This window comes from Hetaerina americana, unplaced genomic scaffold (assembly GCF_022747635.1).
Source record: "Hetaerina americana unplaced genomic scaffold, ioHetAmer1.1.p SCAF_39, whole genome shotgun sequence".
In the NCBI taxonomy this organism is placed as follows: domain Eukaryota; kingdom Metazoa; phylum Arthropoda; class Insecta; order Odonata; family Calopterygidae; genus Hetaerina; species Hetaerina americana.
The window spans coordinates 1,039,251-1,111,339 of NW_027286974.1; the positions used below are offsets into that span (position 1 = coordinate 1,039,251).

The 72,089-nt window shown below is 35.4% G+C and overlaps 2 protein-coding genes across 2 annotated transcripts; one reads left to right on the plus strand and one right to left on the minus strand.

Annotated features, from left to right (window-relative positions):
• Positions 1-6,126: 6,126 nt before the first annotated feature.
• On the minus strand, positions 6,127-15,784 carry LOC139691674 (uncharacterized). The gene is made up of 7 exons (XM_071589517.1): positions 15,749-15,784; positions 15,439-15,597; positions 14,323-14,451; positions 13,957-14,070; positions 11,227-11,350; positions 7,644-7,777; positions 6,127-6,201 (listed from the first exon to the last, which is right to left on the minus strand). The coding sequence occupies exons 1-7, from the start codon at positions 15,782-15,784 to the stop codon at positions 6,127-6,129; spliced, it is 771 nt and encodes a 256-aa protein (XP_071445618.1).
• Positions 15,785-49,719: 33,935 nt separating this feature from the next.
• Positions 49,720-50,505, plus strand: LOC139691675 (uncharacterized). The gene has a single exon (XM_071589519.1). It carries the CDS (start codon positions 49,720-49,722, stop codon positions 50,503-50,505), a length of 786 nt encoding a protein of 261 aa, XP_071445620.1.
• The last annotated feature ends 21,584 nt before the right edge of the window (positions 50,506-72,089 follow it).

Genomic DNA, 72,089 nt, shown 5'->3' on the forward strand with positions numbered 1-72,089 from the left:
AATTAATCGCCCAACACTTCGGCTTCCTGGGAAATTCTTTTCCCCTTCCACTAGTGCCATTGCTGCTACTGCAGATTATGTCACCACCCTGTGGCAGGGCCTCCGCCAACTCCAGCCACTGCCAGTCTCTTGAAATGGAGCCCGCAACATTTTTATGTTTAAAGACCTGGAAGCTCTTTCCCATTTAATTTAGAGAGATGATGGGCTCCATCCATTGTTGGTTTCTCCTAATGATGGGCTATTTTGAGTAATCCGGCATGATCCCAAAACATTCAAGCTGAAAATCCAGGGTAGAAAGATAACCGTGGCAATTGACCGTGTTTAACCAGAATATGTCGTTAATGATGACGTTTCTTGTGCCCAGTTAGATAAAACTCCATGATTACTGCCATATTGCCCTGCTGTTACCATACCTAGGGCGACTAATCCTACCACTCCTCAGCATCCTTCCGTATTACCACAACCTAGACAATCACAGAGAAGTGTGCATTTTCCTAAACATTTAACTGACTTTGGGACTTAGGGGCATTTCAATTTCATTCCCTCTCCCGTATGTTATCTGATGTTACTTTGTAGTTGCTGCTGTGTTATTGCATAACAGTATTTGTTTTTTATGTGCTCTTACGTACCTGGCATTTGTTAAAAAAATTTTTGTGTGTGTTTTACAATCAATTTGTGAAGTGCCAATTACAATTTCTCTCTCTTTGCAAGAGTATCCTTCGCATTTACCAAGGGAGGTGAAGTGGTGGCTCATTTGTTTGTGCAATTCAGAGGTGTGCCATGAGGTGTCACCCTAGGCATAATCAACGAGGAGGGACTTTGACCCACACGGACCCAGTCATATCTAAACCCTAGCTAAGCATTCATCCCTCTTGTGCCCATTGAATCCATGGCATATATCTTACCATGTTGAACTTGGTCTTTTATCCAAAGAACTCAAATTATATCTGCTGTTCATTCAAACTCTTTAAATGTGCTTTATTAGTATTTCCTAGCATCACCTATACTAAAATAATATCCAGCACTCCCACACTGTGTAAGGTTTGGTAATGGTTTAACTCTAACATTAATTACTTAACCAACCTCCCTGCTGCTTACTGCATTAAATGGAAGAAGTAGTGTGTTGAGCCAAGAAACAAGGGTAGAGAAAGGCAAGGAAGGCTTGATGGTACCTCATGCAAGGTTAGGCATTTAGTAGTTCTCTGGAATCTATTAAACATGGATTAACCAGCAACAGCTGAGAGGGATGACAGCTATACTTTGACCCCTTCAAATGAGTTTATCATCTGCCTTTATTGAATTCTAAAGTATGTATGTTTTGTGTTTGTTTTCAAGGGAGTTCAAGAAAGACTGATAAGGAATGAATTGTCTCCAAAAATTTTGAAATCAGTGCTGTAAATGTTGGAGTTTGCTTAATCATTGTCAATGACAAAATTGACCCTTCTAGTTAAACCTTGGATGCATCATAAAAGTGTGTAGATTAGTCAAAAGTCAAATCAATTCCAAAAGTTGACCATACATTGTTTGGCAATGGGGAAATTCTTAATTTGGGGAGTGTGCATTTTTATCTTTGCTTATTTGCTCTCTGTGCTTTGAAACCAATGCCACTTGAGGTTTCACTGTGCTTTTTCAATTTGAAATATCTCCCTAAACCTGACTTTTTCTAAAACCTTTAGTTTATTTTCATAAAATGTGACCATAAGGACTGCACTTACTATTGTTCTCTTTACAGTAGTGGTTAGTAGAATGTAAACTCTTCCATTAATATTGTTAATTATATGGAATTATGTAGAAATTGCTGCATGTAAAATGTTGGTCTTTTTTCTTACAGGGCCCTTTGTAAGATGGCAAATTACACCTGCCCAATGAGAAAGTATATATTAAGGAAAACGTTTGATGTTGATATCTCTCAGGAGAAATTATTAATCAAGATTTATTAATTTTTTACCTTTGCCTCAGGAAAAACCCTTTCACTGCACTCAGAATTTCCCCTTTAGTGATTGAGAACAGTTTTTGGACATACCATCAGTGTATGCAAAAATGAAATCATATGTATCTTGTATTTGTAGGTACTTTGTTAATGTCATTTCAATACGTTTCCCTAATATTTAATCCACTTTTGTGTACATTATTTATGGTGTAAGGACAATCAATAGTTTATGGTTTAGTCTGCAAGCATGCATTTTTCAGGTGTTTGGCCCTAATAACATTTGATTCTGGAGAACTCTGAATTCATCATTCCTTCGTCCTTTATGTTTCTCCCAGCAGACTATTTTATTCGCACTTCCTAATTTGTTTTTCTTTCTGTCAACTTCATTTTCTCCAAACCCACCATTAAAAAGCAACCAGTTCAGGTTTTGCTTCAATGACCATGTTCCTGAATCAAAAAAAGCTGAATTATAAATTTTCTAAGATTAAATGAGGTACCAGGCAGTGATAAATATTGATAGATCAAGATTAAAAAACTCATTTGCTTACATCAAAACATAAATCAACTCCAATGTTTTCCCTAAATGCCCCATAACTTTCAAATGCCCCATCAACTTATGCCTCAAATCAACCAATCCACTCCTAAAATCACCAACCCATCCCTATGCCACTCATCAGTCCCAGGCCCTTTTGAGGGGAAATTAGCATTGGAACAACATGAGGAGGCAATTAGAGGTTGTGGAAAGAGAGGTTTAGATCTACTAAGCTGACATGTATCTATTGGGGTTGGTTGCAAGTAAAGAAAATATGAGAACATTTATTAGGGAGAGAGCATGCAAAATGATTAGTTTAACTCACAAGGCTATTTAATTGGCAGGTCATCTATAGGTGAAAGAGGGAAATGGAGGCTATATAAAGGAGGTGCCATCATTGCCATGTGAAATAGGCAAAAGGTCTTTCAGAAACGATTTTGGTCCGTGGGATCCCAGGAAAAAGGTGATACAATGTTTGAATCTTTTATCAGATGTATGGCTTTTTTCTGTAATTTGTGATGCTGGGTGAAATGGTTTATTTTCTTCTCTTTGAGATTTTTTGGGTATACCTTTTTGAGGAGTACATTGCCTAGATTATGGGATGTTTGCTGAGAGTGACTGTGATGTTAAAAATTGATAGTCTGCAGAAAGTGAAAGACCGAAACTTTTGTGATTGTCATTCACTTGTTGTCATGCTCTTCATTTTATGCAAGGGAATGCATTACCAACTTGTTCAATTGAATAAACAAACTCTCTCACCCCTGTAATTCCACCTTACTCTCATTTTTCCTATACCTTTAGACACAAACAACCATTTCTTAGACCAGTCATCTTCAATGACCATACTAGAATCCTAATTGAGCCACCACTATAGGGGTAAGAACTCATGAAGCTTTGTATATACTAGATTACATATCGTTTAAAAAAATTAAAAGAATTTCATGAGAATCGACACCTTAAGTATCATATATTGACCCTTGCTGGGGAAAAGCCTTACAAATACAACAAATTTCCAAAGATCAATATCTGAAAAGAGCAATATATGGAATTTCATATGTATATCAATGCTCGGATGAAGTCTTGAATTGAATTGTGAGGTCTTTAAGTGTTAGCATTACCTCAAAGGGCACATGTCCAACCACAGAGAAAAATCCCATCAATGAAATATTTCTTCATTGAAGAACATATTGTTAAAGGTGGTTCAATAAGTACCTGTGATTGATGACAAAAAGTATTCCTGAGGGAAGTGTATGTTATCATTGTGTGCAGCCATCAATCAAATAATGGTTTAACAGATTTAAAGGACAATTTGGATTTCACTGCCATTTGAGTAAGACATGTTTCCTGTTTTTTGCTAAAATGGACAAAGAGCAGTATTCTTCAGTAATTTGCTTTTTTTGAAATGCAAAGAAATGCAAGGAGATATAAGTAAAGTTGGATGCTGTTCATTATGACACTTTGCCATCTATGGCCACAGTTAGATATTGGTTGAACAAATTGAAGTGTGGGAAGACATCTGTTTTTCATGAGAAGCTACCAGGACACCTGTCAGATATGATTACCAAGGAAATCATTTAAAAAGTTTATGCCATATTTCTAACTGATCAACAATTGAAAGTGTGCAAAGTAGCAGGGGCCATGGATGTGTCGACCGGAATGGCAATTAATATTTTACATCATATGTTGGTGAAGAAAAAATTGTCAACCCAATGTGTGCTGCGATTGCTCATGTTGGACAATAAGCTGACCCACCTGTCAACTTTGAAACATTCTTTGCAGCAATTTAAGCAAGATCCAAAGGTGTTTTTGTGTTAAATTATCAATGTTGATGAAACCTGGATTCATCCGGATGGTTTTTGGGATGCAAAAGGCATCAACCTGGTGGATTATTTAGAAAAAGGAAGAATGATTACTGGAAAATACTACAGTGAGTAATTCGACTGCTTTTAAAAAAATTGGAGACATGGCTACATTTGGCAAAGAAGGTCACACTTTTTCACTGCTTAAAGCAAACTGATGACCAACAGAGTTTTTTGGGCAGACCTTGCCATCACATATATGTAGAGTGATTTTGCTTCAATGCCATTGAAAATTGTGTCATAATAATTTAATGTGTATTTTTAATTAACTTTCATAAAAGGCCATGTATACCAAATATGTCAAGGCTATTTCTGGGCAGACCTCACAAAGTCATGAGCCATAATTATTTTACTACTTTCATAGTAAAAAGCAGTTGAAGGCACTCGAATTTCATTATACCTTAGTTCAGAATAATAAGTATTTGGAAGCCTACTGAAAAATTGATATTGTATTTACTCACCAAAATTAGTAAATACCCTGTATGTGTAATGACTTACCATACTGCTTTAGAATTTGTCTTCAGTTAAAGCTATAATATCCTCCACACCATCTAATCCACATTCAAATTACATCAGTCACCAACATTAGTCTGATTTTAAATTATTCATTTTACTAATTATTGGTACATCTATATCCACAGTGGTAATAATTTTCAGGGAGGTGTTCAACGGGAAAGGTCATCACCAGAATTAGGGATTAGGAGAAAGATGAAGAAAACCCAGTATCAGCTTTCTTAGTGTGCATGACCAGAAGCATCTAAGAGTAACATAGGTTAACTTCTCACCTGACAGAAAGTGTAATCTCAGAAAAAACTCCCCATAAAGAATCTTATATACTTATTAGAATATAAGTAAAAATACCTGCCAACTCAAGGATTCAAACATGGGTTTCCTGAATGATAAGACTGTACAAAACCAGGTAGACTTCCCCAAACCATGCAGATGTTTCAATTGTTCATAACAATGGTAATTTGAAACCATAAATAAAGTAATTTAGATTCTAATTTTTTCATCTTTGTCCTTTAAAAATTTGAATAAAAGGACTTTATTTATTTATCCGTCCCCTCAAATTGGAATAAATCTCGTTTGGCAAAAAGCCTTCACATCCAAACCCATGCATTTCAAACCCAAGGTAAAAATATGTTCTATATTATTCCCAAATGAGCCACATTCCTCCTATAGCAGGAGGATCATTTATAATAATCTAGTTTGTAAAGTCTGCACACATAAAATTTCTCCGTACAGCACACCATATTTGCCCCTCAACCATAAACCAAAGGTGCTTTGGACCAAAATACCTGAAAGCCACCTTAACCAGAAAATAAAATTCTGCAGAATGTAGCAGCATTCCAATCCCTATTTTCATGTAGAACTGGGTACTAAAAACTCTATACACCCCAATTCACTTTCCCAAAGATGACATCAGCAATAAAATCCCAAGAATTATTCACCAGGAAGTGGAGTATACTTTTATTGCATTCTCATATTGACACATAAAGGAACCTTTGTAGATATGCCTTTATTTCTTCTGAACTTAATGCTCTATGATTGAAGACAAATCCCCATTGTTTGTCTTTATTTCAATGGTGTGATGCCACAATTACTTTTCTATCAATACACAATCTTAAACCAACTGACAAGCTTGAGTGAAGAACCTTGTCCACCTTAGGCTGAGAATCCACATTAATTGAGAAGCCAAAGAGATAAATGTACTCTTGTAATGTCTAGTGTACACAAATATTTGCATTTTACCTTAAACTACCAAACCAAGTCTCAGCATGATAAACATCTTATCTTCTTCTTTCTCAAGGTAATAAAAGACAGTTAACTTCATCATACATTGATGCAGTGATATTTAGAACAGTTTCTACATAGTCATTCTGGGTTAATAACAATTAAACTCTAGTTTATATCCTTGTATAAACATATCATAGTGTTTAAGCACAGTTATGGAAGCATTTTAGTTGATTCCGGTATAGGTCATCAAATAAGGGGAAAAATTATAGTAATCAATGCTAGAGTTAATAATATTTAACTGAAAAATTGTCATATAAAATATTTCATAGCTATCAATTTGTATTTAAAGAAATTATACAAAACAGCAGAAAATTGCCACTTTTTTACAAAGTTGTAATTAATTATTTTATGATGATTTCCTGGTAGCGGGATAACATTTTTGGGAAGAGTAAATGAGTATTAACTAATCCTTAGCATTCAGTTATGCATATCAATTTTACATTGCCTTTTTACTCTCTGAGAGAAGGATTTGTTGAATTGGAGAAAATCAGTTTTTAATTAGTTGAATCAGAGCATTTGTCTGAGGTTTCCTGTATTTAATGATAGTGTTTGTTATTTAAATGCCAAACATGTCACTAATTTACGCTCGCTATCATAATTGTGCCCCAGAATATTCCTTGGGTTAAGATTTATTAGTGAACAATTAAGAAAATATTTACATTACATTTGTCTCTGATGATTTCACAGTATGTTTCATCATGTGTGACTTGAGATGACCACTCTGAGTGAATGCTTTGGAGCAAATCTGACACTTGTGTCTCCTTTCACCAGTGTGTGACAACAAGTGTACCTTTACAGCACTACTGTGACTGAATGCTTTAGAGCATATGTCACATCTGAATGGCATCACCCCTGTATGTGTCAATATATGACTCTTTAGATTACTACACCGAGTAAATGCTTTGGGACATATATGACACTTGTATCTCCTTTCATTTTTGTGCATCAACATATGATTCTTAAGATATTTATTCAGAAGAAATTCTTTGGAACAAAACCTACACCTGTATGGCCCTTTGTCTTTATGCGTCAACAAGTGTCTCTTTAGGTGAATAGCCTGAAAAAATGCTTTGGGACATAACCCACATTGGTGTGGCCTTTCTCCTTTATGTATCAACAAGTGTATCTTCAGAGAATGAGTCCGACTAAATGCTTTAGAGCATAGCTCACATCTATATAGCCTTTGTTTTGTATGTGTCAACATGTGTCTCTTCAGATATTTATTCAGGGTGAATGCTTTGGAACATACCTTACAAATATGTGCCCTTTCTTCAGTGTGTGTATCAATGTGCCACTTTAAATGTAACTTTCGAGTAAAACCTTTCAAACATATAGCACATATAAATTTCTTTTCTCCAGTGTGTGATAAATTGTGGATTTTGAATTGACTCAAATAAAGAAAGTTTCTGGGGCAGAATTCACATTGGAACTTCTTTTTCAAAGCATGCACCAATTTGATGTGCCTTGCAAGGTCGTGTTTTCTCTTAAATTGCCCTGAGCAAACATTACATCCAAGTTGCATTACCTTGTTAAGGTGTACATGCATTACATGATCTTTGAGAAGGTCCCTTTGTGCAAATACTTTGTCGCATATATGACAAACATGAAGTACAGTGCCTGTTGCATTCTTCACTGGACCATCTTGTTTCTGGCCACTTTCTGGAAGATTTGAAGAAATGGAAGATAATCAATGAATAGTCATATTCTTCCAATGAACAAGTTTGTTATCTTAAGTCCATATGTTCCCATTTATGTACATAAATAACCCTAGAAATAAACATCTTTTGATAAATTCTTTTTTCACCAACTTTATGAAGGAGTTTCACAAAGTTATAAATATAACTGTTACATTTATTCATATTATGTAGGTATGTGTGCTTACAGTCAAATACTCATTAATCTTCTTACATACAGACTAAACATTATGTTCGTTCATTCCATCAACCACAAATATGCTCAAATCTAATGGAAATATGGTATCTCATATCACTTATTGCTGACCCAAATAATATCTTTAAATTTTGCTTCCCAGAAAGCCTCCTGAAATATTTTAACTCAAAACAAAAGGGTATGCCGAATTATTCATGGCTTCTATTTATACCATTTTAAGAAATATATGGCCAGGAAATGGCAGTCACCGAGTTTTTTAAATCATTTCATTCATTGGACCTTTGTATGAAATGAAAAATTCTAAACTGCTGATAATTTATCTGAGCCCATATTTTTTGCTTTATTCTTGGATTTTATAAATTCATTCCAAAACAAAAGTTTTTAAAAAAATATTAAGCTATTTTATCTCAAAAAAAATTATATTAACAAATAAAAATTGTTGTAAACTGACTTATTTACATTCAAAGTCATTTCAAAAAAGGGTTAAAATGCTACCTTACATAACTTTTTCAGAAGTTTTCATAAAGCATGAAAAATTTCAACACAACTCAATTTTTTAGAGGGATTTTGGGAAGGAATTAAAATAATTTCTATGCTCGAATAGAAAACTATCATGAAAAAAAGGAAATTCTATTTCTGAAAAACAAATAATTAATTGAAAGAAAAATCATGATACTTCTTTTTACTTAACCCTATTAGTGCGATATATCGGCTTTTGTTTAAATCATTGTAACTTATGTTCTTTTCTTTAATAATTTATGGTTTTTGTGCTATCAATAGGTTGAATTCTATAGAATTACTTAACTATTTTTTTAATTTTTTATTAGCAATTTTAAATGCTTTTAAAAAAGTATAATTCTTACTATAATTTTGTTTTGTACATGTAAGGAAGCTCTGCCTAATTGTTTGCTTGTTTTTTTTCCTGAGTGGTCTTTCCGCTATTAAAAGCCACTGAGAGGCTACTAATCTCCTTTCATCTGTAATCTCTTGAATGTGTTGTGATGTTGTGGTGTTGATACATACCTGCTTATAAAGACTTTGTTGATATGATGAAAATGAGAGCACTGCTTTGTAATCATATTTGTTTCTCTTGCCGTCCATCCTATCTTAATCAATTGCACCTTGTGTAATGGATTTCATTGACAGCATTTCTCTGTAAGTTAGAACTTATTTTTTTCTGCCTTTAGATTGTAAGCACCTTGCCGCAGTCTCAAGGAAAGGGAAAAGTCCCAATTTGACTCAGTGAGATCAGCCTTTTAAACAAAGTTGAACTATGCAGAGGCTGAGAAAAAAATTTGTAATTCACTGGTTTTTCTTTATTTATTTATAATATTTTCTACATGTCTTTTTGATTCTTTATTATATTTTTTATTATCGTAGTTTAATTGAAAAATATTTTTTTAAAAATATTAGTTTTGAGCCTAAAAATCGAAATATTATTGCTAAAAAAATTCTTCAAATTTATGATACTGTAATAATTACATTTATTTTTCAGATGATGTAAATGTATTACATCATTATTAACTACAATATTATATTTAAAAATAAAAAACTGCATTAAGATATCTAAACAAATAACTTCATAATGTTTTTTTTCCTAAGGTGATATATTTTCTTAAATCACCCTTCACACTTCTCACTAGTACCCCTGGAATCCTGGCCATACTAAGAGGGTTAAGAATTATATTAATTTATTTTCAACTTTACTATTAGCATGATATCAATAATGGTTAAAATCTTTTTCCTCTGCTACCTCCGATTGCTTACTGAGACATAAGGTACACTTAAATTATCATTATAACTTTTATTGTTATTTTATTGTTATTTGAAATTAAAAATTATTTTTACAGGAATTATCTGAAAGAGAGCTTGTATTTTGTCTAAGCCATGCTATGTTCTTGTTTCCATGAATAAACTTTCCACAAATGCGCACATAGATTGTTTGAGCTTTTCCCAAGAAATGATATTTTTAAAAGGTAGTTTGAGGAGGAAAAAGAACCTTTCCTGAACTTTGGAGACAAATTTAAAAATAAGTCTTTTAAGAAAGAATCTTTTAGCCCAGGTAAAATTAAAATAAAATTCTTGCCACTGCTTCAATCTAAAGCAAAAAAAAAACATTAATAATTGTTCAGGCAAATAACATGCAACATAAAGTGAGATGAGATGAGGAATAATAGAATGAAAGTATGCAACACTATGTAAATTTAATGCAATTTAATGCTTTTGGCATTGGCATACTATACAGAATTTACAGATGACCTATTAAATAATTGTAATTTTGTTTAAATCAAAAACTGCATTACTTTCCTGGCTAAAGCACAGTAATATAATCAAAATATAATCAGTCAATCAATCAATCAGTCAACAGTCTATATTACTATCCCAACACACCCAATGAGGACCTTAGTGTTAATAATATATTAGTTCATATTAATTCACACCTAGCTACATTAAAATCTATTGGAGAAATATCACCACAAATTAGGCATAACATTTTTGATATATTGTTACTTCATATTAAATCAATGTTTTGCTTTCTGCTGCTATTATAAATTAAGAAATTAGGAAAATTGGAAAGATTTGGACTGTTAGCAGACTGAAATATCTCTTAAATATTGGAAATAAAAGACAAAAGATGTAGACCTAACATGTTAACTTTTTAAAATGGCCAATTAAGTGTTGCCACAACATTGATAAGGAGTAAGAAGTTAATTATCTAATTAATGGCAAATAAAGAAGCAAAGAGGAAACCTTAAATTAAGAATTCAAGTTTTTTCTTGGGGAAGTAGAAAAAAAGCAAAATGTTTCATGCTGTTGCTTTGAACAAAAGCTTCAAATATATAATTAGGTAATTACAGGCACAGAAAAATAAGAAAATTGTGCAGCTGCAAGAATTGTATCTTAACAATTAATAAATCTTGGTCATTGACAACTTTGGCATGAAAAATGACAAATGTCATGACAAATGCCTGAAACAAAATATTTTATTTTGTAGCAAAATACTTCAGAAATTTATTCAACTATAAATATTTTAATTTTCCTTTTTGCATTTATTAATATTTTAATGACATGCAAATTATTTTTAAAGGAATTCAAAATAATTTAAGCCAGTTATTTCTCCCAATTATTAGCGGCAATTAGACTGTTAATTACCATTTGTTCTATCATACCAGAAATTGGCAAAAGTGAAGACAGGGAGAGACCTAAGCTTTCCTTACCTTGTGCAAGCAACTCTCCCTCTCTGAGATGTCTTTCTTCATGAGGAATGTCAGCGTCAAACTTTTCCTTTCTGTTGACTTCCTCATCAGAGGACAAATGCAATTCATTATCTTCTGAGTTGCCCTACATAAACAGAGACAAACCTTACATTTATATAGAGAATATCAATTTTAAACGTTAACCAAATGTCTCATAAAATTTGCATATCAAATAAAAAATTGAGGTTTTTCATTAAACATTAAAATTTAAAATATTAATTCAAGTATATATTTAACTGAAACAAATTGATTATTTTCTTCAAGCACTTAAACTTAATTGAACCAACTGATATTGACCATATTTCAATATGAGTTTAATTGAGTTTAATTATGAGAGTTCAATGTTTAAAATTAAGGTAAATGTATGTTTTTCCAAGAATTAAAGATGTAACATGAAACATTTGAATATGATTAACAATTGTCTGCAATTAGAAGTATAGCAAATGCAGCCCTAAAAGATGAAGTACAACCAATTGAAATGAAGTACAAAGAGCAGAAAAGTGGAAAGCATGGTGATAATTTGGAGGGACAAGATGATTGGCAGAATTATAAAGTAAAGAGAGAATAATTATATATGCATCTAGTACCAATATATATATATATATAATATATATATTATATAAATATATATACTCATACATATAGAAACAGATTACATAAAATCTTCATCTAAAACATTTGCAAACAACAATTAACTGCAATATCCTGGCCCTGAATATTTTAAAAGGCTATATAAGCAGTATACTATCTGCCAGAAATGTCCTCCAGAAATATTTAAAAGAAGATATTAACTAATAATGCAATGGATAGAATGAATCAGAATAATTGACTATACTTTCTCACAAAAATTTCCAGTAAGCAAATCAGTAATGAAAGCAGTGCTTATAATTTTATATTATGCAAAGGAGATGGTTGATCAGGAAGATATACCTAAAGAAAAGGCAGAACTTAGTGCTTCTTACCATAAAATGTTAGATTGGGTGACTAATAGGGTCAACTAGGGCATCACAAAAAATGAAAATATATGACATTAGATCACAACAAAACAGGTAAGCTTTAAGGAACTACATACCTGATGAAAAATAGCAACTCTGATTCTGACACTTCCTAATACTCCTATTTCAATTACTATTTCTTGTTCCTTAAAATAGAATCCTTCCCCAAGATACATTGTCATTAGATCTTAAATGCCATCAAAGAATTTTGCCAGATAAGCCTTATTGTGTTTCCCTATCTAACACTTCTAAGAGCCACCTAATTGAAGAACATCTGCTTAAAAAAGTGTGTTGATCCTCAGCAGATTGACACTGAAGATTTTTTAGGTACTTAAGCAGCAACAGAAAAACCTTTTCCTGATAACTTTAATAATAACTTTTTTCATGCCACACCATACCATAGCGATAACCTTTCCTATACTTTACCTCTATTGCTCATTAGAAAGTAATTACACACCTAGGTCATGTTCATCTGACATGGCAAAAATTAACCTTCTTAGTGCGGCAGGTATTCCATGGGTGCTAATTAGAAGTCTAAAAGGTCATTTAAGAATAAGTATCATCTTAGGAAAAAAAACATTATGAAGTTATTTGCTTAGATATCCATGTGCAATTTTTTTATTTTAAAACTAAATATTGTAGATAATAATTATATACTACATTTTTATCATCTGAATAATAAATGTAATTATTACAGCATTATAAATTTGAAGTATATTTTTTTATCAATAATATTTTGATTTCTAGACACAATATTTTTAGTTTTTTTCAAACATTTTTCAATAAAACTACAATATTTAGATATAATGAAAATCAAAAAGACACCTAGAAAATATTATAGATAAATAAAGATAAACCAATAAATTGCAAATTTTTTGTGAGCCTCTCCATAGCTTGATTTTATTGAAAAAGGCGGATCTCGCCAAGTCAAATTGGAACTTTTCCCCTTTCCTTGAGACTGTGCCTATTTGCTGACAATTTAAAGGCAGAGAGAAACGTAGTTCTAACTTACAGAGAACTGCTGACAATTTTATCCAATTAACAGGGTGCAAATGATTATATAGGATGGACGGCAAAAGAAACCAAAATGATTACAAAGCAGTGCTCTCATTTGCATCGTATCATCAAATTCTGAAAAAGTAGCTATATATCAACACCACCACACCATAACACATTCACGAGTTTAGAGATGAACACAGATTAGTAGCCTTTCAGTGGCTTTTTTTATTAGAAATACCACTCAGAAAAAAATGAGCAAACAATTATGCTGAGATTCCCGACATGTACAAAACTGAACAAAAAATTATAGTAAGAATTATGCTTTTTGAAAAGCATTTAAAATTGCTAATAAAAAATTAAAAAAGGTTTGCAAAATTATATGGAATTCACCCTATCAGTAGCACAAAAACCATAAATTATTAGAGAAAAATCCATAGGATACAGTGATTTAAATAATATCCTATGCAAGAGCCGATATATCAGCCCGCCGCACTTTTGCCAAGGATACAAAACCTGATATATCGGCCTGCCACACTAAGAGTGTTAAATATTTTTCCATAAATACCTCGCTGTACCTCAAATAGCATTTCATTAATAGGATGGCATAAACATCGGCCCTACTAGTGGTATTCATGAGATAAAACATGAAGCATTAGCCATAATGGTAGAAATATAACAATTTCTATTTGTTGGGTACCTCAAGAGAAGTTCCATCCCGAATCTTCACATTTTGGTCCATACTACCCTGACTAGCTGGAATTTCAACGACCTCTTCCTCTTCATCATCCATTTCCCCAGTCTTTAAAATGGTCTGCAAAGTTATTTAAATAATGACTATACAGCAAAACTATAAAACCTAAGATATTAGTATAATGTTACACTGATCATACATAACATTAGATTATTAATTGGCATGCATGAAGAAGTCAGATTAATTTAACTCTTCATTACCACTGAATAAGAATTTTTCTTTATTATGGATTTATTCAGAATTGCAAACAATTCATGTACGAAGCTCGTAGAGGATAAAGATATAATTTATACAATTTCAATGAGTACTTACGTTGTTTAAACTGGTACTGCCACTGTCTTGCAATTTGCTTGCACCTCTAGTGACCACTTGACAACTGGCAATGTCCTCATCACTATAATTAATGTCTTCACATGACTCCCTTTTTGCCTTTAAATTTCTCTATAAAATATCAACAGATAATTTATCAAAATTAACAGAACATGATTATTTGAAAATATCTATTCATTAGAGTATACACCATTACTACCTTTGTGGAAACATTTGCAAATAACATGCCCATAAGTCTGTTTTGATAGGAAGTCTTTTTTGGTAGATCTTAGAAACCTAGGAATTTTTAACATGTTAAAAAAATGGCAAAAACAATTTCTTAAACACTTGTAATATTCATTAAATTACAAGATATCGATGGAAGACTGTTTATTAAAATGAATAAATATAATTTATCAAAAGGACCAATTTATTTTTAACCTCCTGCTTAAAACTACTTTGACACAACATTATTTTTTATTCCTTTCATTAATTTTTAATACTATTATAACCATGATAACCTAATAGTTAGGTTTCACAATTGGTCAAATTATACAATAAAATAATATAAATTCTTTTAACACAACCTAGCCATTACAATGAACATATAAATTTCAATAATTATATCTTCATTACAAATATAAGATGAACCTACCTAAAAACCGTATTATTTCAAAAACATATGAATGAGAAGTCCTCCATGGATAGTGCTACAAGTTCTTATTTTCATACGAGAGATTATTCTACAGTTGGGCGTTTGTAAAATTATTTATTTTTGTTTCTTTCACAAATTATGGAAAGTAAAATTTGAAAGTCAAAATTTTTAGAAATTTCACTTTGCGCACCCTATAACATGAGTTTTTAAGATATGTATTTAATACAAAGTTTCCAAAACATTACCAGCAGTATAATTATTTCATACAATATTCCTAATTTTTAGATAAACGACAGTATGTCTTTCAAGAATTAGACCTTGAGAATTACGTATATTACGGAGGATACTCATTCAAAATAATCATATTCATTCTTATATTTAAATTATTTCTGTCGAAGCATTACGTTATCCAGGACATTTCCCATTATATTATAAAATGCCAACCAAAGTTGAACCACACTCACCGTTGTACGACGGAGTTTTCTCTCTCCATGTTTCTTTGTCCTTTGCCTGTTCAATAGATCGTGGTTTTCACGGCATTGCTGTTTAAACATATAAAAATCTGTCAGGAATTTAAAACATTTGTAACATAGCAACCACGGGTTGTTCCTTTCCCTTACTACCTATAAAAACAAGATTATCAAAGTATTAAACCTTAAACATTTCCTCTCACTGCGGCTCGAATCATTGTATGAATATCATATAGTACCTACTTACTAATTTACGATAAATGCGTCATTACGAAATAACGTAAACACACAACGGATATCTTACTTTCAATTCCAACAACTCTTCTATTGTTTCCCGCATCAATTTCTCAACATCATTGTTTTCATGAAAGATATTTGTATACCGTCCACCACGGCTAAGGCATAATCTACACTTTAAACTTTCTTGTCGAGGCATCTTCGGAGCACTTACACTGTGAATATTTACTCTACCAAGACGATATATTTCAATATGGCCGATTACATCTCGATAGGTCGTTCGTTCAGAATCGTACCTAAATGCGAGTATGAGAATCGATTTCGTTTTGTTTTGGTTCTAGGTGATCACCATATTTATATAATATTAAAATCTAAAAATTATTTATATTCTCACATACTTACAATACTGTTCAAATTCCTAAGTAAACTGCCAAGTTTAATTCTGTTAAAGATTGCGACGTAGGGTGTGTAAGTTAAAATAGTATGTATGTGCGTAGCAAAATAATGGCGATTAAGTTTACAAATGAATTCTTTTCCTTCAAACCATTCAAAGAAGGTATGTATTATACTAAATATTATTTTTATAGCTGCAGGGGCTTTAAGACGATGAAGAAATTATTATGACGTGTATTTAGAAAGAAAGTGAATAGAAGCACATCATAGTAAAATTTTTTATATTTGTACAGTACCCTATAGCTATGACAGCTGATTTATTTAAAGGTCTATGGTTAATTTTTCATTTTGACATCGCAAGCAATAAAGCAATGAATCTATTGACCCGAATCTTCGAAACGAATGAACGGCACATGAACGAACTGATTCTCGTCTTTCCTGATGTCGTTTAAATATTAAGGGAACCCTGCGCTACTCCATCAACTGAATAACATCTCAAAGAAGGTTAAATCTGATTCGCGTTTATCTGGTTAGCTGATTAAATCTAATTATTACGAGAAAAGTTTTCGAATTGCTGACCCGGATCTTCTGTTTTCGTATAATTTTATTGACTTTCACCAGATCGAAGAACAAGAAAAAACAGATGAAAAACGAAATGCAAGCGGCTGAAATTTTTGTGTATATGGTGCATCATTGGGGTTTTAATATCTTTTAATACTATAGCCGATGAGTTGTGGAAGAAATCAGTACTAATAACACAATATAATATCCAGGGAATCATTCAAAGTAATTTAAAACGATCATTATCTACGATAAAGCCGTAAATGAAGTGTGCAGATTCTGTTTAAATAGTCATGGAATGTTGTTCATGGTTGGCGGCGAAAGTTGAAATTTACAAATTAAGTTGGAGAATACCAATGAAGATTTAATAATGCGAAAGTAATTTTAGTTTTCTGGTTTAGACGTTGTTTTGAAATGTTTTTTAAATAAACCTTTAGTGAAATTAATCTGTAGTCGGTTTATTTATAATGTTGATATAGTGTCAAATTTCGGAAAAAGGATTTGCGTGCATTATATGGTTCAAAGTGTTTTATGTAACATTGTAAAAGGTTTTGAAGGATGAAAATTACCGGTGGTTGCTGTGTTCTAACTGCATGGAAAAGCTAACGCAATTTTAGCCATATAAGCATCGATGTGACAAATTTTTGTTTTCGATAATCGCATCCAAAAGGGGTTCAATCCTGTCGTTAAAGGCAGGATAACCAATCGAAATAAGGTCAGTTGCATTATTTATTTGCATTATGTCAACAGTGAGGTCATCTTTGGGCAATAAGGAATTTTCTTCTCATTTTCCGTGATTAGTAAGCAATTATTTTTGCATACCAAATTGAATTTACACAATGAGCAAACCATTTGTTTTTTGAATGAATAACTTATCAGCTTTTAAACCCTCTTACTGCCTGACAAGATTTTGCCTTTTTATTTATTTTTTCAAACTTACACAGCAGCTAGCTAGAGACATCGGACAAATGACAATCAGTCTGCCTAGCTGCATTGTGCACCAATATTATACTAAATCAAAATACATTCCATAACCTCAGAATGGGTTTTCAAAATGGTTATTTTTACAGTAATTCCTTTTATCTTAGTTAATTTTTTAAATCTTTACATTTAATTCTACCAAACTCCGACTACTCTCACTTCCGGGAAGCCTAGTTTAGATTTATACACACACCTCTCTGGTCTCCCTTTACTGTTCACCTGATTTTTTTGATCCTTAACAGTATACCAGATGTTGTCCTGGGATATTTTAGGTTGGCACAGGAAAATAATCATACCCCCTCCCCTTATTAATATTCTGCTAATGGTTGATTATCACATAATGCTGTGTAGGGCTTGGCATTGGTTTAGCTCTAACCTTAGATTCTTAACTGACCGCTACGTTGCTTACATGGATTTATGTTTTATAAGGAGTAGAGTGATATCCTGTGCCAGGACAACAAGAATACAGGAAGGGATATGGTTGATGGTACATAATAGTATATAGGGTAGGTAACCTACAGCTGAGGTCATTTGCGCCATGGGAGATGGATAGAAAAGGATAAAGGATGGAGATAAACCTTGCATCAGTACTAGCCTATTCTTTACAAAAGGTGCCAAGGGATCAACAGCTTAATGTACCATCCAACGGACTGCATACTCACTCAAAGCCATCCGCAAATCAAATAGTATGGATAGAGATAATTATGAAAAATATTCAACATAAGTGTGATTAAAACCAGGGTGCTATGGGTGAGAAGCAAGTATGATAACCACAGAGCCAATCCTGATCTTCCTGATGGTATGTCATGCAAGGTTTAGGCATTCAATAGTTACATGTAATCGGGTAATCATATGAATTGACCAGCAATTGATTTGGGGGATTAAAGATATACTACCACATCTTGAATGACTTGGATGGTGGATAACACTTCAAAGTGCAGTGGAAATAATGAGACAGTTACGAATTACAGTCAAAACAAATGCAGGTTCCCAAAGATTTTTATGATATTATCAGATAACCAGGTCACATGGAGTCAATATAATGAAAAGATCAATTTCAGGAGAAAGAAACAGTCTTCTACTAGTGAAGGAACCAGCAGTACAATCGCACTCTGTACATCTGTGTTGTCAATAAACCCACTGAGTTTAGCACTCGAGTATTGTCTTCTAGTTTGTTGTCTTGTCTATAGACTTGTCTATAGTCTTCTAGTAAAGAAGGATGCCCCTTCATTGGTGATCCTGATTTGATCATGGGTGATCTACAGTTGGCTTTTTTCATAGTATGACTTGAAGTACCTCATGGTGCCACCTCCAAAAAATGGGTCAAAGGAGTCAATCTTAAACAGAGTGAAGTTGTGAGTTCCACATTTTTGACCAGAAAAGCTCGCTCTATGGCTTATGTGGCTGGAAGTTCAGTTCTCACTAGCAGGAATAATGAGTAAGGTGGCAAAGCATTCCGACATGATTATCCAGTTAGATAATTGCCATGAGCACAAGAAGTAGAGGACATTATAGTGAATCCTCCCAGGGCAGACACATACCAGATGAATAAGAAGGAATTAATGCAACAACTCTCTGTCATGAATGTGCAGAAAAAATATGGCAACTTCTCAAGCACAAGAAATTGGGGGACCGGAAGTTATACCAGTCTTATGCCATCTATGAACCTTGGCTATACTTTCCATGCCAAATTACTTTCCAAAGATGCTGTGGATGAATTGCTTGCCATCCGCCACATAGTCCATCCTGGCCTCACCAGACTCACTGGAACTGGAAAGCCTGTTGAAACTTGCCAACAAGGTATCCCATCTACTGCAAGATGCCAGTGTCATGCTTCATTCCAAAATGGAGGAACTTTGAAGGCAGATAGCGACCCTGACATAACAGGTGGCCACATTGACTGCTTCTTGTCTGGATTTTCTGGGACTGAAATGTTCCAAAATCCAACGTGGGCATGTCTGCAGCCCTTTCATACCTCCAGTTGCAAGGAGATGCTGGTATTAAGTTAATTTTGGTGCTTGCACAACTAAGTGCCATTCTCTGTGCAACTTTAAGACAAAAACCACAATGGCATGGCGTAATTGCAGGTGATGCCTGCTGCCCCTAGCCCTGCCATCTGTATGTTGTTGACTCGGTGATAAAGACAGGATTCCTGGTCAACATCAGTTCCAATCTTTGCATATAACTGAAAATCTGGTGAAGGGATGACAATCAATACAAGCTTCTAACTATTAGCCAGAAACAGGACAGTGATGAAGACCTATGTTTGGTTAGACTTAGCCTTCAATTTAGGCCTAAAGCAGGACATCAATTGATGCTCCATAGTGGTGGATGTCAATAAGCTCTACCTATGCATAGACTTTGTCCTTTTACAGCCTCTTAGTGGACAACCACTGACAGAAAATAACAGATAAGATCATGTCATTGGACACAAGCAGTCACATTATGCTTTGTCTGGACCTTCAGGTGAAGACTGTAATTCACTCATCTTATTCAATGAGGTTTTTACTGAGATCCCTGAGATTACTTGCCCACCTGGCACACTAAGCAAGCACAGGCACATGACCACGCATCACATTCCATTCAAGTGGTTGCAGCCTTGAAAATAAATATTAATAAAAACCATATTACAATTTATGATTATACAGGGTCGCACCCAAAAGTGGTAGGACTGATTTTTTTACAAGATTTTTATTGATGGTATACTTCCATCAACCTAATAATCTTCAAAGTATGCTGCTTGAGCTGCTACATACATAGTAAAACATTGCTACCATTCCTCATATGCCCGCTGGAAATTTTGTTTGGAGATGCCTTTGATGACCCTTGTTGAACCTCTTGAATGGCCTTTATCGAGTCCAAATGTAGTCCCTTGAGCTGTCTTTTCTTCGGGGAGAAAGACAAGAAGTATGGCAGTGCAAGATCAGGAGAATAGGGTGGGTATGGCAATGAGGCAACTCCATATTTGGTTAGGAACACATGTTGCCTGTTGGTCCACACTCAGAATTTTTGGCAATGGTTGTCTTCAATGAGCTCCTTACCCTTTTTAAACAACTTGTGCTACTCAAATACGGTGGAATAGCTTCAGGCAGTGTCCCCAAAAGCATGCTTGATCATATCGAGGGTTGCAGTTGCCATCTTCCCAAGTTTTGCACAAAACTTCACAGAATAACTTTGCTCTAAAATCAGTCGTTTTGTTTTTCGACACCGACAAAAAATTTGCTTTACTAAAAATGTTGTCCTCACTCAACGACAGCCAGCAGGCAACTGAGGTTGATGTTGGTCAGTCCTACCACTTTTGGGTGTGACCCTCTATGACCATTGCATAATCACTTCCTATTTGGGCACAAGGTGTCTAGCTTTAATATCAATATAAGACCATAAAATGAAAAGGATTGATTGATTCCCAAGCTAATTCAAGGTTATAACTATTATCTTATTTATAAATGTTAAAATTGTATTTATTGATATTTCTCAACCATTCATTTTCAATGAAAACTTGTCTAAAAGTCCATGTAATAAAAGCTGTTGTTTGTTAATTCTACACAATACAGTAAACTCTAATGTATTTTTATTCTTGGATAAATATTTATGAGAAAGAAAATTTCTTCTTTTAACATATTCTAGGCATATTCCTGTTATATTTATGTGGGAGGATAAGCATATAGAGCTGTAATATTAGCTTTTATAACATGGATCAGGTGATCCCAACATATAGTTATATGTTATCCCAACTTCAAGTTATAGTTGATTTGCCATTGAGTTTGATTTTGCAAAGGAACTGCTGCAGTTCACAGGTTGGTAAGACATATTTGTCTTTTTTGTTTTATACTATGGATAATTTTTAAAACTGTAATATTGGTAACTATATTATTCTGGTTACTATGTTAACTTTTACGATCGTATTTTTTTGAAAAATGATATTTCCTTTTTTTTCTGTGTCTTGTCTTAAAAAGCAGGCTTAATCAGTATGTTTGGTTCACGTGGAAGTTGGTTGATACTAAAAAAAATTGATTTTTCTCAAAATTCTATCTGTATTGTTTTCCCTGGTTTAATGGTTTTTTTTTTATTTCAGGCTATTTATGTAGATTTAGTAGGAGAAATTTATTTGTTTCACATATTAATTCATTTCATCATAGCATTACTTCAGATAAGGTAAAAATTAAATAGTAAATTGCAACTAATATTTTTTTCAAATACATGTTTTTAAATGGTAATGCCTTCTGAGGTTATTCCATTTTATTTTTATTTTTCACATCTTGGTAATCCACAAAAAATCTTTTCTGAAGGATAATTTTATGGATTAAAAGTGGCAATGGTTTATAAAAGAAAACTAGAAAGAAAACAAAACATTGACTTGAGATTTCATATTTTCATAAGAAACCCCTAATTATTATACTTATTCAGCATAATAGCATTTGTTTAATATTACATTGACCAGTTCACTGTGTTTAATGTCATTAGAATGGTCATAATTTTGCCTACTTTGCTGAAATAAACAATAGGAATTTAGATGGTAATTTTTAAAAATACAATCCTTAAGGCACAAAATCATTTTTGTTATTTCAGTGAATTTTTCCTAATCAAACAAACATGTAGTTTTTTCTTTCTAGTATCTTATTTCACCCAACATTAAGTGCAATAATTTCAAGGGCATTGCTGCTAAAAAAAACAACTGTAAAGTCAAATCAAAATGAGTTGAAAATTTTTTATTCCTTTTATTCTAATTGTAATTTATTTCCTCCAAACTCTTGTTTAAACTACTAGGTGGAATATATTTGAAATTTCTTTTTGTGTATAGTGAGCTCTATCTAAATAGGTACTCAAGTAATATTTTAGTATTATTTTATTTAATCAAGAATTTTTATCACTGCAATTAGGCAAATGTCCTGGTGGCAATGATCAAATTGGTTAAACAGCCTCATACATTCATTCAATGCACACATAAGAAGAGCACAAATTAGACAAAAAGCTCTTATATAGTATACAATGAAACTTAAAGATTACCAACCAAACTTTCATCATTGCACATGGGCTGGGTTTACATCATATATACAACACTCAATCTATTACTCTATTCAGTCCATAATAATGCACTCTTAAATTTTATATGTTAAAAATCCTGTACTGATTAAAAATCATGTACTTTTTAATAAAACGTCTCATGCCATGCACACAACATAAGTACAATATTTTAATTAGTACAATAGTATGATAATCACTGATCAAAGAGAATTTTCACACTGTGGCTGCATTATACTTACTCCTAAAACACCTGAATTTGAAATGAAAGGGCTCAAAAAACTTTTTACAATCAAAAATAGTTCTTTTTAATGAAGTTCTTTTTCTTAGTTTGATAATAATTTTTCAATGCCTGCTTGGTGCTAATATATATTTTTGCGATGAGAATGGTGTGCAAATATAATTACAAATAATGGGAGGTCCATCATTTGATTCCAAAACACACCTCTGTGGGCACCCTCTGCCTTTCATCTTAGCTTTATAATTTTCTAGGATAACTTCCACAGAAACAATACGCCACACAGCAATTTTGTCCATTGATGTAAGTTGAGGAATGCATGTCACCAAACAGTTAAAAAGGGAAAAAGTTAGTGAGGTATAACATTAGTTGAAAAACAATATAATAAGCCTTATATTCTAGATTTGATAGTGATGGGGAAATGGAATGCAATGAAGGGAAACGGAAGAAATTATGATGAGATGCGGGATTACAGTTTGCATAGAAAGGATGACCATATAAGGAAAGCATAAGAATTCTACAGGAGTTAGGGGTTGGTCATTTTCTACACCTAATTGTGACACTTAAAAAGATACATAGATATGCACGGAAAATGCCAGGCAACTCAAAAAGGTATAAATTAGAGGATCTGTTATGTTCAGGCAAAGGTTAATGACCAATATGATTCATTTTTAGACCTTAATGAAAGTGGTTGCGGTCTCTGCTCATAATTTAGTAATTATTAATTTTTTATTATTTCATGAAGAAAGGTAAGGCATAAGGTGGTGACTTAGGAAATGGAGTATAGAAGCACTCAATTAAATGAAAAAGAAGGTGTATGAGCACCCTTTAGAGATCAAAAGTATGAGGAAGTACTATCAAGGAATAAAACAATTGGAATAAAAATATAAAAAAGGGATACTAAAAGCTGCGGAAGATAATAAAGAGGACCTGTTGCTATGAGAAAGGACAGGAAAACCATGGGTTACAGAGATTAGAAAGATAGATAAGAAAAGGAAAAGGAATTCTTTAAAAACACACAGAGTTTGCCAGAAGGAATTATAAAGGGAGCTAAATAACACATTGAGACGGGCAATAAATAAAGAAAAAGAAGAATGACAGGTGACTTACTGTATGGATAAGTTAACTTTGCATTTATTGGTCTATAAGCAAGGTTAAAACACAATTGAGAAGTTTGGGAAGGGGTGATCTGGGTTTAAGGGTTAATAACTTGGGCAGGATAACAGTTGAGCAGAAACAATCAAAGTGAGATGGAAAGAATACATTGAAGCCGTGTATTGTGAAGGACTTGGGCAAAACAATCTTACATCAATGCATAATGATGATAAGATAGAAAGGGAGGGCATTAAGGGAGATAAAACTAAAAAACCATTGAGGTAGATAATATTCTCTCTGTAGAATTAGTGAAAGGTTTAGTAACATGTGAAGGGAAGAGTCGGTATCAACTGCTTGCTAAGGTCTTTGAGGAAGGAATCCAGGCAGAAGACTAGGGATCAAAGGTTAATCCTTGCTCTGAAAAAAGTAAAATACATTACGTAAGACTATAGAACAATGAGTAAGATTCTGCATAAGCAAGCATTGTTATCAGGACCATCAAAAAAAGGATGGATTGTAGGGTTATTAGTTGATTGCTCAGGGGATGATCAGAAGTATCACAATTCTTATTTGAGGTGCTTCTTGCATCAGTACATGAAGTAAGTACAATGTCCATCAGATAGCAATTTAAAACCTATGACTACTTGTTATTTTGCAGCCCCTAATGACTGCAGGGATAATAGTGGTCCAATAATTATTGCATCCCTGGGGAACACATTCAGTAATTTAGTTTGAAAAAGCTGTCATTGAACGAGTAATATTTCAATTAAATATACATGCCCTGAATCAAGTAAATGAAGAGATTTGTAATATTCTTTCTGCAAGGAGTCATTGAACATGATTATGTCATCTGAAGCATCAAAGGGAAGTTGATTAATAGATTCCTGGTTATTATTTTAAAAATTTAATGTTTTATCCAATTTTAATAATGTGTAAATGAACAGGCACATGCAATAACAGGAAAAGATTGAATTTCCATTAAAAATTGTTTCAATCCTTATATTATTGTATTTTTCTCGAATTAATGATAATTTTACTCAAATTTTATTAAAATATAATCTATTTTGGTTTCATCTTAAACTCAAACAACGTAACATGCAAAGTCCTATCTAAATATAAGTGGAATAAAAACGTGGAAATCATTTAATGCAGATTAAAGTACAGCAATATTAACCCTCTTAGTGCGGTGGGCCGATATATCGGCTTTCGTATCCCAGGCGAAAAGTGCGGCGGGCCGATATATTGGCTCTTGGGTAGGCTATTGTTTAAATCGTTGTAATTTATGGTTTTTCTTTAATAATTAATGGTTTTTGGGCTATCGACAGTTTGAATTCCATATAATTACGTAACTTACGTAATTATATGGAATACGTAAGCGTAAGCGTACGTAGCAATTTTAAATGCTTTTCAAAAAGTATAATTCTTACCATAATTTTTCATTCAGTTTTGTACATGTCAGGAAGCTCAGCCTAATTGTTTGCTCGTTTTTTTCTGAGTGGTCTTTCGACTATGAGAAGCCACTGAAAGGCTACTAATCTGTTTTCATCTGTAATCTCTTAAAGGTGTCGTGGTGTTCATATATAGCTGCTTATTCATACTTTGTTGAGACGATGGAAATGAGAACACCACTTTGTAATCATTTTGGTTTCTCTTGCCGTCCATCCTATCTAATCAATTGCACCCTGTGTAACGGATTACATTGTCAGCAGTTCTCTGTGAGTTAGAACTTGGTTTTTTTCTGCCTTTAGATTGTAAGCACATTGCCACAGTCTCAAGGAAAGGGGAAAAGTCCCAATTTGACTCAGTGAGATCAGCCTTTTCAACAAAATCGAACTATGCAGAGGCTGACAAAAAAATTTGCAATTCACTGGTTTTTCTTTATTTATTTACAATATTTTCTGCTTGTCTTTTTGATTCTTTGTTATATTTAAATATCGTAGTTTAATTGAAAAATGTTTCTAAAAAAATATTAGTTTTGTGTCTAAAAATCGAAATATAATTGCTAAAAAAATATTCTTAAAATTTATGATACTGTAGTAATTGCATTTATTTTTCATATGATGTAAATGTATTACATCATTATTAACTACAATATTATATTTTAAAATAAAAAACCTGCATATGGATATCTAAACAAATAACTTCATAATGGTTTTTTTTCTAAAGTGATACATTTTCTTAAATTACCGTTCGCACTTATCACTAGTACCCCTGAAATCCCCGCCGCACTAAGAAGGTTAAAGTTCCTGAAATATCCGCATACTTCCTCCATCAACATACCAAATGTCATCAATATATTTTCCATGGATCTAGTACACTTGCTGTGAGCCATCAACAGGACCTTTATGGTGGCCAAATTGGACAAAATCCATAATGGTCAAAAAATTACTTAAATCACAGTTGTTTTGGGGTTATACTCCAAGATGCATATCATGTAACTGATGACCACATATTCCAATTAAAATTTCAGTCCTTTTCATTGGACCCATAGATCAGAAAGGGCAAGTTTGCAGATAAAAGCAATTATCTTCCTTTAATAGATTCTCTTGAGCCATCTTGGCAATGAACACTTTTCTTTTATCATCTGTCTAACCTTCTGTCATAATAATGAAATGTGCTGTGATTTTCTAAATATTGCAGTCCTTTTCTTTTGACAGCACACCTGCTGTCTCACTCTATTGCATGTTTTCATCATATTTTGCATTGTTTGATGGGCAATATTCCTCATTGTCCACTTCTTTTTCACTCTCCCAGAGACATTCTGACATGCAGAAACAAAAAACCCATCACCTTTGACATTCCTCATTTATCTTCAATATAGTAAGCCTCATTAATAACATGTTCATGGTCTCCTAAGACAAAAGGGCCATGCTAGGGAAATATTTGTATAAAGTCTAAGACAAGAGTTTCTCCTGCTTTTGGCATTTCTATTATTCCGCTAGAAGATTGGTGATTTGCTGTTTTCTCCTCAGAAAAGCTCCCTTTCACAACTTTTTCCTGCTAATTACCATGTAACAGCACAAGCTCTTCATTCAAGAGCTACCTTTTCCTTATTCATAGGGAAAGGGAAAATGGTTGATGTTTATCAATTTTTTGTAATTGATAAACATGCAAAATTAATGAGAGAAAATTAAAGCCATTCATAAAATATAAGCACTGTTTGAAAACTAATGTCTGCTTGCTTGACCACTGAAAACAAAATGACTTAGGAAACACTCCTGGTGGCATGTGGCATCAACGTTCTCCCAAACATTTGTGTGCAGGTTTGAGTTCCTTTCATTCACCCAGGATATTTTCACAGTCCAAAGCATCGAGATGTGTTTAAAAGCAACAGTAACTTTTTATGAGATCATCCATTAATATCCATTTAAAAGCAACAAGCTTCCCGGGAGCGGATGCAGACTTTGAGCACAATTTATTGGTTATGAAATGTAGCATCCATTTCAAAAAGATAGGGCAGGGGCAGTTGGTTAGAAAATGGAATGTAGAAGGATTAAATGGAGTACCAAGCAAATGTAAAGGAAATTATGGAAAATGGTAAAGAGCTTAATAATATAGAGGAAAAATGGGAGAGTATCAAGAAAAGGTTACCTGAAGCCACAAAATACACTATTGAAACATTAAAGGGAAAAGGAATAGGAAACAATGGATCACGGATGAGCTGATTACAAAGATGGATGAGAGGAGAAAATGGAAGAATGTAAATAGATAGATAAGCAAAATGAAATAGAAAGATTTAAACAATAATTTGAGGCAGGCAATAAAATAAAGCAAAAGAAGCATGGTCCGAGGCAGAGTGTGACGATAGGGAAAGTTTGCAGAGGAAGGTCAAAATTGGTGTGCTGTACAGTAAAGTTAAATCTTTGCCGGGAAGTAAGAAGATCTATGGTAAAAGTTACAGATAAATCAGGTAAGTTCAAAAGGTTTAAGCAGGGTCTCCCATTATCACCATTGCTGTTCAACCTGTATGCACAGGAAATGGTTAAAGAGGCATGGGAAGAACTGGATTTAGGAATGAAAGCACATAGGGGGTTCAATAAATCAGTTAGGTTTGCTGATGATCAAGCCTTAGTTTGTCAATCATCTATGGGGTTGCAAGCATTTCTGGGTGAATTAGAAATTCAGTGCATCACATATGGGATAATATTTAAAATAAATAAAGCAAAGGTTATGCAATTTTCTAGAAAGAGAAAGGCTAAACTGAACATCAAATTAGGAAGGCAAAAACTAGAGCAGGTAGAACAGTTTAGGTATCTTGGTAGTGTTTTGGACCAACACGGTCAAAGTAGTATGGACGTAAGGAGAAGAATTGCGCTAGGCAAAGAGGCTTTCACTATAAGAAGGAGGGAGTTGATGACAGGGACTTTGAGTAAGGATGTTAAGAAAAGACTCGTAAAAACTTTGATATGGAGCTATGTACAGTGTGGATAAGTGGTCATTGAAGCAGGAGGATAGATGTAGACTGGAAGCTTTTGAAATGTGGGTGTGGAGAAGAATAGTGAAGGTGAAATGGACCAAAAAGAAAACAAAGAGGAAGACCCTTACCCTTTCTCTAGAATCTTTCCATATCCTAGCACTGCATATTCCACCATGCCTCCTTTGCTTTATTTGTTGCCTGCCTCAATTAATTGTTTAACTGCTTGTGCTTCATTTTGCCTAACTCTGTTTTTACATTCTTCCATTTTCTCCTACCATCCATCATTGCAATCATCTCATCCATGATCCATGGTCTCCTATTCCTTTTTGTGTTAATGTTTCAAATAATGTCTTTTGTGTCTTTAGATTACCCTTTCTTGATAATTTCCCATTTTTCTTTGATAGTACTTAGCTCTTTTCCATCATCCATCTTTTCCTTTATGGTCTGTGGATGCTCTTTTCTTTTCAATCCAGTAAATGCTTCTACATTTTTTTTCCTGACCCGCTGGCCCTGCTATATGTTCTTGAAATGGACCCCACATTTCTTAACAACTAAACTGTTGTCAGAGTCCAGATTGGCTCCTGGGAAGCTGTGTGAATTTATCACACTGTTCCTAAATCTGTGTCTAACCAGGATATAATCTAGCTGATACCTTTTTGAGTCACGTGGTATTTTTGAAGTGTACTTGCATCTTTTATGGTGTGTCTAAACCAAGTGTTGGTGATGACTAACCCCTGTGTTCTGCAGAATTCCATTGCTTCACTTCTGTGGTCATTCCTTGTGCCTTAACCGTAATCCCACACTTCTTTTAGATTATAATATTGTTTGGTGTAATGGATTCTTCTCAACCTTGACAAGCAGAATAACCTTTAAATTAGCATTTAAGTATTGTATTTATATAATGTATCCTATGGTTAATTTTTAATATATTTGTTTTTTTTGGTTTCATCTCAGCTTAATAACAGATTATCCATCAAAGTATTTTAATATTATCATATTGTGTTGCTTTATCAAAGAAATTTCAATGTTGCAAGCAAGGTGACGTGATTGATTACTGGTCATCTTGATTACCGTTCTATTGATGTTCCTAGCCATATTTACATGGTTCATCGAAAGAATGCCGAATGCTTCTAGTTGTGATTTTTACTGGTGAATATTCAAGGGCCAATATTATTTGAATAATTACGATCTGCTAATGGTATAATGGACCCATTATTCTGTGCTGCATGTTAAAAGCTAAATTTGTTTAAAAGTTATAATCATGTTGACCCTTCCGTGGCTGAAGCACGTATTTCTGCATCTCCATGTCTGATGCATGCAATATATATTCCGTCATCCTTAAAACATGCTTCCCATTCAATCCACACGACCTGATCCGAAAATATAAGGATAACATTTTTGATGACATTATGCATCAAATTTATGTAATTGCAATTGGTATCAATGCTGAGTTGGTTGTCCTTGGTGAAACTGGAGAGACATTTTTTATATCATTGCTTTTGAACTCTCTTTGTCCAAAATAGGATATTGCAGTAGCTGTTGCTTCTTTTGGTGCGGCAGCTGCATTGTGGAAAGGATGCCATAAGGCTCATTCAGTGTTAAAGTTTCCATTAAACCTATTATATTTAGAATAAGTAACATGCAACATTTCAAAACAGTCCCCAATGACTGAAATTTGTTAGCACTAAAAACCATCATATAGGACAAATGCATGATGAAACACAAAGACCCATTGTAAATACTTGACTGGACACTGAAAGATTGGCACAATGTCTCAAGATGCTTTGTTGATGCAATATTTTACTGTCTGGCGATTTTCACCAAACCCTGCCAATCATTACAAGATTTACTGTTACAGATGAAATAAACGCCTATTTCAAATCATCAAACTTGTGGTGCTACAAGAAGATACTTTAACTGACAAAAAACATGGGAGTTGGATTGATATTTTTAAGTTGTATTTTCTTTTCATGGAAAGATGAGCTTTTCAGCAAATTGTTCCTGATTGTCATTGATAGCCTCATCTTAAATGAATGAATGAAAGAAAAATCTTAAATGAATGACAGAGCAAGCAATTTCGGCAGCCAAGAATATTGATTGATGTGGATGACTAAACTATTTATTTCGGAATAAAATCATTGAAGACAACTGACTGTGAAAATCAAATGAAGATGAAGTCACCAAATATCTATCTGAATATTTAAACATCTGGGATATGACTGGCTTACCACTGCAAATATACAGCTGAAAGTTGGCTTGATGATCATGATACTGTGAAACCTAAACCAATAAAACTATGCAATAGAATGCACTTGGTGATAAAAAAGATATATGATCAATGTCATTCATTCAACTATACTCAAAGGAAATTTTAAAGATAAGGAAATTCTCATTCCAAGGATCACAATTGATATGCCCTTTGGATTAAAACAAATGAAATTGCCAATTCATATGCTATTCCAGATGACAGTAAACTAATCACGTGGCCAATTGTTGAGTATTTGTAGTCTGAATATAGAAAACCCTGGTTTTCATTATTGTTAATTATAAGTGGCAGGGTCACATGTTAGCAAACCATTGGCTTTATTTTTTCTTGTGCCTGATAATAAAACAAAAAACATAAGAAGGTGCTTGTTGCTAGAAAATAAAAGAACTGGTGAGTCCTTATATGTACCTCATTAATCAATTATGGCATGCCCTACTGCATGGCATATATCCGGCATTTCCTACATCTTCTTCTTTCCCAGACTCCCTTGTTTCCCTTCAAGGTATCAAAGAACACATGCTCAAACAATTTATAATATGAGAGCCCTTTTATTCGTTTTCTATAACATTTTGTGTTCTTTTTTGCCATCCAAATATTAGATACCTCTTGTGAGTGTAAATTAGATAACATCAATCTTTCAAATGGTGGCAAAGGACAAGATCTTTTAGGAAATATTTTGCAAAAATGTCACATTTGCAATGAGGGATTTGCACAAGAAGCCATTCTTGAAACTTGCATGATGCTTCTGTATGTTATGGAGGCAAAATAAATCATAAGAAGCATTGATACTGGGGCTTTTGAGTGCACAAGTGACGTTGCTGCAAATGCAATGACTTACAGGTCTGGAGAAAGAATAAATAAGGATTATTTCATAGTATTGCCATGAGAGGGGAACTTATCTGCAAGTATTCTTAAATTAGATTTAGTGTCTATTCCAAGAAAGGAAATTCTTCAATTTGCAACAACTACAGGAATATAGGAAGTTTAAATTGCAGCTAAGAAGATACATATTGTCCTCTACGTGAGGATGGGGAGCAATGGCAAATGAGTAATACTTAACACATGCTTAGTATAGTTTCAGGAAGGGGAAGGTTATTGCAGTAATGAGGGCCCTATTATGGACATGAACAAATATAGTACAATCAGAATGTATTTCCCTGCTCCATTAATGTCGTAAAAGGGGTTTTTTTGCATATATTTTGAAATACTAATAGTTAAAATGAAACACAAATTATAAAATTGGAATAGCATGAGGAGGAACCAGAACCAGCACGTCTCAGACTACATTCATGTACGAGTAGAAAGAATACTATGGCATGGGGTGCATTGCAATACCGCCTGTGATGCTAATGTTTATTACAGACGCTGTTTTGATCCCTTTAAAAAGTCAGTTTGCAGATGGATGGAGATGATGAGGTGGAAAAAAGGAAAATAAAAAAAGGAAGTACGACGGGGATAGGATATTGGGGGTTGTTAAACGTCCTGGGTGTTTGCACATTTAATTTCCTCTGCCTTCACAGTGTGTACGTTTATTGCCAGAGCTTCGAGGATGCCTTTTAATATGGCGTTAGTTCCGATTTTGGATGTCTAAAGGCGAACTAATGTGTATGATGACTCTTTTAGGGGCCGTGTTTAAGGCTCAGCCTCACAATGTGGAGCTTGAGACTTGCGATTTGCAAATGTCCTCTCAGAATACTCACAAAAGGTCATGATACTAAAATTCAAAATAAATCTGCCTATTTAAGTAAAAGCGTTTAATTCATCAACACATGTAAGTTCCCGTCAGATTTTTACGACCAAAATAATTAATGAACACTATTTCTACTTCCAGTCATTATTGGAAATATTTATGCCGGAAACCTATTACCTCAAACCCGACATCACCTTAACAGACTTGAAGTTGTTGGATAACGTGCAAAATAAAATATATTCAGCTAAAGTTGGGTATAATGTTTCTTATTTGAAAATAGAAGTACTATTTTCATTTCCTGATGGTTAAACAGTATTTTAAGTTCACAGGAATGACCAAATTCTATAAAGTGAGAGTTTAAATAATTTTTAGAAATTAATATTACATAAATATGGTGATCACCTAAAACCAAAACAAAACCAAATCGATTCTCATACTCGCATTTAGCAATCGATTTCTGAAGGAACGACCTATCGAAATGTAGTCGGCCATTTTGAAATATATCGTCTTGGCAGAGTTAATGTTTATAGTGGGAAGTGCTCCGAAGATGCCTCGACACGAAAGTTTAAAGTGTAGATTATGTCTAAGCCGTGGTGGACGATATACAAATATTTTTTATGAAAACAATGACGCTGAGAAATTGGTGCGGGAAGCAATAGAAGAGTTGTTAGAATTGAAAGTAAGATATCCCTAGTGTGTTTACGTTATTACATAATGACGCATTTATCGTAAATTAACCAAAAAATGTTCAATGGTGCCCTGTTTTAGATTACTAAAGCCTATATAATATTCATACAATCATTCGAGCCGCAGTGAGAGGAAATATCTAAGGTTTAATACTTTGATAATCTTGTTGTTATAGGTATTGAGGGAAAGGAACAACCCGTGGTTGCTGTGTTACAAATGTTTTAAATTGCTGACAGATTTTTATATGTTTAAACAGCAGTGCCGTGAAAACCACGATCTATTGAACAGGCAAAGGACAAAGCAACATGGAGAGAGAATACTCCGTCGCACAACGGTGAGTCTGGTTCAACTTTGGTTGGTATTTAATAATGTGATGGGCAATGTCCTGGATAGCGTTATGCTTCGACAGAAATAATTTAAATATAAGAATGAATATGATTATTTTGAATGAGTTCCCTCCGTAATATACGTAATTCTAATATGTAAAAATTGGTAATATTGTATGAAATAACTATGCTGCTGGTAATGTTTTGAAAACTTTGTATTAAATGCATATCTTAAAAACTCATGTTATAGGGTGCGCAGAGTGAAATTTCTAAAAATAATGACTCTCACATTTTACTTTGCATAATTTGTGAAAGAACCATAAAGATAAATAATTTTACAAACGCCCAACTGTAGAATAATCTCTCGTGTGAAAATAAGAACTTGTAGTACTCTCTATTGAGGTCACCTCATTCATTCAAGTTTGTAAAGTAATGCAATTTTAAGGAAGTTTCATCTAACATTTGCAAGTAAGAGGTAATAATTTAAATATAGGCGTTCCTTGTAATTGCTGGGTGATGTTAAAATAATTTATATTATTTTAATATATAGTTTGACTAATTGTGAAGCCTAACCATTAATTCATCATGGTTATAAAAGTATTTAAAATTATTGAAAGGTATAAAAAAGAATATTGCTGCAGAAGTAGTAGTAAGCGGAAGTTAAAATTAAATTGCTCCTTTTTGTGTATTTTATTTATTCATATTATTAAACAGTCTTCCATCGATATCTTGTATTTTATTGAATATCACATTTGTTTATGAAATTGTTTGGTACCATTTTTTGTAAAAATTACTTAAAATATTTTGCCTTACAACTTAAGCTTCTTTCAATTTTCATGAAAATGACCCTTTATTAAATTATTGCTAAGATCTACCAAGAAAATGGCAAGACTTTTCTTATCAAAACAGACTTGAATGAGCATGTTCCTTACAATTGTTTCCACAACGGTAGTACTGGAAAATACTCCAATGAATGTACTTTCCCAAATAATCATTATTTGTCAATTTTCATATTTTTTTTTTCTGTTGATATTTTTAGAGAGAGTTAAAAATAAAGAGGGAATCATATGATGTCACCAATCATAGTGATGAGGACATTGCCAATTGTCAAGTGATCACTAAAGCTGCAAGCTTATTGCAAGACAGTGGCAATCCCAGTGTAAACAATGTAAGTACTCAATGAAATTCTATAAATTATATCTTCATCCTCTGTGAGCTTCTTAAATGAATTTTGATTGCAATTCTGAATAAATCCATAATAAAGAACATTTCTTATTTTTTGGTTATTGAGAGTTAAATTTATCTGACTCTGTCATGCATGTCATCTACTAATCTATTGTTATTTATATAATTTCTTTTATAATTTTCATTTTAATGTAGAGATTGGCTAACGTAAAGAGTATTTCTGCAATTTGAATTATTATCCATTATTACTGGTTTTTACCATGATATCTGTCTGTGCTATTGATATAAATGATCTTTCTCAAGGTTAACATTGATATTCTAATACAATGTGCAAAAATGTTAGATAAAATGCACTGCTTCTCGATTTGGATTTGAATTTATACATAGAAAATAAATGGGCATAAAATTATAAAGAGAAATGTAAAAGTTGCATTTAATTTCAATTACAATATTCCAACTCAGTTTTTATTTTAATTTATATTTTTGACAATTCGGTTCAGATCATAATTAAAAGAGAGACATCAGATGATGAAGATCAGAAAGCTGTGGAAATGCCAACTAGGCTGAAGGATGTGGACCACAATATGGACAACCATGAAGGATATTCTACTGAGGTAAGGAAGAAATTAGACCAGTTTGACATTTCATTTATTTATGCCATTAGTATAAGGTATCAGCACGAGAGCCTAAACTAACTTTGCCGACCATTTTAAAGATAGGAGAAATGGATGATGTAGAGCTGGAGGCCATTGAAATTCCAGCTAGTCAGAGCAGTATGGACCACAATGTGAAGATTCAGGAGGGAACTTCTCTTGAGGTATTAAAGAAACAAAAATGGTGATTTTTCTGCCATCATGGCTAATGCTTCATGTTTTATCTGATGAATACCACTAGTAAGGCAGATGTTTATGCAATCCTATTAATGAAACGCTATTTGAGGTATGGAAAGGTATTTATGAAATAAATAATTATTTTTGGCCATGTCAGATGATCACCCCCTTCCAGGTATGTAATCACTTTATATTTAAAAATTAAACAGTTTTAATTATCACTTATAAGAAAGGGAATCTTTTAGTGTCACTAAATGTAGTTAATTGTTAATCAAGCAGAGGTTCTTCAATTAGATTGCTCCAAAGTGTGTTAGATTGGGAAGCTCAACAATGATTTACTGGCAAAATTCTTTGGTGGCATTTAAGATCTCATGGAAATGTATTTTGAGGCAGGGTTCTATTTTAAGGAACAAGAAATTGTCATTGCAATTGTAAGAGTATTAGGAGGTCTAATAATAACCTCTTTGTGAAAACTTGAATCTTCTTGATAGTAAACTTTTTGATATATGATATTGTAAAGAGGTCTTTTATCTTTAAATTCATTTTTAATCATGCATTTTTTGCTTATAATCTCCTATTATTAGTATAAAAATTATATAAACTATTTAAGATAATTTGACATAGTATAAACCTTTTTTTGTGGTTTTGATTTTTAGGCACATCTGTCTCACTGCACTTTAGCATTTGCCATACCTGTGCAAATCATAATTTTGTACTGAATTTCTTTTCCCGAAACAGTACTAGGAACAGCTTTTGATCTCTTTTCCCTATTATAACCCTATGAATAGAATAATTCCATTTAAAATCATATAGGTCTTAGCATTTGGTAGACTTAATATTCAAATACCTCCCTTTTGATTACGGTTATTTATGTCTAATAAGGTGGAGAGGGCAGTCCTGAGCAATGAAAATGAGGTTTCAGAGGGCCTTGGAGTAGATTTACTTGCTGGTACATCAGACAATGTGATGGCATTGAGCAGTCCAATGATAGCTGCTGACCAATCAGTAGAAAGACAATCTTTTGAGAAAGAGGACAGGTATTCGGCCAGCAGACAGTTGTCTTTGATGGCTGATAATAATTGTGAAGAACATGAGATTCAGGTAAGAAAACAAAGTTATTTAGCATGTAATCTTTTTTTTCGCAAAAAAAATATATATACATATATATACATACATATATATGTATGTATATATATAAATGAAGGTTTGACTCTGTTTATGCAGGACAACTCAGAAGATATTGAATTGCATTTGTCCTCTGATGAGGAAGTCAACAGAAAGGAAGAGTTTGATGCTGACATTCCTCATAAAGAAATACATCTCAGAGAGGGAGAATTGCTGTCACAAGGTGAGGAAAGCTCAGGACTCTCTCTGTCTATACTTTTGCCAATTTCCAGTATAATAGAACAAATGGTGATTAAATTTCTAATTGCTGCTTATAGTTAACCCTCTTAGTGCGGCGGGCTGATATATCGGCTTTCGTTTCCCTGGCAAAAAGTTTGGAGGGCCGATATATCGACTCTTGCATAGGATTTTGTTTAAATCGTTATAACTTATGGTTTTTTCTTTAATAATTTATGGTTTTTGTGCTTTCGATAGGTTGAATTTCATAGAATTACGTAACTATTTTTTAAATTTTTTATTAGCAATTTTAAATGCTTTTAAAAAAGTATAATTCTTACCATAATTTTTCATTCAGTTTTGTACATGTCGGGAAGCTCTGCCTAATTGTTTGCTTGTTTTTTTCTGAGTAGTCTTTCCACTATGAAAAGCCACTGAAAGGCTACTAATCTGTTTTCATCTGTAATCTCTTGAATGTGTTGTGGTTTCGTAATGTTGATATACTACCTTGATCAAAAAGTTCCCGGAATAACCACCGTGTGGCGCTCCCATCGTTCCGATAAGGGTTCTGTTTTTTTGTTAAATTGGTACATCTGTTGTTGATATTCCCTTTAAATCTTAGTGTCATAACTTGACATTTGCAAAAGTTACGTAGCCAAGAGTACATCTATCTCTGTGTGTGTTGGCGATTTTTTACAATTGCAGAAATGGATTTAAATTTGCAACAACGAACTTATATTAAATTTTGCGTAAAAAACGGATTTAGTGGCGCACGGACGTTGGAAATGTTGGAAAAGTGTTTCGGCAAAGATTCTCTAAAAAAAACGGTCGTTTACCAGTGGCACGAGCGGTTCAGAAGGGTCGTGAGTCAATCGAAGATGATGAACGCAGTGGCAGACCATCGACATCGAAAGTCGGTGAAAAAATTGATAAAGTAAAAGAATTGTTGGTCAATAACCGCAAATTAACCATCAGAGAAATAGCGGAGGACTTGAACATTGCCTATGGATCCGCCCAAGACATTGTGGTTAATGATTTGGGTTTCCGTCGTGTAGCAGCAAAACCTCAATTTCATGCAAAAAAGATACCGTGTTGACGTCGCAAAAGACATGATTTGCCAGGCTGAATCCGATCCCACATTCATCAAAAGCATCATTACTGGAGACGAGACGTGGGTTTATGAGTACGACATGCAATCCAGACATCAGGCAAGTGAATGGCGTTCACCAAATGAGCCGAGACCAAAAAACCATGTCGTTTTCAGTCAAAAAAGAAGGCAATGCTGACGGTTTTCATGGATTACAACGGTGTAGTGCATCATGAATTTTTGCCAGAAGGCCAGACAGTAAACAAAGAGTATTATTTGGGCGTTATGAGACGTTTGCGTGAAGCAATTCGCCAAAAGAGACCAGAAATGTGGGCAGAAAACTCGTGGATTTTGCACCATGATAACGCACCGTCGCACAGTGCTATCATTATTCGTAATTTTTTGACGAAAAATGCAACAAATACCATCCAACAGCCACCAAATTCACCTGATTTGGCTCCCTGTGACTTCTTTCTGTTCAATCGAGTTAAAAAACCATTACGGGGAACGCGTTTTAGCAGGCGAGAGGAAGTAATGGAAAAATCGTAGGAAGCACTGATTGACATACCGAGAACCGAATATAAAAAATATTTCGAGGATTGGATCAAGCGCTGGCATAAGTGTGTTGCAGTCGATGGGGATTACTTTGAAGGGGACAATATAGATTTAGATGAATAAACTTGTATTTTTAATTTTCTGAATAAATTCCGGGAACTTTTTGATCAAGGTAGTATACCTGCTTATTCAGACTTTGTTGAGACGATGGAAATGAGAGCACTCCTTTGTAAGCATATTGGTTTCTCTTGCCATCCGTCATATCTAATCAATTGCGCCCTGTGTAATGGATTACACTGTCAGCAATTCTCTTTGAGTTAGAACTTAGTTTTTTTCTGCCTTTGGAGTATAACCACATTGCCACAGTCTCAAGGAAAGGGGAAAAGGCCCTAATTGACTCAGTGAGATCAGCCTTTTCACAAAATCGAACTCTGCAGAGGCTGACAAAAAAATTTGTAACTCACTGGTTTTTTGTTATTTATATATAATATTTACTACATGTCTTTTTGATTCTTCACTATATCTAAATATTGTAGTTTTATTGAAAAATGTTTGAAAAAAACAAAGTATTGTGTCTAAAAATCGAAATATTAATGCTAAAAAAATATTCTTCAAATTTATGTTACTGTAATAATTACATTTATGATTCAGATGATGTAAATGTATTACGTCATTATTAACTACAATATTATATTTTAAAATAAAAAAACTGCATATGGATATCTAAACAAATAACTTCAGGATGTTTATTTTCCTATGGTGATACATTTTATTAAATTACACTTTGCACTTCTCACTAGTACCCCTGAAATCCCCGCCGCACTAAGAGGGTTAAAGGATTTACTGGGTAAATGTTTTTTGAATTCTTTAAAGATAAATTTACGTGTCAATTAAAATATTAAGAAAAATTGCAGAAAGGAAAATTAAAATATTTACAATAGAATGAAGTTTTAAAGATTTTTTCTACAAAAAATATTGTATTTCAGACATTTGTATGGCAATTTGCTAAGAAAAAAGCAAAAAGCATTTTAAAATATAAATTTCACTTTTGCATACTGATATTTTCTTAGTATCTGATTTTCCCAGTATTTGATTTTCATATCCTTACCATCATTGCTCATCCATCAATACTCATCCATCATTACCTTTTCTGACCAAGTTTGCCTCTACAAACAATGTATTTTTTTCTGCTCAGTCTGGATGTTTCTTTATTCTAGGTTTTAATGAACTGATCAATTAAAATGCAGGTTTAGTTACCACACTCTGCATATGCAAGAGTTTATTCAAAAAGTAATCTGACCTAAATGTTTTTCTAAAATAATTTATATATTCATCAATATATATTTTTTCATCCTCATAGAAATATCAATGAGAAATGATATATTTGCCAATATTTTGCCATTTTTCATAGCACTTTAAAAAATCATCTTTAATGATCTTCTGTATCTCCTCCTTTTATGTGGTCTTTATGTTGTCAATCATATTCTAGCATCATATTTCCATGGGCGTTTTAAGTTTTTGGAACAGGAAAAAGTCATTTAAGGCCAGATATGGGAAATAAGGTGGATATGCCATTATATAGTTTTTTGTATTTGGCCAACAGTATGCACAGAAATAACAAGTATTTTGGTCCAAATACAAATTTTGCCATGACCGGTATCATTGATAAAAATCAAATCAATCAAAAATCAAAAAAGCCTCAATCTAATCAATATGTGTAGGTTCTCAGCAACTTGTCTGATGGAGATTCAATGATTGGTCAATACTATTTTGTTCACTTAATCAATGTTTTCATCTGTTATTGATGAATTAATACCATGGTTTTAATAATGTTTCACATAAATTGAAATATGGTCTAATGTTTATTGAAATATACCATTAATTACTTAATGGACCATTGTTTTTATTTAGTTAATTTCTGATGATTGAATTGATGATTTTATTTATAACTTAATATCTCAATCTTCTTGAACTGTATTAACCTCTTTGATGTTTTGCCCTGAATATATCTGTTTTATTTTGTGATTTCGGTAAAAAGTATTGGCATGTAATTTCTTTCATTTAATTATTTATGCTCTAGGAAATTAGATTCCTTCTTTATATGATACCTTTGTTTTCTCACTTGCTGTTCCTTTAATTCATTGGAAATATTTTTATTCCTTCCCAAAATCCCTTTAAAAAAATTGAGTTTTCTTGAAATTTTTACATGCTTTGTTATAACTAATGGTTAAATTATGCAATTGAGCATTTAAGACTCATTTTAATTGATTCGTTTAAAAGTTTTAATTTATTAATGAGATGAAATAGCCTGAAAAGTATTTGAAAATTGTGCTTCGGAAGGATTTTATAAAACCAAAGAATAGAGCAAAAAATAAGAGATCAGATAAATTATCAGCATTTTAAATTTCTTCAATTTATATAAAGATCAAATGAATGAAATGATTTCAAAAACTCACTGACCGCCATTTCCTGGCTGTATATTTCTTAAAATGGCATTTTTAGAAGCTCTGAATAATTCTGATTACCTATTTGTCTTGAGTTAAAATATTTCAGCAGGCTCTCTGGGCAACAAAAATTAAAGATATTATTTGGGTCAGCAACAGGTGATGTGAGATACCACATTTTAATAGGATTTAAGCATATCTGAAGTTGATGGAATGAACAAACATTATGTTGATGAAAAAAAATCAGAACATGTTTATTTCTAGAGTTGCTTATGTAAATCATGTATGTATGTGTATGGACTGAAGATAATTAACTTGTTCATTGAAGGAATATGACTATTCATTGATTATCTTCCATTTCTTCAAATTTTTCAGATAGTGGCCCGAAACAAGGTTATCTAGTGAAAGATGCAGCAGGCACTGTACTTCATGTTTGTCAAATATGGAACAAAGTATTTGCAAAAAGGGACCGTCTCAAAGATCATGTAATGCATGTGCACCTTAACAAGGTAATGCAAGTTAGATGTGATGCTTGCTCAGAGCTATTTAAGAGAAAACATGACCTTGCAACGCACATCAAATTGGTGCATGCTTTAAAAAAGAAGTACCAATATGAATTGTGCTCCAGAAACTTTCTTTATTTGAGTCATTTCAAAACCCACAATTTATCACATACTGTAGAAAGGCCATTTAGATGTGCATTGTGTTTGAAAGGTTTTACTCGAAAGTTACATTTACAGAATCACATTAATATGCACACTGGAGAAAGACCATACAGATGTGAGACGTGTACTAAAGGATTTACTCAAAATGGTTCTCTAAGGACTCATATGTTAACAGGAAAAAGGTCATTCAGATGTGGGTTATGTTCCAAAGCATTTATCCTCAAAAGTAGACTAAGGACTCATTTGTTTACACACACTAATGAAAGGAGACATAAGTGCCAGATACGTTCTCAAGCATTTATTCAAAGTAGTGCTCTAAAGACTCACTTGTTGATACACACTGATGAAAGGCCATACATATGTGAGATATGTTCTGCAACATTTACTCGTAAAGGTATGCTAAAGACTCATATGTTGACACACACTGGCGAAAGGCAATACATATGTGAGATATGTTCTGCAACATTTACTCGTAAAGGTACACTAAAGACTCATATGGTGACACACACTGGTGAAAGGCAATACAGTTGTCCTATATACTCTAAAGCATTTGCTCTCAAAAGCACACTGAAGACTCATATGTTGACACACACTGGTGAAAGGAGACACACGTGCCAGATATGTTCCAAAGCATTTACTCTCAAGTGTAATCTTCAGACGCACTTGTTGACACACACTGCTGAAAGGAGACACAAGTGTCGGGGATGTTCCAAAGCATTTACTCTCAGATATCATCTTAAGATGCACTTGTTGACACACACGGGTGAAAAGCCATACATATGTGAGATATGTTCCAAAGCATTCACTCAGAGTAGTAATCGAAAAAGACACTTTGAAACATGCAGGGCAAAGGCTGCACTGGTGTGAGATATGTGCTAAAGCATTTACTTGCAATGGACATTTAAAGAGTCACTTGTTGACACACACTAATGAAAAGTCAATCAAGTGTCCAGATAGCTCCAAAAACATTCATTCAGAGTAGTAATTTATAGTCACTCATGATGAAACACACTGAGAAACTGGATCATTCACTCGTAAGTCTTAACCCAAGCAATATTTTTGGCCACATACTAATGAAAGTGTACATAAATGAGTGACATATTTGACAGCATTCAAACAATGAAGCAGCATCATTAAATACAGTAAGGCTCAGAAATAAGTTAAGTGTTTTATCCAACTAATTAAAAACTGCAGTTCTCTAATTCAACATTTCCCTCTCTCAAAGAGTACTGAGGCAATGTAAAATTGATATGCCTAGTTGAATTCTAAGGATTAGTTAATACTTATAAACTCCTTCCAAAAATGTTATCTTGCTGCCAGGAAATTATCATAAAACATGTATTACAACTTTGTAAAAAGGTGATGATATTCTGCTATTTTTTGTTTAATTTCTATAAATAAAAATTGACAGTTATGAAAAACTTTTAATGGCAATCTTTCAATTCAATATTATTAACTCCAGCATTTATTATTATATATGTTCCACATATTTGATTACCTATACATGAATCAACTATTAGGCTTCCATAACCATATGTTCCTTCATATGATTGTTCCTTCCATTTTTGTAACACTGAATATTGCAGTGGCATTATTATTGAATAAAAAGATTAAGGGAGCCATAGCATGCTTGAACCACTGAGAATGTTAGAATATATTATCAATAGATAGAGGTCTTTATTTGGGCAAAATTTAGACCTAATGGTCCCATCTTCCATTTAATCCAACATTGTATGCATACATTTTTAGGCACATATATTTATAATTACATGCATATATACAAATAAATGTATATAGACAGACATTCATTATGCACGTTGGTGGAACTATACAGAGAATTTACAGACTAAATCATTTTTCAGGTCTACATGCCACCAAAAGCATTTTTCATAAGGGAGAAGAAATTGATTCAATTTATCATCAGGTTGGGGGCATTATGGGCATTTGTTGTTGCAGAGAAATGTTTCTTAGTGATAGGGCATTGGAATGTGTTGAAATGCAAAGGAGAGGATTTTGATGAGGTGGGTGACTATGGTTTAGGTATGAGGACTGGTAATGGAAGAAACAATCAAGGTCTGCAGCAGAAAAACGGATTATGCATCATTTATACCAGATTTAGACACAACAAATGGTATGCATAAAATATACCAGGTCATTAAGGAAGGTAAGAGATTATTAATTATTGTTGGGCAGTGATTTAGGAACAGCAGTATTCATCAGCTCAATTTCCCCTGATTGGACGTTGAATGTTGTTAGAAATTAATATTTGTTGCATCCAATTCAAAAAGATAAAGCAGGGCCAGCGCATTCGAAAATTGAATGAAATATCATTAACTGAATTAATAAGGAAAGAGTATCAGCTAACTTTAGAGAGGATCACGAGTGAGGAAAGGGAGCTAAGTAATATTGAGGAAAAATTTGATATATTTAAAAAGATTTAATGAGACCAAGAAACATAAATATAGGTACTTTGAATAGAGAAAACAAAAGGCAATCTTGCATTTAGGACGGAATTAACAAGAAGGATAGTTGAAGGATGGATATCAATGAATGCAAAATATGTTAAATAGAAGATAGCACAAATGGTTAAACAAAAAAAGAGTTAAATAACATTAAAATGGAAAGAATGATTGGGAAAACACAGTGGGATGGTATGGAAAATCTGAGGAGATAATGTGGAAGTGGTTTGATATACAGGAAGGTAAACTAAATGATTAATGCCCAATGTATTTGGCATAGTACTGTTTTGCATAGAATAAAGAAATGAATGGTGAAAACACTTTGCAAGTAAGAATAGAATTTCAACAGATAAAGTATTCATTTAAAATGATTTCTTCAAATTGTTGTCATACATGTTTTTGATTAATTTGGGAAATTGTAGCAACTGCTTATTTAAAAGAAAAACTCCACTCAAAATAAATAATATGAGAATTTAATCAGAAGAGTTTCAATTAATCCATCAATACCTTCCAGAAGAAAGTCTATATCCTTTAACTTTTAAAATAATTAATTTTTCTACATATTCATCCCAAAACATACAAAGAAATATTGATTTTAGCCAAATTTGTCCTCGTCATTGATATTGTTCATATTTATGGATACAACCAACCTCTTCTTGATTGGTTATCCTGTATATCATTGTAGGATTGCAACCCCTTTGGATGCAATCATAAAAACCATACAAATACTTGGCACATCAATGCTTGATTCGCTTTAATTCTGTAAGCTTCTCTATGCAGGGAATACACAAAAACCAAGGATAAATTGCATGCTGTACACACAAAAAATATATATTATGAAGAGATATTAAGCAAGGAATGCACTAAACTCCTTTTACTAAAATATTGCTTTAATTATTCACAACTATGTGGGGATTTTATAAGCCAACTACTAATTCCTTTAAGATTTTGTGCACACATGATTTCAAAAACATGTATCAAAGAAAATTAAACTTACTTTTACATCTTTTAAATCCTCTTTTATATATTCCAGCATTAATTGCAATTTACTATTCTTGCAAAAAACATTGATAACAGACCATGACTGCTTAAATATAATCTGCAAACTTCAAAATTTGCACAGCACTCCAACTGATTCACTGGACAATTTTAGTGACATCACCTATTAGTGATCAAAATTTTGATGACTAAAATGATATAATCTAGAAAACAAATAATCAAGCAAAATAAAAGAATCGGATTAATAAACTGCAAGACTAAAAAAAGCCCTGAAGTTGATTGGTTTATTTAAAGCATAGTGACCAAACCAGCACTTTAACAAAATCCCTGGGTTCTGATTGGCTAATGTAATTAATTTGGTGACAGAACCAGCAGTTAAATTGATAGAAAGAGGTCTTAACTTCAGTGTACTGAAACCTTGACTAAGGACCTTGCAGGTACAACAGGAAAGAATTCTTTGTATGCAGTGGGTAAATTTTATTTTGGAGCAAAATAGTTCCCAAAATTATTCTTTTTTTATATAGTCATCCTTTTTGCGATTTATCATAATATTTTAAATGATCTTTAATTAATTGTTGAAAGAGTTTTAAAAAGGTAACCCAGGATTCTAGTGAACATTATTTTCCACAGAAAAACTATGAAGCTTATTCATCAATACTTCCATCACACCAGAAAGAAGCATAAGTAAAGACACAGCAGAGTCATTAGCTTTCCTTAACTTGTACCTGCAACACCTTCCCTCCAAGTCTTCCTACAATCAAAGAAATGTCAGTATCATACTCTTCTCCATTGTCAACATCCTTATCAGAGGACATAATAAATTCTGCATATTCCAAATGGCCCTGCAAAATCAAAGAAAAAATGCTTAAGACATTTAAGTTATGAAAGCAAAATGTTGACAAATATCACTGTATTTTTTTTTAAGGAAATCTACTGGTTAAGACAGGTTTTTGGATGGACATAACTACCAAACAAATATTTTATTACTACTAACAAAACACAAAATCCGTCATCCTACTCTATATTAGGTCCCTCTTCATCTCTGAGAATTTTCTTCCTCCCTTCATCCCGTCCAACATCCCTATCCTGTTCCTTCCCTTCCCTCTTTTGCCCAACATTCTACCCTCTATCACAGTCTTCAACATCCCACTGCCGGTCAACACCCCCTTCATCCACTTTTCCTGCCCCAAAGGATTGCTCCCAACAAACCCCTATCTTTGCCTACCATACCAAGTACTTCCTCATTTGTTTTCTTCTCCGACCATTTCTTTTCTTCTTTCCTTAACATCCTTACCCTAAGTCCCTGTCATCGACTCCCTCCTCCTTGTGAAAGCCTCTTTGCCTAGCGCAATTCTTCTCCTTATGTCCCTACTACTTTGACCGTGTTGGTCCAAAACACTACCGAGATACGTAAACTGTTCTACCTGCTCAATATTTTGCCCACCTATTTTAATGTTAAGCTTAGCCTATTTCTTTATAGGAAATCGCATTACCTTTGTATGATTAATATTGATTCTAATCCCATATATCTGTTGCACTGAATTTCCAATTCACTAAACAATGAGGTACTGTATTAATCAAAGGTTAAATAAATTATGATAAACTTATATACTTCACCTTACAGGAAAAGATAATAAATTAACCCACTCCTCACAAAAAAATAGATTTTCTCCTTCAAACACTTTACTTACATTTACTGAACGATTTCACAAGAAAATATATTGCTCATAATCAAAAAATATTTAACAAGTAAATAAATATATGTATGACCATGAATTAAAGAAATGGAAATATTTACATATTCTTGATAATTTTTTTTTCAGAAAAATAACAAATACAGTTCTAAAGGGTACCTTGAGTTGAACTGGAATGAACGGATAACAAACAACAGAGTTTGAGAAGCTACTTAAGAAAATAGGAGGAGATAACTCAGAGAATTCTAAAAGAGACAGGGGGAATAATGTGGAATGCAGAAAAAATATTGAATGAAAATTGAATGTTCAGGACTGATAAACATAGGTAAGATTATTACTTAATGAAGGAAGTAATGGCAGGAATATGAAATATAAGGATGTTTAAGGATGATTATTATATGATATTTAAGGATGATTAAAATGGTGAATGAAAATGTTAATAAAAGCATAGTTATCATAGACCTATCAACTGATAAATTATTATTGGTAGAAGTGCACATATGATTGACACCCTTGATCATCATTCTGTTCTACATACAAAGCAATCATACAGGATTTTTTTAAAAATTTTTGTTATGTTTGCCTTTTTCCAGTCATTAGGCAAGGCATTATTATTTAAAGTTACATTGAATAGATGACTCTGGTATAGAGTTATAAGGATATCTCCTAGTTTAAGAATTTCAATTAAGATACCTGTAAGCAGAAAGTAATTAATATGATTTACCACCTTTACAGGACAAAATAAATAATGAATTCATGCCGGAAAATAGGGCAGCATTTGTAACATATGATAGTGATTTAAGATTGGAATAAGATGTAAGGAAAAGAATAGATGGTGATTAGTTCGGAGAATCCCTGCATGAAGAAAGGAATTGAGTTCTGCAGGTTAAAGATGAGGATTAGCCATTACTTTCTCCATGTTTTGACACTAAAAGAATTAGGTATGCATGAAAAATACCAGGTGAATCAGATAGGCATTAGTTTGATAATTAATACTGAGATTTAAGTAGAGCTAAGCATTAAGAATTAAATAATAAATTAACGCAAATGAAAATAGTGTAAAAAGAATTGTAAAAAGGCTGTCAGAGGCTATTAAAAGTCTAAAAAGTAAGTGAGAAATTGGTACACTGTACAGTAATGCAGACTGATAGTCATTTGCCTAATGTCATTGGCGTGCTGCTCCAATTATATTTCAGGGAAAGAGTACTTGGAAGGGATAGGGGGTGAATAATTGAATCAATTTGTGCAAGTGCATTTAATAATAAATTTATTTTCCACAAGAGTGTGCATTTTTTTATGCTGGAGTATGTATGATCAGTTATCATATTCCCTGCCTCTTCATTGTCTGACCAATGACTGCTACCTTCCTGTATTGATGTAACAATTGATGAATGAATATCCACTACTGGAGAAGTAGGTCATCCAATGGCAATGTCAACCTCCTCTTTGACAATGATCATGTCATCTGGGATGCCACAGCCCTCTTGTCAATAGCATCACTGTCAATCAAGTTGTCAGAATAATCTTTCTGGAATTCACCAGGAACGTATTGCAAAGCATTAAAAAGCCATAATTCATTAACATCATACAGTCAAAATTTATAAATTAGACTATCAGTTCAGTAAATCCGTATGGCAAAACTCTTTCATATATTTATAATGAGAATCATGTGGGACTCACTCATTTAGGAAAAAAATAACAATTTTACCCAAAGGCAATTAAATTGCTGACATCAACTATTCATAAAAGAGATTACATATAACTGCATGGTGGACTACAATTTAAATGTAAGTTTTGGTAAGGACAACGAAATAGAAATCTGATGCATTTTATTAATCTTGCAAAAGAAATACAACAGCAGACTATGTAATTGGTTAAATAATAAACAGAGGTTAATCATTTTTAGAAAAAAAGGAACCATTGTGGAGATATGTTGTGAGGATATGGACACAACCTAATAGACTATGCCATTAACATGTATTAACACCAGAATGCACGTAACTCCTCTCGCCTATACTTATATATACATTTAGACAACAGTGTACGGAATATATAAACCAAATACCAATTCATTTAAGATATCTAACGAACAAAATTTTTAAAACACTTAGCAAGACAACTGAACTTACTTTGGCATCTATTAAATCCTCTATCGTATTTTTCAAATTTATTTTGAATTTAGTATTCTAAACCGAAAACATTGACCAACAGACCGCGACTGTTGATCAATGATACGCCGAATGATTTACTGGACAATCTAACGCCAGAGAAATAATGCAATTTGTCAAAATGTATTGAACGTGTATTGAATGTTATTAACACAGCCGAAAGAATTAAGTAAACAACGTTATAGCAGGGCATTTGCATTTCGTTTTTCTTTTGTTACACTCAATTGAGTTGTGATGCTATGGATTGAATTGGAAATAAATGATCTTAATCCGATCCTAATCTTTGGGGCTATTTCAATGTAATCTACTAATTAGGTAAATTAAAAAATCTACCCTTTAATACATGTTTATTATGCGATGAAGTATGATAGGCATTCTTTAATATAAAGTGGAAAACGAAAAAACTAATTACTTGGTGAATGTTCTGTTCATTCTTTCGACAGATCTGGGAAATATTTTAAACACATAATTTAAACAGCTAGGAAAATATTCTTTTGAACTTACTTTAACGTCTATTAAATCCTCTATTTTCTTTTCCAGCATGAAGTGTAAATTACTCTTCTCGCTGAAACATCGATAAAAACTTCACGACTGTGTGGCGGCGCAAGGAGAGCAGACGGAACGCACGGCGGAATTTATTTGTTCCGAGTTCCGGAAAGTACCACCAGGGGGACACGGCGTCGGTACGACGGAGAAAGGTGGACGTCGGGCGAGAGAGTCAGTCTGCCGCGAATTAAGAAGCAAGCTGTACGATCGCCATCTGTAAATCCGTTTCGATAATAAACCCGTTGAGTTTAACGCTCGAGTGTAATTTTTTCTAACGTCCACTAGCGTAGAAGGATACCCCTTCATTGGTGACCCCGACGTGATCACGCGTGAGCTAAGGTTTGCATTTTTTTTTTCGTTCTGTGACTTGAAGCGCCACGTGGCGCAAAATGCCGCCTTCAAGCAACGGGTCGGAGGAGTCAATCGTAAACAGAGTGACGATGCGAGTTCCACCTTTTTGGCCAGAAAAGCCGGCTCTATGGTTTTCGCAGCTGGAAGTTCAGTTCTCGCTAGCGGGAATAACGAGTGAGGCGACGAAGTATTCCCACGTGGTCGCCCAGTTAGACAATCGCCACGCGCTGGAAGTGGAGGACATTATTGTGAATCCCCCCAGGGCAGACCCATACCAGAAGATCAAGGAGGAATTAATCCAACGACTCTCCGTCTCACAGGCGCAGAAAATACGGCAACTCCTTGAGCACGAGGAGTTGGGGGACCGGAAGCCATCGCAGTTCTTGCGCCATCTACGGATGTTGGCTGGCGTTGCCGTGCCAGACGACTTTCTGAAGACGCTGTGGATGAATCGCTTGCCATCCCACACACAGTCCATCCTGGCCTCACAAGACTCGCTGGAACTGGAAAGCTTGTCGAAACTAGCCGACAAGGTGCACGAGGTGCCGCGCCCCCCGCAAGTCGCCAGTGTCACGCCGCATTCCGAAGTGGAGGAACTTCGAAGTCAGATAGCGGCCCTTACACAACAGGTAGCCGCGTTGACTGCTTCTTGTCCAGATTTTCGCGGACGGAAACGTTCCAAAAGCCGACAGCGGCGTGCCCGCAGCCCTTCCGCGCCTCCAGATGCAAGGTGGTGCTGGTATCATGTTACTTTTGGTGCTCGCGCGACTAAGTGCCGTTCCCCGTGCGCCTATAAGTCGGAAAACCACGAGGGCAGGGCGTAATTGCGGCCGACGCCCGCTGGCCCCAGCCTCGCCGCCTGTATGTTGTGGACTCGGTGACGAAGACAGAATTCCTGGTCGACACCGGTTCCGATCTTTGCGTTTACCCGCGTACGCTGGTGAAGGGACGACAGCCACTTTCTACCTACCAGCTATTTGCCGCGAACGGGACGGTGATAAAGACCTACGGGTGGATAGACTTAGCCTTGAATTTAGGCCTAAAGCGGGACTTCCGTTGGCGCTTCGTCGTGGCGGATGTCGATAGGCCCATCATTGGCGTGGACTTTCTGTCCTTTTACAGCCTTTTAGTGGACGTCCGCCGGCAGCGAATAACGGATGGGATAACGTCGTTGGGCACGGGCGGTCGCATTGTGCCGTGTTCGGTCCCGCAGGTGAAGACTGTAATCGAATCATCTCGATTCCATGAGATTCTGACCGAATTCTCAGAGATCACTCGCCCAGCTGGCACACCGAGGGAGCCCCGGCACGCGACCATGCATCACATCAAGGTGACGTCCGGACCCCCCGTCGCCTGCAAGCCCCGGCGACTAGCACCAGATAAGCTCGCCATCGCCAAGAAGGAGTTCGACGAGATGCTACGCAGCGGTACGGTCCGACGGTCGGACAGTTGTTGGGCCTCGGCTCTGCATCTGGTGCCCAAGAAGGATGGCGAGTGGCGTCCCTGCGGGGATTATCGCGGTCTCAACGCGCGGACCATTCCCGACCGATACCCGGTGCCTCATATCGCCGATTTTGCGCACAATCTGGCCGGTAAGACTGTATTTTCGCGTATTGACCTCGTACGCGCGTACCATCAAATACCTGTGTGCCCCGACGACATTTCAAAAACGGCAATCATCACGCCATTCGGACTCTTTGAATTCCCGTGCATGCCGTTCGGCCTGAGAAATGCAGCCCAAACATTTCAAAGGTTCATCGATGAGGTGTTAAGGGGTTTGGACCACTCGTACGCCTATTTAGACGACATTTTAGTCGCCTCGATGGACGTTGAGGAGCACGAGCGCCATCTACGTGAGCTATTTGCGCGTTTGCGGGAGTACGGAGTGCTTGTAAATCCCGCCAAATGTGTGCTAGGTAGGACGGAAGTGTCCTTCTTAGGCTACTGTGTCAGTGCATCCGGGGTTAAGCCGACGACGGCGAAAATAGATGCGATTAAGTGCTTTCCTGTCCCGGAAACTGTGAAAAAACTGCGCCAATTCTTGGGCATGATTAACTTTTATAGACGGCTCATTCCAAAGGCTGCGGCAATCCAACTGCCACTTAACGATGTCCTAAGGGGGGGAGTAAAAGGGAATGAACCTGTGCGGCGGAATAACGACTTGGATCGTGCGTTCAATGAATGCAAAGACGCCCTCGCGCAAGCGACGTTTCTCGCGCACCCAGACGTCTCTCTGCCCTTAGGCCTTTTTACGGACGCGTCGGACGCCTCGTTGGGCGGAGTTTTGCAGCAGAGTACGAGCAACGGTTGGCAGCCACTCGGTTTCTTTACCCGTAGACTCACTTCCACGCAGCAAAAGTACAGCCCGTACGACAGGGAACTGCTTGCCGTGTATGAATCTGTTAAATATTTTCGGCATATGCTCGAGGGTCGTGAATTTTCAATTTTTACTGACCATAAACCCCTGATTTATGCCTTCGCCCAAAAACCAGAAAAGTGTTCCCCGCGTCAGTTTCGGCATCTAAATTACATTGCCCAGTTCTCCAGCGACATCCGTCATCTTTCAGGCAGCGAAAACGTAGTCGCGGACGCCCTTTCAAGGGTAGAAGCTGTGAGTGGTGCCATCGATTACAGCGCCCTCGCACGTTCTCAGGCGGAAGACGACCAGCTCAAACAGCCCAACGATTCCCTCCGGTTGAAAATGATGCGCATTCCAGAGTGTGAATTTCAGTTATATTGTGACGTGTCGACACCATCAGTCCGCCCTTATGTAACTGAACCCTTCCGGAAGCCAGTCTTTGACTCGCTGCATTGCTTGTCACACCCAGGAATACGGGCTTCCACCAAGTTGGTCGCAGAACGGTTTGTGTGGCCCTCGATGCGCAAGGATTGCCGTGCATGGACACGCGCATGTATTCCCTGCCAGCGAGCGAAGATTCATCGCCACACAGTGTCCCCTGTGGGAGGCTTTGCGCCGCCCACCCAGCGTTTTGAACATGTTCATATCGACATTGTAGGCCCCTTGCCAGTTTCCGCGGGATATCGGTATTGCCTGACGTGTGTCGATCGTTTTTCAAGATGGCCAGAGGCGTTCCCGGTTAGGGACGCAACAGCTGACACGGTCGCCAAGGGATTCTTTCGGAATTGGGTGGCTCGCTTCGGCACTCCACTCCGGATTACGACGGACCAAGGCCGACAGTTTGAATCACATCTGTTCCAGCAGTTGGCGGGGCTCACCGGTTCGAGGCACCTGAGAACCACGGCTTATCACCCCGCAGCAAATGGCATGGTGGAGAGGTTCCACCGCCAACTGAAGGCAGCCATAATGTGCCACCAGTCGGATGGTTGGCCGGACGTCCTGCCAGTAGTGCTGCTCGGTATACGAGCCGCCTGGAAAGCAGACATTGGGGCGTCGCCGGCGGAGATGGTTTATGGTCAACCACTCCGTCTACCAGGAGAGTTTTTCGTCCCTAGCGAGCGGCCGGCGGACGACGACCTTAATTTCGCCGCGCAGCTACGGCAACATTTCTCCACCATACGACCAGTTCCTGCGTCACGCCACGGCAAGAAGTCTGTCTTCTTGCATCAAGACCTGTCGTCCTCATCCCACGTTTTCGTGAGAAACGACGCGACAAAGGTTAATCTTCAGCCACCGTACGAGGGTCCCTTCCCGGTCATCCGAAGAGAGCCAAAATTTTTCGTGGTCAACGTCCGAGGTAGTGAGAAAACAATTTCAATCGACCGCATAAAACCTGCCTACACTCTTGAGGAGAACGACGGGACGAGCAGCGCAGCACCCGCATCTCTTCGGGACAAAACACACCCAAGAACCACCACTGCTGCACCTGCCGAAGAGCCGAGAGAGACCCGCTTTGGGAGGAGGGTCCATTTCCCAAAGCACCTGGAAGATTTTGTACCATAGAATCTCACTTCTTTTCGCTAATCCTTCCTTTTTCATTCTTTAGTGGCCTAAAGTCTACAGAGGGGGTGATGTGGCGGCGCAAGGAGAGCAGACGGAACGCACGGCGGAATTTATTTGTTCCGAGTTCCGGAAAGTACCACCAGGGGGACACGGCGTCGGTACGACGGAGAAAGGTGGACGTCGGGCGAGAGAGTCAGTCTGCCGCGAATGAAGAAGCAAGCTGTACGATCGCCATCTGTAAATCCGTTTCGATAATAAACCCGTTGAGTTTAACGCTCGAGTGTAATTTTTTCTAACGTCCACTAGCGTAGAAGGATACCCCTTCAACTGTTTAAACACCATCTGCAGAGTTAAAATACGGCTTTAGCGGATATTCTGATTGTTTTCAAGTCTACAGAAGAATTGAACTAAAAACCAACTATAGAAGTACATGGCCGTTTTTCACACATTACTTCACGCAGCATTTAAAGTTTTAAATATTGCAATAACATATAAAATACGTAGCTCGTCTGCTGCCCACTTGCATTTCGTTCTTCATTTGTTAGGAAGTTGTTTGAATGCAAAAGGAATGCGCTGGTGTAAAAAGAGAGGATCTTATTCCAGATCACACATATGAAAACCTTTCTCGCGATTACTCAGATTTCATTCAATGCGGAGTCTTGGAAAATCGGAATCCGCCTTTCCTAAGATATTTTTGATCTTTTGTAGTATCAATGAAATCATAGAATTGGCAAATAAATAAATGAATGAAAACATTGCTGTTCCGTTCTTTCATTTCAAGATCCGTGTCAAAAGGTTTACAATAACCATTGTTTACGAGGCAAACATTCAAGATTAACCAAAAATAAAGGCATCTATCAGCCGTCGTAATTCTAGGGTAGTGAAAGTAAATTATAAGTTCTACTGTACCATTTTTTCACTAGGCTTCTTTAAGAATACTCGTCAAAATAATTATTCGATAGAATTTGATGAACTGCTCTAATAGTTATAAACTAGTAATTGGCCTAGGAAAATCTGGGAGGCAGAGTATCTTAGGGATTATATCATAGAGCCATAATACTATTATTATCTTGAGCTAATGGAAAAGTCTGATCGTTTGAACTACCATAAAAACGAACAACTAGCTTTGATTATACAAATATGGGTGGGAATAGTATCTAAGGGATACATCACAGATAGGAAAGGAAGCTATTCCACATACTGTCCATGTCTGAAACTGCTATCAGGTGCGCATGGGGAAAGAAGAGTCAGTATGAGCAGCTTTAGGAGTATGACTATGGCATGCCGTCTCTTCTATTGTCACCTGTCCTGCTAAATGTATAATAGGCGTTCATTGGAGCCTTATGTATTATGTGTGTGGAGAAAAATGTAGGAGGTTAAGCAGACATAACTGAAAACGGATAAAAATGGGCAAATAAGGGAGGAGTTTGGGGATTGTTTGGGAGAAATCCAAAGGATGGATCATTATTGAATTTTAATGATGCATGAAATCGTTAATTCACTATTCATTCAAAATAAACGGAATTTCATTTTAATATTAACACAGAACTGCCATTAAAACTTTGATTTATAGCAAGTTTTTTCTGGAGTAAACAGGACAAGAAAAATCTAAATATTAATATTGTAGCTTTTGCTAAAAATGTATGACTAGTAATTAACACATGACTTTGGACTTGCCTCTTTATAATAAACGAAAACCCGGATTTAATCATTTCACATTACAAACGTCATTTTTTTTGAAAATTACTGAGCAGAAGAATATCAGCAAATACTTAGGAAAATAACTATCAATTTAAATGGTCTAATTGAAAACAAATAACAGAGCAATTCAAACTTTACTTTTATAATTATTTCAAATCATTTGTCTTTTGTCTAACAGTCGTTGTATGTTTAAAATTCCATGCCATGGTTTTGTTTCAACTTCCGATTTTAAAATTTATTAACTCCAAAAAAATGACGTATTAAGTAATTTGTGCTTGGTTCATTAACACCTTAAAAAGGTAACTTATGCCAGAAATGATTTCATGAATATTTTTTCACTCTGAATAGCGCTTTCTGAAAAATGTTTTATCCGAAAACTCAGCTTATCACAACATCACTTTAAAAGGATTAAACTTGGGGGTAACGCATAAATAATAAATAAGGTTAACTCTAATACTACGGAATTGTAATATTATTTTTAAATTGTCCTTTTTAGGTAACCATATACTATTTTAAACTCTTGCTATTTGAATAGTTTTATTTGTTGATAAGAATGATTACACTCAATTAAGTGAGAGATTAAATAATGCGGAAATTTATTTGAATTTGGTGATCACTTGGAGCCAAAATATAACCAGATCGACTCTACACCTCGCACTTAGTAATCGATTCAGAACGAACGACCCATCGATATGTAGTCGGCCATCTTGGAATCTATTGCTTACGAGTTTTAAATGTTTCCGTTTTTAAGTGCTACGAAGATGTCTCGACAAGAAAGTTTAAAGTGTAGATTATGTCTTGGCCGTGGTGGTCGTTTGACAAATATTTTTAGTGAAAACGACGATGCTGAGCAGTTGGTACGGGAAGCAATAGAAGAGTTATTGGAATTGAAAGTAAGCTATCGATTGCATGTTTACGTTTTCACCATGACGCTTTTATGGTAATTTTACCACAAATTTGTCGGTATTTCCCTGTTTTGGGTCAATAAAAAGCCTTTGCATCACTATGTTAATAATAAGAGTCCTTTTGAGAGAAGATGTGTGGGGTTTATTAGCTTGATAATCTTGTTTTCGTAGGTAGTGGAGGATAGAAGCCATCCGTGGTTTATTTGCTATCAGTGCTTTAAAATACTGACCGATTTCTATATGTTTAAGCAGCAATGCTACGAAAACAATCTTACTTTGGAGAGGCAAACGGAATACAAACAGGAAGAGGGAAATATTTGCCGCGAAAAGGTGAGTTGTCTCCAAGTTATGTTTTTATTTTATAATGTCCGTGGTAACAATATCCGTTACGAATTTAGTCATATTGTTTAATAAACGTGTTTATATTAAATAGATTTCATCCCAAGTGTACAAATGCCTAAATGGGTAATAACCAAATGGCAAATACGAGCATCGACTTAAAAGTTGTGAATATTGTTCGCATTAACGATGTTCGTGAGAAATAATTGAATACTTGATTAATTAGAAGAGCATGTGTGAGAGTACTTAGACTACCTTTTTTTCAAAAATTCGTGAAGATAGTTCATAAAAAAAGGCAATTACGTTTCATAAATTGTAAAAAAAACCAAAAAAGATAATGAATTTACGTATGTACCAATGTGAAATATAATCTCGTGTGAAAATAATATATTGTAGTAATGACTTCTTGTTCAAAAGCCAGTAGAACCCTATTTTCTTGAAGAAATTTCCTCCTCATGAAGAAACTCCAAGAATTATTAAGTAAAATGTGCAATTGTGTAATTTTTAATCAGCGCTATCAACATAATTTGTAATTTGAGTCGGAGTTACATCTATAATTACTTTTTAGCAATTGTGCAGCTTAATTGTATATAGGCATCATAGTTGCGCAAGGATTAAAAATTAATGCAGGTGCCAAAAAGGTGTAAAGTGGACGTTGGAAAATTGATAAATCCTTTTTTTATGTTTTATTTATTCATATTGAATAAAGTATTTTTCCATTGAGATCTTCTCTAATAACTAATGGCATAGTCGGAAACACTTGTTTTTAATTTTTTAAACGTTATTAATATTTTTGTTACAACGTAATTTAAGCTTCTTATTACATTTTATAATAATTTTCCAAAGATAAGAACGTTATCCACCCATGCTAATATATAAGCTGGACATTTTATATTACAAAACAGGCAATTTATGAGGTATATGCTCATAATTGTTTCATCAAATGTGGCATTGGTGCATCAAGGAGAGCTTATATTTTCCCAATTTATCTTGTTTTATAATGAAATTAAATAATTGACTTTTCAATTCAACATACTTTTGTCGACCTTGGCTTGGAAGAGTGGTAGGTTTAGGAGTGGGGAGTGTGAGGGATACAAAATTTCATTGGCAAGGATATCTTTGCAACAGATGCATTTCAAAATCTGCAACTGCTCAAAGCATCAAGCTTTTGACATTTATATGCAAAATAAATAATTTAAGTCAAAGTAATATCAGTGGACACTTTTGATGAGTTTCTTTGCAAAGAGGAATATTAAGCTCTTATTTTTTACACATTTGGTTTTCTTTAATTCTTTCCTTAAATTTTCCATCCTGTAGTTTTTCAGTTCATTTTAGAAACAAATTTATCCAGAGAATGACTAGCATCTTTTCTTATTTATATAAATTATTGGTTTCAATTGTTCAACACTTGTAATTTTGAATGATTCCATAATTTAGAATAATTCTCATTCAGTCCTTGGAGAATGCCTGAGATTTATATTTTCACGTCATATATATCAAATGATAACCAAAAACAATTCATTTTTTAAGATGGTATCTGTTCAAAATTTCTTATACTTAAATGTTGAAATTAGCAAATGTAATGTCTTTCTGTATTTTAGAATTTTTTAGATTATAAATTGGTTTTGCTGTGATACCTAGCCCCACAATACATATATACAAATGATCTTCTTTTGGATGAAAATGAAAATATGTTATGCCATAAGCACAAGATATCAGGACAAAAGCCCTGCTGTTTAATTTCAAATTGCAATAATGTTAATCATTTTTATTCAATTAAAATTTTTGATTTTGCACTCTACTTTAATTTTGATGTTGCTTGTCATATTTTTTTATTATTTTCAACATTTTTAACAATTATGTACAGATCACAATGAAAAGAGAGATGATGGATGTAAGAAAGCCGGAGGATATTGAAATTCCAGCAAGCCAGGATGAAGTGAACCATAATATTCAAATTCAGGAAAGGACTTCTGTTGAGGTATGGGAAAATTAAGAGTAATTAAGAGTATTTCATCCCTAATGTACAAATGCCTGAAGGTCTAATGACCAAATGGCAAATACGGGAAATGACTTAAAAATTGTGAATATTGTATATATAAGATGTGTACGTAGGAAAAAATTGAATAATGATTTGTTTATTAAAGAGCATGCGTAAGAGTACTTAGCCTGGCTTTCTTTGACGTGTTTTATTCTAATTACAATTATGGTGTTTTTCATCATTATATCATAGCATTCTTTTTTATATGCTTTGTATGCATAAATAGTTATGGATACAATTATTTCAAAAGCATTGCCAAAGTAATTTCGCTGTATTTTGGTATGTTTACTTTTCTGTTAGATTCATTAATGTATTCGTTTTTAATAGATGTACTCTAATGTGGAAATATTTCATTTGTGTAAACATTGGGCCAATGGTAGTTTTTCATTTAATCTTGGGTAAACATACAAATTGCCCAGTAAATGACTTGCATTTAATCCTTATATAGTTAAAGTTATAGGGTCATATGTTCAAAACATAAAATTTTGAATGATTCCTGATAAAAGAAGAATTCCTATTTAGTCATTGTGGAACGTCTGAGATTTACATTTTCACTTCATATATGACCAATGATAACCTAACATAAATCATTTTTGTTACACAATATCTTTCCAAAATTCTCGTACCTAAATGGTGAAACTGGCAAAGCTAGTCACATTTTTTTATTATTGTTCATCATTTTTAACAAATATATGCAGATCACTGTGAAAAGGGAGAATGTGGATATTGAAGAGTCGGAGGTTATTGAAATTCCAGCTAGCAAGGAGGAAGTGGACTACGATATTCAAATTCAGGGAAGGACTGCTCTTGAGGTAAGGGAAAAATAAGAGTGTTTGTGTCATAATGGCGAATGCTTAATTTTTCAAATCATGATAACCATGAGAGGAACCGTTGTTTACTTTTTATGCTGTAAATGTTATGCTATTTATTTAATTTAACAATATTAGTCTTTCTGACTTATGTTTTTGGCCATACAGTTTTATTTTAATTCCTCTCCAATGAAAAAGGCAAAATCATGGAATTACTGCTCATGATATAGGTGGTGCATTCAAACAGATGAATGTAATGATTTGTCAGTGTTTTAAGAGGAGATAAGGTATGCCCAGGATTCCATAGCAAATTTAAGTGTTAGGATAGATAATGGCTATTATGTAGCATTACATGTATTATATTTGTATGAAAATTGTGGCAGGATTTAATGTTAAGAACAGGAAATAGACAACTTGTGCCAAGTAAGGAGATATGTCAGAATTGTAAAGATGCTGTTTTTAATAAGGTGTTCTGTTACTCTGCAGCTGATAGGGCTTGGTAAAATGTTCTGATACAACTTCAAATTCCTGGTGTTTACTGGGATAACTTAGTTTATCCTTCTCTTTATTCTTTTTAGTACCTCTACGTACAAATCATTTTATTTGTTCTTTCCCTGACACACAAATTTCTTATTCGTAGCCAGTGGGCTTGGTTAGGCTGGAATGCCTTTAATGACAGGAGCAATCAGATATGTCATCACCATCTCTCATTTCTTATCTATCTGCTACTTGCAGGTTTTGAAAGGTTTTCAATCACCCTAACAGAGAAGTGGTCATCAAAGATTGGTATTGGGAGGCATGGTGATTAAGGATGGGATAGTTAATGATCATGATGGTTTTGGTAGAATAGTATTGGTTATGATGAAGAGGGAAAAGGTGGTGTTTCATTGACTGATGTACTAGGCAGGGCAGAAGGTACAGTAAAGGCTAAGTTCACAGATTGTTTAATTTTATGGTATTTGGATAAAGAAGTGATGATAAGGTAAGGGCTTTTCAGGCAGTTTGGTTTAAAAAGAGGAGTTTATTGGGATGAAGGTTTGAGAATGTTACTCTTCAGCAGTTTTTCAGGTTTCCCACTTTTTCTGAGACAGTGAAGTAGCTGGTCCATGTATTTTTATTGGGGAGGAGCGTTCTTGTAGAAACAAAAGCCACTGACAAAGTGAGAAGGGGATGAAGGATTTTGTATGTCATGGTTTGCCACAGTTGAAATAAATTTATTGTTGATAGTTGGTAAGTCTCGTTCAAACTGTTAAAATTATTTTTCTAGGTTTGAATGTTGATAGCTAGGAAATTTATATTCGAGTCAGATGTAGATTAATTGAAAGATACTGTGAAAAAGAAGAAGAAAAAGACATGACAGTATGGTTTGAGTATTACTTTGCTGAGAGAACTTATGTTCAAGTTTATCCATTATTAGATTGTCATATGCATGAGCTATAGTCATTCACATTCACTGCATTTTTCAAAGACCCTTCAAAAAGTAAGGTCTTGCATTATTTTTAATGGAAAAACAAATTTATTCTCAACTTTGTATAAACCTTGAGAAAGCCTGAGGATTTCAAATTGCCTTGACAATGAATCAATCATGTTTTTTATCCTTGTAAACAGCTTCATAATACTTGAGTCATACCTTTCTCATGCCACATCATAAAGCCAACTGACTACTGCTTTTTGCACTTCCTTGTCTGACTTGAATATGTCCTCCAAGGTTTTATTATGCAAGAGCCTCTAGACACTCCCCTTACCTTTTCACTAAGTACCAGTCACAGTATAAATGTCACAAGAGATTCCACGGTCGACCTGTGAGTGAGTTTTGGAAGGATTAAGGCATCTTCACATATCCAAGCAAGTGAGTGATTGGCAGGCCTCTGGTGCAGAGAGAAACCTCTCGTAAGCCCTGATAGTGGGAGTGCATGCGACAAGCAGGGATCAATGCTGCTTAGTATATCCAAGCTAGAGAGGGTGTGATTATTTTGCTTTTATTATTATTATACTATGTGTGACTGATAGGCCAGTGGTGCAGAGGGAACCTCTTATAAGCCCTGATTAATGCTATATATTACATCAAAGCTAGAGGGTAGGTGATTATATTTTACTTGTTATAATTTTTGATTTTATTCCACTACGTGTGATTGGTGAGCCCCTGACGCAGAGGGAAACCTCTTGTAAGCCCTGCTATAGTGTAAGTGCAAGCAACGAGTAAGGATAAATGCTGCTTAGTACATCCAAGCTAGATAGTTTGTAATCATTTTGGTGTGTGATGGGCTACTGTTTCAGGGAAAATCTCATGTAAGCTCTGATTGAATGTGATTCTTGAGACTATCGGGCACAAAGGCTATATAGCACATCCAAGCTAGAGGGTGGGTGATTACTTTTTATTTATTTTAATTTTAAATTTTATTTCACTAATGATAGTGTAATTAGTGGGCCCTCTATGGAGAGGGAAACCTCTTGTAAGCCCTGATAGATTGTGAGTTCATGCTACTATCAAGGATCGATGCTGTATAGTACATCAAATCCATACACTTTGTAATTTTTTATAATAATTATATTCCTTATGACTAATGGGCCAGTGGTGCAGAGGGCATTTCTCCTAAGCCCTGATCGAATGTAAGTGCTTGATATTAGCAAGGGATCAATTCTATATAACACATCCAAGCAAGAGAGTATGTAATTATTTTCCATTTGTAATAATTTTTAATTGTATTTCCCTTTGTGTGATTAATGAGCCCCTGATGCAGAGAGAAAAGTCTCATAACACCTTATAGAGGGTGAGTGCATGTGACTAGCAAGTATCAATGCTATATAGTCCAAGATGGATAGTGCGTGATTTATTTACAGTCTCTCTTTTCATCATTCAAACTGTTTACTGTTTCCAATAATTTCATTTATTTTTAGTTTTTTTATTGTATTTCTTATTGGTTTATATTCAGTTATTTATTTTTATAATATTTATTGATTTACTACTACTTCTAATTTCCCTCACCTATCCTTTGCCCATTCATAAGAGTACGGCTGGGGTTGACTCTACTCATTTTATTTGGAGGTAATTGGTGCTCTGAATTATTGGTAGCATATGAAATGAGGGTTCTCAGGATTATACAAGAATATGATAAGTCCGCAGAAGGAAGAATAAATTAAAGTACTGTTTAAGAAGGTTAAATCATTATCAGAAAGTAAGAAGGAAAGATCTATTCTAGCAGTTAAAGATAAGTTGAGTGAGATTATAGCTGACATAGAAAAGATCCAAGAGAATTGAAAGGAATAATGTGAAAAACTGTCTGTTAAAGAACTTAGGCCAACATGGTAACATAGTGTTAGAACTTGACTCAGATAAAAAAAGCTAAGACAAAGAAAATATCCAAGAAACTTGGAAAGAATATTCAAAGAACTGAATGGTTAAGAACTAAGGTCACCAAGCTTAAGCATAGAAAAGTCTTTTTGTTCAATCGAGTTAAAAAACCATTACGGGGAACGCGTTTTAGCAGCCGAGAGGAAGTAATGGAAAAATCGCAGGAAGCACTGATGGACACCAAAAACCGAATATAAAAAATGTTTCAAGGATTGGATCAAGCGCTGGCATAAGTGTGTTGCAGTCGATGGGGATTACTTTGAAGGGGACAATATAGATTTAGATGAATAAACTTGTATTTTTAATTTTCTGAATAAATTCCGGGAAATTTTTGATCAAGGTAGTATATCAATCATATCTTCCTAACCAATGCAAGTCAATGGTTTGACGAAAAAAAATTTTTTGAAGAGGTATCAGCTAAAATACTATTTTATTATATTAATTTAATGTATACAAGTTAACAATTTTTTAATCTTAATTTTTAAAATAACATGTTTTTAAAACATTGTTCATGCATATCCTGAAAATCTGTAATATTTATTCCTTTATCTTGCAGGATCATTTGGCAGATGCAGAAGTAAATATGCCCTCTGAGGAGGAAGTGGAGATTAAGGATGATTGTGATACTGATATACCTCAGATGAAAGTAAGACTGGGAGGGGAGGTGTTGCAGGAACAAGGTAAGTAAAGCAAAGGACTGTGTTATCAGCAAAATGTTTTAAAAATAACTGAAAGGCCACTTAATATATTATAATAAATTGCAAAAAAGATAATAATGTTATCATCATTTCTGCAATTATTTATTAATATATTTAGTATTATTTATATAGCTAAGCAGACTAGATCTTTAATTAATCTTGCTATGTTTTCAAGCCATTTCTTAATTTTGCTTGATTATTCTGATTTTAGATATTATCAGTTTAGAATTATAAATAATATAACCAAAAACAACCATTTTCCCTTTCAATATCTTATGTTTTATCCTAAGTAAGATATAAATATCATTTGAAATGTGTCAGTGCCATTCATTTGTTGTGTTTACATGTCCATTGTTTACAGTTAAACTATTTTCTTTGATTTTCCATGTCTATTATTTCTTAGTAACATATTTGTTGCTTTTGTTTGAAACAACAGCAGCTTTGACACTGATGAAGGTAAAAGAAAAAGTGCTAAAAGGCCTAATTCTGGTCAGCAGTAAGTGATGACAGATGCTTTGTTCCTGGGATTTTATTGCAACTAACATTGCTAACATACATATTTAGACTGATGAGTATGTACAGGCAACAGTGGATGTATGATTGTATAAATGTATGCACCTTTTTAATGAATATCTACTTATACTTCAAATCTTTCAGATAAACACCAAAAACAGGATGATGCAGGAGAAGATGCTTCATCCACTCAACTGCATGTGTGTGAAATTTGCTCCAAGGTATTTGAAAAAAGGGACCTTCTCAAAGATCATGTAATGCATGTGCACCTTAGGAAGGTGATGCTATTCAGATGTGATGTTTGTTTGGAAGTATTTAAGAGAAAAGATGACCTTTCAAGTCATATCCAATATGTGCATGCTCTTAAGAAGACGCACCAATGTGACTTCTGCTCCAAAAACTTTCTAAATTTCAGTAAACTCAAAATTCACATGTCAACGCACACTGGGGAAAGGCCATTCCAATGTGCATTATGTTTAAAAGTTTTAGCTGGAAAGATACTTTTACAGAGGCACATGCTGACACATACTGTAGAAAGGCCACACAGATGTGAGAACTGTTCTAAAACATTTATTTCCAAGAGTCACTTAAAAAGGCACATGCTAACACACACTGGTGAAAAACACCACAAGTGTAATATTTGTTCCAAACCATTTGCTAGGAGTAGTTGTCTAAAGGGTCATATGTTGACGCATACTGGTGAAAAGCCACACACATGCAACATCTGTTCAAAATCATTCACTCTGAGAAGTAATCTAAAGTCACACATGATAACACACACTGGCGAAAAACCACACCACTGTCATATTTGTTCTAAAGCATTTGCAGCAAGAAGTTCTCTAAAGGGCCACATGATGACACACACTGGCGAAGAGCCACACAAGTGCCTGGTGTGTTCAAAATCATTCAAAAGGCATAGTTATCTAATTTCCCACATGATGATACACACTGGTGAAAAGCCACACAAGTGCAAAGTCTGTTCAAAAGCATTCACTTCCAGAGGTAATCTAAAGTTACACGTGATTACACACACTGGTGAAAAACCACACAAGTGTCATATTTGTTCTAAAGCCTTTGCTTCTAGAAGTAATCAAAATAAGCACACACTGACACACACTGGTGAAAAGCCATACACATGCAACCTGTGTTCAAAAGCATTCATTCAGAGTAATCATCTAAAGAGGCACATGAAGACACATGCTGGTGAAAAGCCACACAAATGCAACATCTGTTCAAAGGCATTCACCCAGAGTGGCAAACTAAAGGCACACATAATGACACACACTGGTGAAAGCCTCACAAGTGCAGAATGTGTTTAAAAGCCTTCATTCAGAGTAGTCAACCAAAGAGGCACTTGTTGACACACACTGGGGAAAAGACACACTAGTGCAACATGTGTTCAAAGGCATTCGTGCAGCGTGGTCATCTATTATCGTACATGATGACACACTCTGCAAAATGATCATAAAATGTAAGTTATGTCAATAATCATTCATTACCTGGAGCATTGTGAACAGAAGAGTGCTTAGGCTACATAAAATTGAAGTGCATTAGACTGCTGAGGGTTATTTGTTATTCCTTAACTCTTCCGAAATATTCCCTTGCACTCTGAAAAAACCAATTGTAAAACATAAATTATCACTCTTTAACAGTGACATTATCCTGTTTTATATAATTTTTTAAATAAAAAATAATTGATAAAGCTGAAAATCTCTGCATGATTATGTACACCATGATAGCATTAATCTAAACAGAAACATTTTCAACCTAAGAATAAAAATTTCATAATTTTTTACATGTTAATCTTCTAATTCATCATTAACTCAAACATACCTATCATTTTTTCAATTTATGGATCTTCTAAACGTTAAATCAATTTTAAGGCTTATATTATATATATATATAATATTATATATATGTATTATATATATATATATATATATATATTATAAACTATTTCACTCATTTGTCTATCAATCATGCTAGGATTGTTATTAATAAGTTCATTTCTCTACTATCTACTAAGTTCAGTTTATACAAGGCAAAACACTTGCCTCATGCCTTTTTGCCTGGAAATATACCTGCTTTTAATTTCCTTGAGGAATAAAATGATGAGATAAAGATAATGCAAAGTTGGTTGTGCAAGAGAAAAAAGAAATTGTATTGTTCACAGGACATTGGAGTGTATATGTTCTCTCTTTAGAGTAAGTGTGGAAAGTCTAAGATGGACAGGGTTTAGATGTTAAGACTTGCTGAAGAAAAAATATGCAAAGTTGGGCATGGTTTGTTGACGAATGTTTATTGGTGGAGAATGAATTGTTCCATGATGCCTATGAAAGTAAGATAAAACAAGGCATCTTTCTTTATCACACAGCATTTGGTTAAGAATAAGTAAAGGTATATTTACATAGATGCCCCTATGTTAATACTGGATTGCTGTGAAGGTTCCCTGGTTCTTGGTGGATGATCTTGAGGATTGCATTGCAGACGTCATCTTTAGGATTTTAAGAGTTAGGAGTACCTGGTTATGCACAAAAATAGTGATTAAAACCCAGTTACATTCTGCTGAAGCTTCATTCAGAGTAATGAGAAGTTGACGTATTTCAGTCTGGAACACCCTGTATTTATTGAAGAGCTGGACATAGGGGAGGTGTATGGGAAATTTCACCTATCCAGACATTTTGAGCTAGATTACCTCATATTTCTCCTGAAACTTCTTTTGCTTAATGGAGAAAAGTGTTCCATGGAGAATATTGTTATATCCCGGGTTAATTTCCCCGACGTGGCTCATTCCTCTTTCGCGAAAGGGAGGCGAAACTACCTGCCGAAGTTATGGTGACATCGGAAGACGAGGGGGCCGGGAGTAAGGAGAGAGAGAGGTTAGACGACGCACGGAGAATCGCGCTAGAGAGACTAGGGAAGAGGCAGACAAAGGGAGCTAAGCGATACGATGAGTCACGGAGGGAGGTGACCTTTCAACCAGGTGATCTGGTGAGATTGTATATGCCGACGAGGAAAGTCGGGAAAAGTGCTAAGTTGTTACCACAATTTCACGGGACGTACAAAGTCATTAAGCAGGTAGTACCGGTAAACTACGAGATAAAGAAGGGGAAAGGGAAAATAGATGTGGTGCATGTCGCCCGTATGAGTAAATATTATCAAAGGGCTGATGAATAAAGGTTTGTGCTTGTACTAATGTGTTGCTTTTATTACAGAGAAAAAAAGGACAGCTGGGGGAAAAGAAAATTAAGAATTAATGGCATTAATACTCAACCAACCTGGGAGGATCTGTTGCGTCCATTTTCGTTACGCTCGAATTTTAAGTAAAGTTTTAATTCTATGTACAGTCTTGACGAATTTACAAGTGACAATCGAAAGGAATAAAAAAAATAGTGCGGGGGCAAATTAAATTGGACTAGAACAGCCTTAGGAAGAATTGGACTGACCTGGTGTATTTTACTCACTTTGGCATGTGTATACCTTCTATGTAAAGTCCAAAACCTGGAGAAGCATATGGTCTACCTGATAAAGACGGAAAACGGTACGGAGTTGTTCACCGTGAGGAGCTCGAGGAACATGGGAAAGGTGAGTGTTGTGAAGATATTTTGATTCTGTTTTTCCCCTCCAGGTGGTAAAAACATCTTTGTTATGCTTTTACCTGCAATTAGGGAGGGGACAGCGAAAAAGAGGAACCAAGAAAGGGTTCACACTATACGGATGGGGAATCCCGTATAGAGAGAGAGTCCTAGGATAGGACAGTTAAAAGAAAGGGTTCACACTATACGGACGGGGAATCCCGTATAGAGAGACAGTCCTCGGATTAGGACAGTTAAAAGAAATACTTGCAGGGGTGTCTGAAGGAAGCACATGGGGACAGCGAGAGAAGAGGGGCCGGCATGGGGCCTCACCCCATGCGGATGGGGAATCCCGCATGGAAGGGCAGTCCCAGGGTGGGACAGTTGAAAGGGAAGTTACCGGGGTAACCGGGGAAAGTAAATGGGGACCTAGAGAGGGGTCTTGCCATTGAGAGCTTAAGCTTGAAACCTTGAAAAACTTGAAAAGAGGTCGTTGACCACTCGGCCGAAGGAGGAGACGCTCGAAAAATCAGCTGATAGACCCCGAGACACCTCCCGTTCGGAAGAAAGGGAGGGGGGCTGTGAGGAACTTTGCCTCGCGAATTGGGATCCCAAGAAAAGAAAGAAAAAAACAGTTGTAAGAGAATTATTAGTGCACTTAAGTAACTGGTTAACCATGGTAATATATGCAAATAAGTATTAGCGACGTAAGCATAAGACCTAGGTTTAAGGGGGGAAACAAATGAGCAATCCGGGAGGATTGCATATGAACCTTTGTTATGTTTAGTTAATGTAATGTAGTAGAGAATAGTCATAGGTTATTGGTGATGAATCCCATTGATTGCCTTTGGAGGAGGATGGAATGGGTGGACTGATCAACCATCTCTTCCCCTTTTTCTCAGGGTCAACCAAGGGGAGTCGAAGTCGAAACGGTAATCACCTCGGAGAAGAATGAAGGGGATTAAATATCACATTTGTCTATTGGGAATGCTGGTTTGGGTCGCTTATGGGATGAAGCACCTGGGGGAAGTGCCAGTAGATATTACGCCGGGAGCCTTGTCTTGAACTTTACCTGATGTAACGGTTTACGAGACGCCATACCCTCTTGTTTGGAAAATACCTTTTAACCCAAGGAGAGAGCTGGAAAATTTTCGGATTGTATGCATCCAACTGCGTAAGGGAGAGTCACCCAGGAATTTGTGAGGCCATACATGCGTCTCTGGCCCTGGCCTTAAATAACTGGAATCCAAGGTACTGGACTGATCCACTGACGGAGGCACCGCTGACATCGGATGGAGGGGCATTTTCATCCTCTTTCATCCTCCCGATGCGGCGGCAGGCGGAGCGAGTCGTCATATCGGAGGCAGAGGCTGAGGAAGTCGAGGAGAGGATGGACAACCTTGGCGACTTACTCACACTGCCATCACAGAGCGTGACGATCCCAGAGCATCGAGCGATACCTGGAGGATCTGGCTGGGGTGTCTTGGCCTACCTCCAATCCGTCATCGCTTCGCAGACGGGGGTCCTCAGGGCTTGCCAGGCCCGGAGACTCCCCGGAGCTCATCAACCTTCCAACCCTCAAGGAGCGGCTACAGGCGGTTCGACGGACCATCGGGACGACGGACTATGACTTGGCTATTAGGCACTTCTCCAGGTATTACATTTTACCCTTGTTGGACTGTTTGTTATCTCCAACACACCTCTACCTTATCCTACTGGACCAGCTACACAAAAAAATGCATTCCGTGACTCTACCTATACCTTCCTACCTATACCTTTTGCCCGAGGAGAAGATACCTGTCTAATGAAAATGAACCCCCTGCATCTGGCTGTCATACACACCAGAGGGGGTATGAGTCTCAAAGTCCTCACATGCAACATCTACACCGACGAGCTATGCATGCTGGCGGACCCGCTTGGAGACACGCTGGGGACCATCAAGTGTTCCGAGGCAATGGTCAAGGGGGCCACGGCTAAGGAGATGACGGCATCCTGCCCAATAGCGTGTGGGAGATCGCCTGATAGCATCGTTACGAAGATCAGTAGTGGAGTGTATGTGATAACCCACCCCCCAAGGAATTCGACAATCTTCTGTGGTGATAGAATTAACGCAACTCTGGAAGAAAATTTTAAAATCGGTGCATACAAGCTCGCTATTCCATGCGCGTGCAGACTGAAATTGGGGACTTCTACTTTTTCGTCACCATACCCTTGTGAATCAAAAGATGCAAAAGTTAAAGTACATCGAGTTATACCAGCTGCTTGGGCTCCCATAACTTCTTTGAAATTACCACCGTATGACGACCGCAATTTTGCCGTCTGTACCAATTTGACCGAATGCTTGCATGTAGTACAAATGACGGCTCCTACTATGACGAATATAAATCAGGCTACCTTTCTTTATTTAACATGTACAGGCACCATTGCTCTGTTTTCGTCTTTGATAATATTTTCGTATTGCCTGTATCAGTGTGTTTTGTGTATAAAGGACAGTTACTTCCAGACAGTTGAACGCCCCTTGGAGCGTACGCGCCAGGAAAGTACTCAGTTGCAGGTCGGGGACTGTGGCCCGACAGAGCACTTTCGAAAACCACCCGAGACTAGGGCACTCATCCCACCACCTAATTCCCGAATCCTCAAAGTGGCATTACCCACTGTATGAAAACGTTGACGGTAGTGACGGCCTTGTTGAAGATCAATATTTGGTGATGCAACCAATAGACATAAGGAGAGACACATAATGGTATTTTCAGATGATTTTTACTAGTGTTTTTGAGGGTTAATGGCATTTTCAGTAGGTGAAGGACACGTATAAGATTCAAGTGAACTTTGTAGTTTCAGCATTTTGTATCGATGTGTTTTTACTGTTTGGTGTGTTACTGTTTCCTAGACTAAGAGTGCTTCTATATTCCATTTGTTCTTGGTTTTGTTAAAGATGAAAGTAGGGGGAAAATGTTTGTCCTGGCGCAGGTTTGACCTTGACATTCAAACCCGGAAGTGTCGGTCGCAGAGAAAAACAAATGACGTCACGTGAAAGAGGGGGGCATTTGTCCTTCACAGGCAATATAATTGCATCGCGTCAACCCAACCCACGCAGGAAAAATCATCCTGGCGCAAGTTTCACCTTGAAACTCAAACCCGGATACATCAACAACTATCGGTCGTAGAGAAAAACAAATAACGTCACGTGAAAGAGGAAGGAGAGCGCATTTTTCCTTCATATGCAATCTAGTTGTACAACGTCAACCCAACCCATGCAGGAAAAATCATGACCCAAGGCCATCGCCTCTTATATCTCCAGAACTATCAATTGTAGAGTACGACAAATACTCTTTATATTGGACAATATATAGATTTCATCAAATATCTCGTTTAATAATAACGATAACAACAAATAAATGAAAATAATCAGAAGACAACGTCATATGTATAAAAAGGTATGTATGACAACGTCGTATATGTTAAAAAGGTTTTTATAATTTTTTTGATACCACTTTAAATAAGCCCGTAAAAATTAATTAAAGTTCTCAAGACCTTATTTTTTGAAATTCCCGCTATTTCTCTTCAATTCCGCTTTGCTATTCTCTTATTCTATCCCGATTAATCAGTCTCCTTCTCCTATTCGGAAATTGACATTTAAAGCGGGGGTCATGAAGAGAGAGTAGAATTGCGTTAACCGGGAAACGCCCATCCCTCACCCCTAGCTTTTTCCCTTTCCACCACACATTCTACGCAGTATATAAAGGGGACGGATCGGCGGTAAGTCGCCAGCAGTCTAGGAGCTATTCCTAGGCTATAGGCCCACCTAATCATCGTGTAGGGTTCCAGATGAGATCTTCCTCCGTGGGGCTAACACCAAAAGCTGTGGGGTAAGTATGACCCGTTAGCCAAATTGGCTTTTCGGATTTTTTTTCATTTTTTCTGTACCATCTAGAAGCGAGCAAATGTGAAGATGGGTCACTCTCAATGCCCGCCTTCGAATCCCGGCGAGAAAACCGGAGACCCTTTCCAGGGTATCCAAGGGTTTTCAGGGTACGGGAATATCATTGTCGAAAGGACACCCCTATGTACCCCTTAGCGGGTTGAGCAGCGTGGGGGTACTCAGTACTAACGTACTGAGTATTTTCCAGAACTTTCAGACCGATCGGACCAGCGGTTTTGGCCCTATGGCCAAAAAAAGCCGAAAATTTCGGGAATTATGCTCAATAACTCCGTTGTTTGAAGAGATAAAAATATTATTTTAATTTGAATGTTGATTAGAAAACAGCTGGCTACCGATTCCGCGTGGAATTACCCGTAAAAATATTAGGGTTTACCCTAGGGTAATAAGGGTATAGTAAAATTCGCGATTGAGGTACCCTTTTCTAAATGCTATATGATACCGAGCATAAGTGTTTACTATTCCCAATTTCTAAAAGTTTGATATACCAAATAGGTAGGTCACTATTCCTAAAAGAAAGGATAAGAATTAGGCGGTGGCGTTTACAAAAAAACCCTCTAGATAATAATATGGTTTAAATTTGAAAGTTTATCAGGGAAAATTTAGTTATCTA

What these genes read in the sequence shown, in the direction of transcription:
- LOC139691674 (XM_071589517.1), bottom strand. Translation starts at nt 15,784, where the DNA reads ATGCGGGAAACAATAGAAGAGTTGTTGGAATTGAAA. An exon ending in AAGAGTTGTTGGAATTGAAA is followed by an intron (nt 15,598 to 15,748) that starts GTAAGATATCCG and finishes TTGTTTTTATAG; the next exon opens with GTAGTAAGGGAAAGGAACAA. An exon ending in GAAAACTCCGTCGTACAACG is followed by an intron (nt 14,452 to 15,438) that starts GTGAGTGTGGTT and finishes GATATTTTATAG; the next exon opens with AGAAATTTAAAGGCAAAAAG.
- LOC139691675 (XM_071589519.1), top strand. Translation starts at nt 49,720, where the DNA reads ATGCCGCCTTCAAGCAACGGGTCGGAGGAGTCAATCGTAAACAGAGTG.